This window comes from Spea bombifrons, chromosome 13 (genome assembly GCF_027358695.1).
Source record: "Spea bombifrons isolate aSpeBom1 chromosome 13, aSpeBom1.2.pri, whole genome shotgun sequence".
Taxonomy (NCBI): Eukaryota; Metazoa; Chordata; class Amphibia; order Anura; family Pelobatidae; genus Spea; species Spea bombifrons.
The window spans coordinates 16,854,688-16,926,208 of NC_071099.1; the positions used below are offsets into that span (position 1 = coordinate 16,854,688).

Consider the following 71,521-nt stretch of genomic DNA (forward strand, 5'->3'; position numbering starts at 1 on the left):
AGGGGTTAAGAATGAAACATGACCTATAATTTAGCTGGAAAGCTACGTGTTGGCCAAATCTGTACAAGTTTAGGAAATATATATATAGTCCTAAATATTCCTAAATCTTAAAGTCCTAGATACCAACCACACTTAGGGAATGATATATGGCAGAATAAAAAAGGTAGAGTATCGCCAATGTTTGTATTCAATAATCTCACATGGGAAAGAAAATAATATATGAGAGAGTATAGAATTATCATAATACCGTTTATTGGATCAAAAACACATGATTGTAGATTTAAAAAAATGTCTCCGTGCTAATGAGAAAATATATACACACATAACTAATCATTATTTCACACAGGTCACGTTAGTCATCGTCGACCAATCCTCTTTTTCTGGGTAATGAGATTGCTATAATTTTAATATTAACCTAACAATTTAATTCCAGGAATGTCCGCAAGGAAGCTGGCAGATGGCGAAGCGAAGATCTTGCCATCTATGGGATGTTTTCCCTATGCCAAGAGTGATGTCAAGTGCCTAAAATCTGGAAAATAATTTTTACTACGGGGAGTGTTTTACAAGGCAAATAAAATGTAGGCTGTCACGAGAGAGGTCTTCATTTTAACAACTTAATAAACGTATTCAGCGTGAGTAAGTGTTGTTATTGAGTTCGAAACAAGATGAGTTTTCTTGAGACCATAGCACGGCTTTGAAAACAAAGCTATAAACCAACAGAACGTGAGTGTTGTGCGATTAAGAATATCACGAATTGGGGCGGATATCATATGGAAATATATTATTCTAAGACTATAATATTCCAGGCAAAATAACATTACCATTAACCCCTTCAGGACCGACGTTGGCTTACTGCGTCTTCCCTTGCAGACCGCAGTTTTTTTTTTTGAAATATTTAAATTCCGTGGTCGTCATTGGCTTCAAAGCGATCACGTGCACGGAATTGAGGGGGAGTGGCTGCTACGGATCGCTGGGGGGGGACACCCAGCGGTCAGTAGCAGCCGCCCCCTCGCGATCCCAGCTTTCATAGCGACGCCGGATCTCGTATCATCGATGACGTACCTGGTACGTCCCGGTATGCCGGTGCCCTTTTGACCCGGAAGTACCAGGTACGTCCCGGTCCTGAAGGGGTTAAAGTAATAGCCAAGGTTTATTAATCAGGTATAATCCTCTAGTCCAAAGGCCAATGAACCCCACAAGATTCTACGATTCAACGCCAAGACTGGGACGCCAGGCACGTACAGCTTCATTTTTGCATTAAAGTCTATACATGTCTAAATATGAAACCACAGACGGTGTTCTGGATTCCAGGACATCAGAAGGAATTCATTGTTTTCACGTTCTATAATATTTAGGAGGTTTGCCAATCCTGATATATTTCCCCTTTAGGTTTTATTCGAGAAAGAATAGGTCCTTTAGTGTGTATGGGGGGGGTCCAAAAATGTGTAGAAATAAGAAATGGACTGAAAAGGTAACAATGAGAATAGATACATTCATGGAGAGCTAGAGCTAATTTTCTAGGAGAATCTAGGAGGATCCATCTCAATAAATGGGTCTAAGTAAGGAACATGACATCAGTGTTTAACTGTTTAATGTCATAATTCGATAGTACTCCTAGATTTGCAACCAGGGCCATTAACAAGAAAACAATAACAAGAAGCATTGTTATGTTATTGGCCGTGTCGGATGTCAGCTTTAGCACATTATGGAGGTCACGAATTCATCATCATCATCCGCACATTCAAGCAGACATCTTGAATAATTACTTTATAAAACAATGCATTGTTCTTTATTGAGACATCATCGGAGATTTTAATATATTCATATATTCTTCAAGCATTCATTGAAAATAGGTCAAGAAATTTAGAAATGGCCACTCCCAAGGTGGTTTTTTTCAATGGTGACATTTTTTACACAATACCATCTTTATTATTGTTGTGATTCTGCCAATGGCGGCAACCAATGGTGCTTTGGATTAAAACAGCAAAATGGCACGTGAATGGCATGAAACCATGAATCAAGGGGGTGGCAAAGAGGACCACATCCAAATTGACTCCTTCATGATTTCACTATGGGCATGAGAAGAAACCTAGTTACATACTTTAATGATGGCTTTATTCCTAGGCGGCTTGAGAACTGCTACCACCAAATGTCAATGTTTCTTTAGATCTCGCTAAACACTAATCCAGTGGATTAAGATCATCATACAAAAGAGATTTTTTTTTCCATTTTAGCTAAACTCGGTGGAATGTGGATGTAAGAGCTCTCAGGGGATCCAATGTTTCCTTGCTACCTCCATTATTGAGTTTGGTTGGGACTCAACTCAAGGGCTAAAATTTAAGGAAACCTTTGGTTGATCAGATCAGATGTGGTAGGTCCATAAATAAAATACAATGGTTTCATGGAGGTAAATATAATTTAAATAAAAAAAAAATAATGCTGATCAATAAAGAATATTATCATAATATTTATAAGGAATGTGTAAGAAAGTATGACTTCATTGGGTAGGTAATGGGAGAACTTCCAGTGAATGCCATAGGAGTTAATACAGTAAGTCAAGGCTGTTCCTGGTGGAATTGTCCACTATTTTCCCACTTCTTCATACCGTAAAGGTTAACCCCAGCCATACAATTTTGCCTACAACAACATATTTTTTTAATTATTATATTTTGTCATTTAGTAATCCAAGAATAAAACCCCGGAGATGAAAGATCTCTGAATTATCTGTCTGGTCAGATCTCCTGTCCACCGAAACAAGCCTGGATTTCCACTGAATGATATATATATCGTTCCTCGGCAGTTATTGAGTTCCAGACAAAGGCTGATTACTATAATAAGAGTTTAGATCCACAACTGATGGAGCCTTTCCTGGTAGTATAATTACAGTCATTACTTCCATAACAGTGTTATAATGTATTTACAGAGCGGTGTCATTTCTCTCAACGTGGTACAATGTAGAGAACAAGGGTTATTATTACTAGAAAAACAACGTACAGCCGACGCAAAGCAATGTACACAGAACCCAATACAACATTACTACATCCACCTACCATTCAGGTTGAAACGATGAGGCTAAAGAAGCCAAGGTGTTAAGAAGGAAGGAACATTTTCTTTAATTAAACTTTAATTAAACTTCGGTTAAGTTCTCCAGCCAACGTTTCACAATTTTTAAGATTTAAGTCAATCGTTATTATGTATGTTGTTGAGGTTGTTGAAGGTAGATTGGGCTTTAAAATGTATTTTACTTATCACTGTTGATACAAAAGTTACACAAAAGGCGCGGTCTGGCTGGATGGAAATGGAAAGTGACACTTGCCTGTGTGGGTCGGAGTTCATTGAGGTTGGAGGTTACTGAGGCTCAATTGTACCAGGCAGTTCAACTGATGTTTATTGATGTGAACTTTTAACAGTGCCTTTAAGATTTTACTTAAAGAGACACTCCAGCCATAAGATGCACTTTAAAGTTACACCCTACAGGAGCCCCCATATGCATTCGCCCCTGGAACTGCAGTCCAGCCATTACCAACTTCTAGGAGAGTGTGAAAGATGCATTTATATGAGATCTGAGGTGGCCCCCAGATATACCTCCATCATTGTACCATACAAAGACTGAATGTTTACTATGGATGCATATATTTAACATAAATGAGCTATTATATAATAACCCATGGAACTCTTCTAGTTGGTACTTGAGGTCATTTAAGTAAGTCAGCCTTCGAGGACCTTGTGGTTGCTATCTAAGGAGATATTTTTTTAGGATCTCAATAGTATAAAAAATGTCTCAATGGTATAAAGTATTCACAACAGGATGCCTATTCCTGGTGGAACAAACCAAATGGCAAGTGATTAAGTAAATTAGAAGAATGGTTGAGAGTATGTCAGCAGCAGTTTAATGATGATAAATGCAGAATAACGAAGTTGGGAGGTAAAAAAAACTCCAGGCCGAATATAGCATTGGGGCATTGTTCTGTCATTAGAAGTAGGTTTCTATGTTCATCTTACCACACAGTATCACTATGTAAAAAATAGATAAGCAATTTTGTATATGCTTATATGTTTTAGCATTTTATTTTGCTTCTACAGGAGTGTTCTGAATTTATTAGAATGTTAACAATTACATAATGAAACGTATTGATCTTTATTGACGATGGTGTTCTTCAATGACGTTGAAACAAAATGCTCAGTAGCACAGACAAATAGTTGCGTTAATTGAAAAATCTTAAGATTAAGGCAGGTTCTTAACTTAAGCCAATCGCAATATATATCTATATATCGCTTTAGGTCTCCTGCTTGCTCACTGAGGAACGATATTCAGTAGGGTCAGGTAAAGGCTGGTCACGCATGATTCTCCAGCTTGATTGTATTCTGATGTCCTTCAACTGGAAACATCGTCGGGGTGCCGACCTTGTGTGACTCATAATCAGCCCTGAAGGTAAGGTGGTATATGAGCAAAGACAAGTTGACACTTAGCACATGGTGTAACATACCTAACCAGCGTACATTACAGTTTCTGATAAAGGAACGTGATGTCATTTTTCTTATCACCCCACCTAAATATTTCAACCATTACATTTTAGAGTAACGTTACTACGTGTCACTCCTTAGATCGGAAGATAACACATTGGATCAACCCTAATTGCTGAATATTCGACTACGTTAATTAGGATGGCATTGCTGGTAATATTGTTAGAAATAATTGCAAAGTAACGATGTTTCTCCTAGTGTTCAGGCGTACCTGCTTTTTTTTGAAATATATTTTCTTCTTGAAGTGCGAGAAAAGGGTTAATAATCAACGGTAGGGTTGTAATTATGCCTTGTCTGGGGAATTGTTGTATTGTGGCATGGGATTGAAAGCAAGCACTTGTCATATCTGTGCATTTATTACAATGAAGTTTAAAATTCAAGCAGCTCAGCCTACACCTCAGACACACCTTGTTGGTATAATAAGAACGAGGTTTGAAAAAAAAGACAGCGAAGGAGAGCGAGAGAGGGAGAGAGAGAGAGAGAGAGGCTCGGTTGTTATTCAAAATAATAACACCGAGGTGCAGGATTGAGCAATGGGAAATGTACTTAATGAGATGACACAACCTTATTTGCCTGCCTTGGCAACTCCCATTCTGAACGACATAAAGTAGAGTAGCAAACATACGCTTCTCCTTCAGAGCAGCTGTGCTGGGAGCTGATCCTTTGTATCCGAATCAAAAACCGATGTAAATAATGAGTTTTAACGCTAGCAACTTTCTGTACTCGTCTTCCACCTTCAACGGAGGGTCCTACAACCCATCGAATACGCAAACCATGGGCGGTGGAAGCCGGACCTCAGCTTCGAAGACTTGGTCCTTTTCCTCCACCGGCTCGGGGGGATATGACCATGGGAATGATTACAAAGAAAGCTCGCTATCCGGCAACGGCAAACAGACCATGCAGAACTTAAATGACCGCTTGGCCTCCTATCTGGAAAAAGTACGATCTTTGGAGGAGGCCAACGCCGACCTTGAGACTAAGATACAAGAATGGCACAAAAAGAAGGCTACTAACAGCAAAAAGGACTACAGTCAGTATGAAAAGGCCATCAGTAATCTACAAGCCCAGGTACGAGATATTTCAATTTCTTTGCGTCTTCTTGAAATAGTCTTGATGCCCAAAACATATTGAAGGTTGGACTGTTGATAACACATGTAGCCCACTCAGTTTGCATGTTCCCAGTTGTAAAATCTATGCGTTCCTCCACCTTGTTTTATATTCCAGACCAAGATTTGCCCAAGGCAGTTTCACATTTCCTTATTTTATTTGGCTCTTCTGGAAAGTCACTTTCACATGAGTTCTTAAAGTATTTTTGTTGTAGAACGTGGCCCTTCCTAGACCAGGGGTATCTTCCTCTCAACCGATGCTGAGGGTCTATCATTTTGAAATTCCCCAAATTTAACATTAAACACAAAATCAGTGATTTATATGGGCCTCATCAACTGGTCGTTCCAGTCCCTGATGAACATATAATTATGGTGATGGTCATTCATTTTGTCGTAAAAGAAGGAATACGCAAAGTAATTAACCCCTCAGCAAAACGATTCATTCACGCTATATGGATAATATATGTACAGATGATCATATGAAGAAAGGATGCTTTACTCAACCCTAATATAATGATTTGAAGAAGCCAGGAGGTAGATCTTCAGCAGTTGCTCAACCATAACTCTTAGAACCCTCAGCCAACAAAGGGCTGCATATTGGTTATTCCTGATGTAGCTATGTGAAAAAAAAACCCAACAGGTTTCTGTCATTATCGGATTAATTTGAGGAATACAATAAAACAAAGTATCTGCAAAGGTAACCTCAGATGATTGGTATGTAAGCAGTTACATCATCGCATTTATAGAGCAAGCTTTCGTTTTTATTTGGAAACCACAACTCCCGGTCCCGGTGTAGGTATGAGTACGACTATAGGACATTTTGAAATGGAAAGTACTCTTGCATCAGGACCCAACAAATGTAATGTTCCCAGTGCTGTTAACCCTTTGTAAAAGGAAAAATCCGACACAAAGTAGACCATTCATCTTCACAGTGGCTCTCAATGGGTTAATTTATTCAATTTTTACTTTTTATTGACCCAAACTTCAGACAAAATTGATATTATCTTTAAATGTTTCAAAAGTTCACCATCCTACCTTTTTCTGGTGACATCACATAACGTGGCTAAGGATGCAGTCACCTATTGGCTGGCAAACATGTGATGTCATTTACATCTTTTAGACCAGTTAAGTGAAGATGATGATGATGATCAAGTCACCTTGGTATGCAAATAAACGATTCAGCATCACAAGAATGCTAATTATTGACTAGAAGTTGACTCGAATTTGACTGCAGATAATAACCATTTAGTCTGCCCATTCTAAAGTCTCAAACCTTAATCGGTCCTTTGTCTCATCTTAGATTCAGGAGCCATATGCCGACCCCAAGCCTACAGTTACATGGCAAAATTATGTGTTTATAGAGAATTCTGTGACTTAACAGCCCATCAGTAATGAGTCTAAAAATTACTTTAGAGTTGTGACAGACAATACAGCTTTGTAGGATCCTCGGATGTCGGTCCAAGTGGATGTGTCAGGTTGACCTACTGACTTGATCTGAGGACATCTTGAAAACGTTCACTCCTTGTAAAGATTACTGATGAATTTGAGGTTCAGTAGTTTATTATTACAATGGGATGGAAATACACAACTCTGCATTACTATAACTGTAAGATTAAACCCTAGAGGACCATCCCCTGATGGTTATGGACGGTCAAGAGGGTACGGACTGAGGTTAGCAGTCAGGTGCTCCTTGTATTTGCCCACTCATTCTCGTAGTCTTTGGCCTACTGCATGATATGTATGGCCGAACACTACGGAAGTCTTGGCAGCTGAAATAAAAGTCTAGTATATGGTGCCATGGATCCAGAAGTCTGCTGGACTCCTGTTATTAAGCTGTCACTGGATTTGGATCGATTTTAAACCCCAGTCTGGTCCGGCTATCAACTACCTCAACGGAATTATCGTAACACCTGATATTTTGTACACAATATTACTTACTTGAAAAAAATCATTTTGACAGATCCTGCCAGAAAGTACAAGGTACAAGATAAGTAACCAGCACTTGAGATGTTTGATTTTTAGTCCTCCTTTGATGTGCCTCTTGTCTAGAAGTGCAGAATGTTTGCTGGGTGTGAGTGAATCATAGTGTTCTACAGCCCCAAAATGTGTATAGAAACAGCAGAAAATCTGCATATAAATATAATATGCGTTCTTCTTCTGAATGCCTCACTCATGATATAAATACCCGTCAATAGGTAATTCAGTCGGATAGAGGTCTTGGTTAAGCCCAGTACCTACTCATACCTCTTTGGCCATTTGAAATGACGTTAAGTACACAATAGGACTGTAGACCAGCTTGTTGATTCACGGCTTCTCGGTATAATACAGTTTTACACTAAGCAGTTATTTCCAGGATTAACCCTTTCTGTATCTGCCGGATTACCAATCTAATCCTTTTACTGCTGATTCATTTTAATAGCAAAAGGTGGCTTCATGTGCCTCTTCGTGTTCCTCTTCGTGGGGAAAGAAATCTTTGTATTCCATGAATATTCTTCCTTTTTTGCTGGTTTTTGTAGAAGGGGTTTATACGGGGTTAACACGGTACGCACTACGCAGCAGCTTTGGCGCCAGTATATTAAAGGTCCGTATGAGCACCTCTATTGGTCGCCGGCAGGGGCCTCCTCTGCCATCAACCAATGAAGTGCACCTGCAATAAGCTAAAGTCATGTAAGTACCGCATTAGTTAACATATCATTAAAAACAGCTAGACAGCTGCAGGCAAACGTTCATTGAAAGATAATTTTACTTGATTTTGGGTCACTTAACTAGACGGGCACATAGGTTCTTGGTAAACAGATTTAGGGTCCCGGCTCACCCGTCAATCATTCAAATAATATTGGCCTTACAAATATTTTGCAAATCTGGATATGAATAATAATAATGTGCCTGTTTGGGATACACAACCGAGTCATTGTCTGTGTGACAATGGCATACATTGTGCCTGTCTAAGCCCTGTATGGGAAAGGGAAAACAAGATACACCTCTTTGGCAGCTATATGGCAACTACGTGCTACGCTGTCGGGATCACCTTCCAGAGAGTGATTGCGACCAAGGAACTTGGAGACCATGTGATAGGAAGGCCTTTCAGGGGAAAGCTGAAATGTAACCTTTTGACAATTGCCGCTCTCTTTGTGTTTTGAAAGTAGAGTAGCAGTTATATTTCAGCTACACAGATTAAGTAGGCTGCGAAAAACGTATCATATTTACATAGCATACTTTTTAATAAGGAAACATACAATGGTGTCTGCTCTAGGCGAAAATCAGACCATCGTGGAGATGGTGAGAAAATGGAAATGCGCTTGAAGAATTCTGGTAATGTGATATATGATGTGTGCAATGCCATATTAAATTACATCTTAATCAGTGCTTCCACTAGGAAACCCATTGTGAACCATCCAATTGGTCACCATGCCCCATAGAATGACATGGAGAACGTAATGAATTTCTCCTACCCCCTCGAAGAGGGGGAGAAATTCTCCCTTAAACCACCTTATCCTCACCCCAAGGGTGTGCCGTAATCTCATAGGCTGTTTTTATGTTAATCTTCCTGTTGTTTTTGGTTAATCTGTTCCAAACCCTAATTGAAATCGTTATCCATTATTTAATTGTCTCCCTATTGTTATATTAAAGACCTGGTTTGTCCCTAATAAAAGTGTGCCCGTTCATGTATATCTGTCTGGCGTGTTTTCCTAGGCCGATGGTTTAAAGAGTTCACTTTGACTCCCGTCCGCTGCAGTATGGCTGGCTTGGACCAACGCAACTAACCCCCCTGTAGCCGGCTAACAGAGAGGGAAACCTGGCAACTGCGGTGAAGGACTAATCGGGTTGCCTAATTCCCGTTATAGTTTTATTTCTCCATATGTTCAGATTAGAGATCCACAACCCCCCCCCCAATGACCCTTCATCATTGAAGACCATTGTTATTGTCCCCTACACAGCCTTCTCCAGTCTTGGAGGTTTCAAGCTACCTAAAATATTTTTCCTTACGCTGTCACTCATCTTGGTCACTAAGACCCCCTGTAGAGGTTCTGTAAATATCCTTCGATGATGTATAACTTTTGTTTGTCAAATACTTCATTATACAAGTATAATATAAAAGCAATGCCCTTTCACAATGCATTATTGTTCTCTTTGGTCCATCTCTTTGTTAAATACCTTTGCTAAGAGAAATCCTTCGCTATTGTATTGCTCATGTTTAGGTTCCTTTGATGCTAGACTTAGTTTTTCCTTTAAGATGATCTGGTAGGGTTTATTTCAAGGTTACAATAATAACCTCTTGCTCTTCAAATAATTTCTACTATATCCCCCTAATCCTATAACCTCGGGCGAGCCTGCTAGCATGGGTTTTGCCCAGATAAGCAGTCAAAGAGACTCCGATTCTGTTCAGGGAGTATCATATAAGATTGAAAAGATGAACACCTTGTCTTTTCGGAAATAAAAATATCTTTACTAGGAAAGCAGAGTAATTAAAATGACGCAATGAGAAATATAACCAGAGATACCTCGGCTTTAGGACCTTACAAGCTAAAGAGGCTCTTGTCGTTTTATTCTGCATCCTGGCTTTCTGGAGATGCTCTGGTTACTCATCTGTGAACTTCGTATTCTCCATGATTAGAGTTAATTCAACTTGGATATCTGAAAATTTACAGAAACCAGTAAATGGTGATGGGGAGAGTATATTAGCTTCACCGACCATCAAGCCATCTCCACTGGTTTAACAAGGGAGGCTCAAGGTTTCTAGGGACCCTTAGAACAATGCTTTGCCGGGGTCCTATGTTTTCTAAAATTAAGAACAACACATTTCATATTACAAAGAAGCATATTTGAATGGAATCTCTCCATGCTTCCTCTAAGTGGTCCATTAGACCAACGGGACTCTAAGCACCTTCTTAATATTTATACATAGTAGCACCTAGTGAGCTTAATTCACAAAGGAGCCCAATGTATTTATCTAAGACGAGTTAGCCCTTCAAACATCTAAGTAAAAACAATGACATATTGCCTTCACAAGCCAACTAAGATCTTACGGAACACAACTGGCATTCACCGGTAACTTTTGTTATTCCCAATCAATGGACCATTATTGTACCACTTGTACAGCACATTGTACAACACATGGTGGACCCAATAAACATCTTCTTCTGCCCACTTGAAAGAGCGTTGCTAACTCCTATATAATACTTTTATTGTATGATGCTTCAGGGATGAATTCCTTGTTGTTGAAAGAATTCCAAATTAGGTCATAAAAGAGGTCCTCTGAAGCCTTCTAAAGAACTGTATATGACAGCTACAATAGGTATGCACTCATCTCATACGGAATGTTATTAGGCAACGTAGGTTACTACATATATACACCGTGCCTTGTAATTATACTAATTGTACAGGGTTCTAAAAAGCCGGGAGAGGAGATTACTTATTATTATTACATTTTTACGAGCTGTTGAAAATATGCGGTTTTGCCTTTCTTCGGTATAAAGGGATGACTCCTAAAGCCATACTATAGTAACCTGGTTCTATACTCAGTGAAAGTGCGAAGTGATCTAATGGGCTCCATACAGATAAATACACTGATTTTTCACACTCTAGGGCAGGGGCGTCCAACGTGCGGCCCTCCAGCTGCTGCAGGACTACATTTCCCATACTCCTCAGCCTGCCCCTTAGCTGAAAGAGCGTTATGGGAGATGTAGTCCTGCAGCAGCTGGAGGGCCGCACGTTGGACGCCCCTGCTCTAGGGCTTTCTGCGATGATGTTTTGATTATTTGGTATTCATTGTCAAAACCCTACTTTTGACCCTAAATCCCAATGTCCCTCTTTCCTCCTGTGCTGTCCCATTTTATAAACATTTGTTGCCCGTCCTGTGAATATATCAATTGGTTTTATTACAGTGCGTCAAGGTTTAGCGCTGAAGAATGGAAAGTTTAGACAGCCTACACAAGCCTTCGACTTATGTGACCTTTACGGTAGTCACTAATATCCTCTGTCTCTGATTTAATAAGTTGAAGGACACATGTAGATATTCCTGGTAGGACAAAAAAAAAGTCAGCTTTGTTTTGATGACAAATCTGTAATTAATGGTTTTGGATGAATCCCTCTGTCTGTGTTGAAGAATTAGCCGCGTCTGTAGATGAATGGTCTGGATTTAGAGATAATTGAAATAAAAAAGGGAACTTAAAAATAATGGTTCTTCGAAAGCAAGCACATGGAGGCATTGCATCATGAGGATCCCGAGTGTTTTCCAGCATACATAAAAAAGGGAATGCCTTCATGTCTAGACCCAATAAACAGAAGATGGATTAGTGAAATTGGCTTTGGCGATGGGGTTAAACAAACACACACCTTTATACTAAGCAGGTTGGGATGGCAATAACCAGAAAACATGTTATTTGAAATCAGCCTAGGGTTATCTCCATGTTTGCAACTACAACACCCCCTTTTCTGTGATTTAAAGAATTCCCCTAGAATTAAGAAAACACAAAACCCTTTGTGGTGTCACCATGGTCTTCTACAGACCATCGTTGATGTTTTCTCCAGAGATGTAGCCTTCATGATGCATACAATTATAGTATATTCATATGACAACCACCTTGTACGCCAAGGCAGTACAAGATATTTCCTGGGGCCTTTGAGGGATCACGCTATGGTCAAGTGTGGCACCTGGTGGGCTGCTGGCCCACAGCGCCCCATACTCACCCAATCTGTGGCTCCAACAGCAGATGCTTAACTGACCACATGAACATAGACACAGTGACTACAAAAATTAAATGACTCACTTATTAAAACAAACTCTTCTCAACTGGGCCATCACACCAACATCTAAGGCATGATCGCACACAAAGAACATATCTGCTCGCAAGCCTAAAGCAACAGTGGAAGCATGAGCTGTTTACCTAAAAAGAAGAGAGATGTCTGCCTACGTAGATTTTATCATGGCTGGCCTTTAAGACAAGGAAGATTAACATAAACATAACCTCTACTGTGGACTAGGACAATGTTATAGTCCTTAGCAAGTATTATAGGGCCTTCTGGACTCACAGTGGCTCAACTATATGATAAATAATGGGATGTAAAGTTATTTGACCAACAAAAGCAATACTAATAGGCCTTTAATATTTTAATATACCCTTCAATTCTGTTGACGCAAGACACAACAGCGCCACCGTCTCATGTAAAGTGAAGACGTAGTCTAGCCTAATTACGGTTAATGATAAATGATGCGTACTGACGAGTATTTTTTTTTAAAATCTCACAGCTTATTGATGGACATTTGCATGGAGCAAAGTTGACATTACAGATGGAGAACGCCCAACTCGCTTCTGATGACTTCAAACGCAAGTATGTCATTACGGTAGAGTCCGCCATGTTTCTATAATGTGTTACAACCCCACACGGGTTCATTAGTCATTACATAGGCTGTTAATATTCAACGTAAACCTGTGTATCCTTAATTTTCATATTTTTATTTATTTTTTCACAATTTAAAGGTGCTGTTCCATTTGGAACATTGCGTTCTTCAGTATGTTATCATCTGTGGGTTTTCCTTTTTAACAATGCTATCAGCGCAATGTTGTTTCAAATGTTGCATTTCATCAGAAAAGACTCCTATATCCCAGAATCCTGACGTGTTTTCGACCTCTTAGGCAAGAGATCAACGCCATGTTGTATGACGCCGTAATTATGTAATAAAGTAGTATATTTATAACCTCCAGTTTCTCATAATTATCTGACGTGTATCGCAATATCACATGTCAAGTTTACTCATCTCAAGACGTTTCTATAAATATGAACCGCAAGTTTTGAAACATATGATGCAACAGAAATGTGATGCTGCTCAGCACATGGAGAGGTTCCACATTTAGGAATTTCTTCCGTGAGATTGATGTGTCATACGTGTGATTCAGAACCCCCATCTGTCTCGCCTGTTTAATAGGCATCAGTTTTGGCCAGGACTAAAACGTGCAAGAATCTGATAATTAAAGTTGCTTCAAGCTGATACCAGAGTTGACCGGACTGGTAATTATTCAAAGCAGGGACAGTGATAAGCAGAAAACACGTATGACACATACATGTTTTTAAGGCAAATGTTGCAACCCTAGCGGATACTATTAATAAAATGATGATATCAGGTCCCCTCGTTTCCTTGTTTGCTTCATCCGTGGTGGTTACGCGGTATGGATTTTTGTTTGGTTAAAACACAAAAGCAGCTAAATTTATTTAATTTGGGCCTGACCCCGGACAGCAGCCTCAGCCGGCCGCCCCCCTCTGTGGCCACCGTGCCAGGATATGGGAATATATCTTCTTACGGACCTGCGGCGTCGGGTACAGCCTACCACTATGGTCTGCCATGGTGTAAATGGGCTTATTGGGAGTAACACGAATTCTCCTTTGTAAATGGACCACCGAGGGACCTGGTTGCCCAATTGGCAGAGGCTGCGGCCCCCCAAACCTGCCGCCCTAGGCCAGGATCCACCACTGCACAAAAAGTTCAAAAGGACATCAACACATTAATTTTATTATAATTAAGACTAATTAACAATATTTTATTGGTGTCATTTTTCTACAAGATATTTTATGTTTCAATGACATGATTGTGATGATCAGGGCCATCAAGGCAAGCTTATATTTTACATATACATTTAATATCACTTTTTAATTGGTAATCGCCATTATGTAGGCTTGCTGAGTGCGCATTCTGCATTTTTACTGCCCTGACTGTCCCAAATAATGTTTTCTTTGCTTCAATCTTTTCCAAGCATCTTAAAGATTGCCTTTTGTTTTCCGGAAAGTTCTATGAATGAAAATGTCACCAGTCAGGTCATCGTATTTTTCTTGAATATCCTCGCGTATGCAAATCTAAACATGTTTTTAACCTGTGAAGGTACGACACAGAGAAAGCCACGCGCACTGCTCTGGAGAAAGATTTGGAGGGTCTTCGTAAACTTATGGATGATCTTACCATTGTCAGGACAGATCTGGAGATGGAGGTTGAAGGAATGAGGAAACAACTTATATTTATGAGGAAGATCCACGAGGAGGTACACATTTATATGACTTATGATATATGCACAATTATGAGATTTCATAGAAAACAAAAACAGCTGAGACACATGTTCCTCCAAAATGTAATTGGTGTCACCATAGTTTCAAATTTATCGGTTTTCAGTGGAAAAAAATACTTAGTTTTAAGTGCCTGCTGAACATTTCTGATATAGTGGTCACCATGAAGGATGGATCCAAGGTTTCATTTATATTAAAAAAAGGCATGACAAACAAGAAATACTTTTAACGATTGCCACCTTAAATGATGTAAATGTTGTGTAGTTTAAGTGGACATCTGATCTTCTAGGATGGAGCTGGATCTGTAGATTTTATTCCAGACACTGTGGGAGGAACTTTAGCGCTAATTTTTGTTTCTCAACCCCAAAGAATCCATATTGTAATGTAACTATATTGTTTACCTTTTGGCAATCAAGAAGATTAAAATACAGCTCCCCCTTACAAGTATTCTTCTTGAGGAGGCTGCTCTCTCAAGGACAGATTAACAGCTAAAGCTCCAGGGACATGTTACATTAATAGGTCCATCGGATGCTGCCAAGTCAGCTATGCCCCATCCTCCTATTTTTTACATAAAATGTTTGCCCATCTTGTTTTTTTCACAGCGTGTGATCTAGACCCAAAGATTGCTTAGTACAGCATTGAGCTTGATAGCACATCCATACAGCCACCATTTCCCCGCGTCGTACTAGCTGTTCCTGAGACTAGAAATGCATGGCCGTATTGATACAAACCAATTCTAATAGAGTTCCGTTTTAGAAATAAGAGCAGTCACCATGGAAACCGATGTAATTTTCCTGCTCAGCACTCCACTGATGGATGCTTTTTAGATGGCCTTCCTTGTCACCAGGCCCTGCTTGTAGAAGGTTCCGGGTTTAGAATGAGAGAGAATGACACACCCTTTTCTCTGTGTCTCTCCCAGTTTCTCATGAGTGCATGAATGATCAGCTTGGCCTTATTACAGCTTGTTGTTTTAGTTAACCATTGCACTCCCGCAGTACAGCGTGTGCTTGGGTTTTCCTCCCATAGCTGCAGGCCGTGGATGTGTGGCTTGCTTGTTTGAACCCATTCTCTATCACTTATATCGATGTCTTTAATGAGAACATTTTAGAAAAATTATAGAATTTAGCCGATGACAGCTATACGGCTGTAGTTAGTTTCAGGTTCTGGTACTTATTCCCCTCGGGCAACAAGACTTATCCTCTAATTGAGAGTAAGAATTTCCAGTAGGAACTTCACAAAATGCTGTTGTCGGCCCTGCATAATCTTTTATTTTATGTTTATTTTCATCAAGTTTGGTAAAATGTTTTCCAATACGCACAAGCTGTGTACCAGTGACTGTTTATATAATTATTAGTTATTATATAGTATCACAATTAATAGCCACCCCGGCCCGCTGGATTCCTGGCCGCACATTAGGTGACCATAAAAATGTAGTATGCCACCAAGCATCTCCAGCCATCGGACGTACTTACATCATCGGGAAGGCCCTGTTGAGGCCTTGTTGTTGTATGAGGTCACTTATGGAATTAAGAATTTGCTTTCAATTGTCAGGATATGCAGATAGCCGAAGGTCGGAAAAAAGGTTCATCCGTGAACGTAGAGGTCGATGCTCCTCCAGCGGCCGATTTGGGCAAGATTATCGCTAAAATGAGGAAAGAATATGAGGCTATCATTGAAAAGCACCGCAGGGAGGTGGCAGAACGGTATAACCAACAGGTAACTATCAACTAAAATGGCTAATGAACAAAACCACACTTGCAACAATGTATAAACTGGTTTCCAACACTGAAAAGTAGATACGGGATTGGATGAAGTCGTATGAAGTGGTGCCGCAGATGTATAAATATTTGTTGTTTTTTTGTGCCAAGAAATGCACAAAACTTGCCGCCCAAACCTACATGATGGCATCACACCCACAATAGAACTCTAAACCTATGATTATGTCTCTTGCGCGATTTTAAGCATTGCATCGATCATGCGACACCTTTATGGTGCACAAGACACGGTGGAGAGAACTTGAAGCATAGAGGTTGTAATGAGATCGAAGTTGTAATTTTGACACCGGGGCGAAGCAGTAAAATTGGTGCTGGCACTTTAAGGCCAGCGGCCGATAAATCACAGGAGTGTGGTGGCACACTATATGGCTCGCTAAAGGTATGCGAGAGGCAATGAGGCACTATGATTTTTGTAATGGGGGCAAAAATAAATGGGCAGACGGAAGCTGCCATTACATGTTTCTAGAAGTAGCCAAAAGCTGTTATTTTTTAACTTAAAAATGGTGCTGTACTCTACATACATGTCTTTCTTCAAATAAACTGTCCCTTCAAGATTTATAGTGATATTTAATTTTAAACCAATTTACTCTGCTTTCTCCAGTCAACAACCGTACAGCAGGAGGTAAGCACAAACACGGAGGCATTGCAGGCTAACAGGAATGAGATAAAAGAGCTCAGACGAACCCTACAAACCCTAGAAATTGAACTGCAAGCGGAAATCAGCAAGGTGAGACCCAGACCTTCCTATATCAGTTATAGCTGAACACTAAAAAAATTGCGATTTATGATTTTTTTGGTTATTTGTACTTTTTTTTGAGATAAGGAAACCGATTCACAGTGCAGCAGGTGGAGGGTTAAGCGCCTGGTATTTTATTTATATAGCTTAAAACTAAGCTGCAAAAAGTAGCATCTTTACTAAATGTTTTCTTTTGTTTAGAAACATGCCCTGGACAATACGTTGACCGAGACCCAGACACATTCTGCAGAGCAGCTTCAAAAAATCCAGACGTTGATCTGCCAGTTGGAAGCCGAACTGAGCAAAGTCAGAAATGATCTAGAAAGACAGAACAGCGAGTATAAAATCCTCCTGGACATCAAAAGCCGCCTGGAGAACGAGATCGCTACCTACAGACGGCTGCTGGACGGAAATAACCCCAGGTACACAAACACTACAAAGGAACATCTTTTTCTTAATTCATTCCCACTCCTCATTCTTACACATAAGCCAGCTTGGGCAACATGTTAACAATTCTCAATTGAATGAATAAATACCCGACAGCTCATTAATGGTGGCAGTATATAGTATTGAGTGCTCCTTAATTAATTAACCAAACGTATGAAATGTTTTGGAAGTTACTGACCTTCACCAGATACATTATTCTATTGACGTGTAGATGTAAACATTCGTAAGAGATAATTCTGTACTAATATTCTTTTTGGCTTTTTTCCAGCGGAATATCCTCAAATCCAGAAGGTAACGTAACACTGTTTACATTTTTAAGGGCTCTTTTGTTTCTCGATGTCTAAATTGTTATGGGTTGAGCTGCTTGTTATGACATATCATTTTGTGTATATATAGATATATATATATATATATATATATATACATCCATGTAAAATATAGGAGGAGTTTATATTAAAGTACAAAAATATTTATTAGTTTAGGTCATATGTGAATAAATATTTTTGTACTTTCATATGAATCCTATTTTTTCCATGAATGTCTAATTGTGGTCGAGGATCAGCACCAGGGCAAGTAAATTGATGGATTAGCGTATGCCTTCCATTTTTGGAACATTTTTATAGATATAAGCAAATCACCATATTTAGAATATTCTATCATTTTTTTTTGTATGTTCTTTACACTTTAAAGCTTAAGTTAAGTTTGGCTGCCAGTTGATGGAAACTCACAAAAGTCCCGTGTTTTTGGTCCTTTTAGACACAAGTCGGAAAGTCAGGACAATAGTTCAAGATGTCGTAAACGGAAGGGTGGTTTCTTCCACGTTCTCTGAGATAACCCAGAAGCCATGAGAAATGAAGACAACTTAGAGAAAAAGAAAATTGGAAAACTGAAGACGTGGCATGCTTCATATCGCCAGAGGGTGATAGATACCCTGTTTACATGTGCCAATATTTATCATTAATGTACAGTTGGATTATTTTTTTTATCAACCTATCTGCGTATTTATTAAAGTTAAGCGGGTGCAGAATAACTTAACATTACAGAACCATTGTTTCTTCCATATGAAGCTAATCCACGTGTACCATGCCAGGCGATAGCACAGAGGTTGTAAATAAAGACCCTGAAAATGTGACGCTGATCATCGCCATGACTACAGCCCGTCATCGAGCTACTCTATGGTAGGAGGAAGTTTGATACCATAAACGGATACCTAGCTGGCTAGGTAGTCTTGTGCGCCTCCTTTGCCTTGGCAACCAACAAAAACCTAAGCTTTTGGGGCACAGAAAAGGTCTTGCTATCTTCTACTGGCTTTGCTAGTTCTGAGCTCCTACTTTCATAAAGTTTTGTTATTTCCAGAGTTAGGTAAATGAGTTCATTATAGTTAACTTTGGTTGATACATAACACTCTTTACTTCTCCAAAATCCTCTATCTCACTGATATGGTTTGACCAAGTTGACGTTTATATTTAGGAGAACCTTCGAGAACTATTGAATTTTTGGTTTTGTACTGAAAAACGGTGCTCATGTTTGCCGGTTTCATGAAATCCGGCGGCGTTTGGTCTGTAACGGTCTCAAACTTTTATCAAGGATTTAAATTCTAAAAAACCTTCATTGTAGAGACCATGATTCTACTTTAATGCGCAATATAATTCTTGACAAAAATATCTTGGATGGTGAACACACTGGATATGAATTATTGTTCCAGCACCACATTCGCTAGGCCCAATTTTATTTTTTTATTTGGTCAAAAATACCGTATCTGAGCTACATGACCTTGCCACATGTGGTCAAAAAATATGTATTATATCCTCCTTTTCTAACACCCCCTTAAGAATGCAGAAAGGGGGATCATGTTAAATATTTAATTTATTTTACTACAGCGACAGATGAATGGGCAGACAGAAGCCTATTTTCTTAATATGCTGTTACATATAGTATAATTACATTTAAGTGTCTGTACAGTATATATATATATATATATATATATATATGCTAAACAATCAAGAGATGAAATGCAAAAAAATATGAAATAAGAAAATATTTTGTTGTATTAAATTTATTTGAGGGGAAAAGGGGTGTTGTATGATAATAATATTCATAATTCATTGATTAATATAAATAGTAAAAGATTGGTAGACAGAGTGTGGGTTTGCTAAAAACATGGGTTTTAAACTTTTTTTTTTTCCTGTAGGAAAGGGCAAAATTAACGAGGGGAAGAAGGGCCAACCTATCCTTTTTGTTTAAGAGAACGCCTGCCTGGGTTAACCTTGACCCTACTTAATGCGTAGTAATGTTTTTGAGTTTGAAATTCACAAGTAAGCTCCTCGGCCCTAAAAATGTGAATATCTGGTGATCACACAAATTAAGTAGGTGACGTTTCAATAGACGTTGGGGGTTTCAAAGATAAACTTTGTCCATAAATAATGGTGTTTATGTTTGTTCTGTCTCAGAATGTAACCAACCAAATCACAACTCTTCTGTAGGCATATAAAAAAGCAGGACTCATCTTCGTCCGGTAAAAAACACTAATCAATAACCAAAAATCCAATTCAGAAAAGTGTTTTTTTAAACAAAAAAGTAACTTAGAACCATACATAATAATCAATAAATCATTTAAACCAAGCAATAAACAATGTATTAAATGCACATAGAAAGGGAAAGCCAGTGCCCTGGCGCCATATTGTTTTGGGCTGCTAGATGCTGCCTGGCTGTATGTAAGAGCCATACAATGATGTCATTGTATTGATTGTACACAGGATGTTTTTGAGGTCATAAAGTCATGTTAAAGCCTATATGTTCCATTTTACTTCTAATCTAAAAAGCACTTATTGTCTGTAAATGTATTGGCTTTCAAAACTTTCTTCCATCTACTCTTTTATGTTATTCACTCTGCCATGTGTAATAAATGCATTTATTGTAATTTATAGCAGTGCCTTTCATTATTCATCGCTAGCAACCTACTATGTAATAAAGATTTTGTATGCCAGTATAGCCGAGCCCCTCTTTGAAATACAGAGACCCCCAAAGAGGTAACTTTTATATAACATCTTTATGGTAGAATGCCATTACATTCATCGCTGCCCTCATAATGTATGGAATTCTGCTATAGAAACGTAGAATTTGACAAGTCTTATTTGGTTCATCCATCCAATGTGACCAGATGCCCCAGTTTTCCAGGGATAGTTTATTATTATTATTATTATTAAATTCCAGCTTTTTTGAGTTACATAATAGAGTTTTAAGTATACCTGGCCAGCATATTCAGTCTGTTGTGACCACATTCTGTCCAGATAAATTGGAAAACAGGATGTTTTGGAAACAAAGTTCCATGTTTCCTAATAAAAGTGCCATTGGGTTTGGAGTTAACATACAGAATACCCTGAGTGCGGCGATGCAGGGACAGAATCCTTGGTTGCCTCGAGTCGGTGTTCCATGAACAAACACTGACACCAAGTTTGCATAACAAGGATTATCAAACAAATACAAGATGTTCTAGCCAAGTTGCTTCTATATTTATACATGAAATGTTATGTTTGCATTAAGTTTGCATCAGACGGTATAGCTGCATGTCGATGGTTCCCAGATGTAATCCCCTACTATGCCTCTCGTTAGCCTGTGAAACTGTCCTGCTTTCTATATTCAATATCGATAGGTCATAAAGTCACAACCACGCCTCTAACCACTCCCAAAAAAACCATCCCTGTTTGCATAACCCCCAACATTTCAGGTGTCCAGCTTAGGACACCTGTGTTGGGGTGTGGCCATAGGCAGGGGGTGGGGTCAGATGCTGGAGTGGGTAGGGTCAGTGGATCTCCACAACCATGCCATGGTGGTCACATTACCCAAGGTCGGTAAAACTCCAGCCTTCAAAGCAAACAAACAGACCAGGAATTCTGTGTGTCCTAATGGATTGTTTATTGAGATGTCTGTGCTCAAAACTGTAAGAGTCATGGATTGGTTGAGGAGACCCTCTGATCTCTCTTGACCATCCCAGCCAGCTGGAGGTCTATGTAGTAGCAGCACAGACCTCGACCCGGCCACCTCATGACACTTTGCGCCTGACCACATGATGCGGCTCTTTGTGTAAACTGGTTGACCACAACTCTGGCCCCACCCATCTTGTGCATTTACCCCACCCACTCCCAGACTTGCCACACCCCCAGAGCAGGTGTCCTGATTTGGACACCTGAAATGTTAGCGGGTATCTATGAAGATTCTATTACCTGCAAGATTAATATTACCGCTTCTCAATATTTTATTTTAGAAGTTAAAAGCTTAAAAGGATGAAGGGGTAGGTCTTGGGTATCTTTCCAAAGTACCGTGTTTCCTGTAAATACCAAATGTATACAATAAACAGTCTTAGTTCTGTATGCTTTATGCTCAGCAGCCTCTCCTTCGATCGATGTTCGTTATTTGGACACTCCTTGGTAATCTGTCATTTCTTGTTCGTGTGTAATTAATGTCTCAGTTGCATCACAGTCAATAATCTACAAACAATCCTTTGTGCTTACCTCATTTTTCTTATGCTCTTGCTCTTGGTAGCACACAAATGGCTTTGTAGTAAATATCGTAGTAAATGACTTTCCCATTGAGTGGATCTAAATCTGTGGATGAGGATTAGTAGACCGTCTCCGAGTATCATAGGTCACGGTATCCGACACTTTAATAACTAACAGCCACTTACTGCTTATCCTTCCAGAGCAGCTAAGAAAAACAACTGAGATCATTTTAGGAAAAGCTCAGGCAGCGTCATCTACCTACTGAGTTTAAACTGTCAAACCAGTGCCAAGTTGGCACTTCTATTGAGGTCTACGTGCAAGTCTTAAAAGCGTTTCTCCACTTTGAATGATTCGTTTTGGATTTTGGATCCTCCTAGTTATTGGTGAAGTTCTACAGAGCCAAATTATACCGGAAACATAGCAAAAACGTGCATCAGTACTGCCACGCAGCCAAAAAAAATGTCTGAAAGTAGCCCTTTCTGCTCTGAGAGAAACAGTGTTTGGATGTGCGGCTCTTGCCACAATTGTCCACATAAGTAGCCTGATGGACTAGTCATTTTTCTACTCTTTCTGGATACACACCAGAATAGAGAGGATAATAGAAAGAGAAGACTGGGACACGAGGAGAGTGTCACGACCGCTGGCACCACGGCACTCACCGCAGAAGTTCTTCCACCTGGAAAACCACTACCAAAGGAGACCCATGTGAGCAGCAACCAGGACTTAGATGATCCCAACAGTGAGGAGGCCAGGTGTAGCAGATTGGTAACCGGATCTCACAGGCCGCACCAGGGACATATGGGAGAACTTTAGGTGACGACGGGGGCTAGAGCAGACGTCTGCCCGCACTCATCCAGAACAATCGGTGAGTACGGGTGGCCGTCTGCCCGCACCTCTCCGGGACAGAAGGAGTGACAGAGAGGAGAAAAGACTCAAGTATTATAGTAAACCCGCTTGTGCACCACAACACCAATTGACTTCCAAATGTGCACACTACTACTCTGCTAAGCTAAGCCACTAATACTAGCCAACAGACCAATCCAAACATTTGTACAATGATTTAAGTATAAGAATCAACAGCAAATACTACCACCATCATTCATCACTGTCATTAATCATCACAGTTGTGTTTTCCTAGCCTAAAGTCACGGTCTAAAATTAGCTAAATGCAGCTTCCAAAATGTCATCATCATTATCCATCCGTATTCTTACTTTCATCCACACTAGTGTCACCACCATTGTCTGATTGTGCCTCAAAATGTTCCCCTCAAAAGAAAGGGTTAGAACTAATACTGTCATCTCTGGTCTTTCCTGATGTTATCAGATACCAAGTTGTAGACCATGGAAGCAGCCATCTTAACTTACTGTTCTGTGTGATTACTCCCAAAAAGTTGTTGCTTTCCAGTTGTTGATTTGATTAAAAAGATGAGGGAAAGAAGATAACTTAAGAATACCCAATTCATTCAATATACTACTTTTGAACTAAAAATCAGTTTACCCAAGGTAAAATAGTCATAAAAAGTGAAACTTCAAACCGTATATATCTTAACTGTATATCAAAATTGTTACAATGATGGAAAAAGCAGACACTCTAGGTTGTTTTAATACATTCTTTCAGTTCTTCTATAAGCTGTGATGTCATGCTATGGAACTTTGAAGCACTGGGTTTGGTTCAAAAACACTTTACCAAGAAGATGATTTTGGATGTTGAAGTTTATTCAAACTGATATTCCCAAACTCCCACATCAACAGAAGCATCCCAACTCATAATAAGACTTGATTGGCAAACAAAGGTTGCACAATTTCTGTATCCAAGGTGAGATGAAGTCATATTTTTATCTTAGCATGTAGAGCTTGGCAAACAGGATTTTCCAGATCATAATTACCCGTAAATAAGAAGAATACTAATTAATTTCACTGACAAGTCATACCTTATACTAGACAATACTCCCATCATCCATGTACAGCATCTCACAAAAGTGAGAACACTCTGCTACAGTGTAAAGTAGTGAGTGTACAGCCTGTATAACAGTGTAAATTTGCTGTCCCCTCAAATATAACTCAACACACAGCCATTAATGCCTAAACTTTGGCAACAAAAGTGAGTACACCCCCAAGTGGAAATGTTTAAATTGGGCCCAAAGTGTTAATATTTTGTGTGGCCACCATTATTTTCCAGCACTGCCTTAACCCTCTTGGGCATGGAGTTCACCAGAGCCTCACAGGTTGCCACTGGAGCCCTCTTCCTCTCCTCCATGATGACATCACGGAGCTGGTGGATGTTAGAGACCTCGCGCTCCCCCACCTTCCGGTTGAGGATGCCCCACAGATGCTCAATAGGGTTTCGGTCTGGAGAGATGCTTGACCAGTCCATCACTTTTACCCTCAGCTTCTTTAGCAAGGCAGTCTTAGAGGTGTGTTTGGGGTCGTTATCATGTTGGCATTCTGCCCTGCGGCCCAGTCTCCGAAAGGAGGGGATCATGCTCTGCTTCAGCACTCATGCGTCTATTTCCCAAAGACAACCTCTGGATATGACGCTGAGCAGGTGCACTCAACGTCTTTGGTCGACCATGGTGAGGCCTGTTCTGAGTGGAACCTGTGAAACCGCTGTATGGTCTTGTCCACCGTGCTGCAGCTCAGTTTCAGGGTCTTGGCCTAGGCCAAGTCGAGCAACAATTCATTTTTTCAGAGCCTCAGAGAGTTTTTTGCCATGAGGCGCCATGTTGAACTTCCAGTGACCAGTATGAGAGAGTGTGAGAGCGATAACACCAAATGTAACACACCTTCTCCCCATTCACACCTGAGACCTTGTAACACTAATGAGTCACATGACACCGGGGAGGGAAAATGGCTAATTGGGCCCAATTTGGACATTTCCACTTAGGGGTGTACTTACTTTTGTTGCCAAGGTTTAGACATTAATGGCTGTGTGTTGAGTTACTTTGAGGGGACAGCAAATTTACGCAGTGTACACTCACTACTTTACATTGTAGCAGAGCGCCATTTCTTCAGTGTTGTCACATGAAAAGATATAATAACATATTTACAAAAATGTGAGAGGTGTACTAACTTTTTTCTAAAAAAAAAGACACTTTAATGAAGTACTGTACCGTGGAATCTTTTTTTTACATTCCCAGGAATTTTCCTCCAAGATTCAGCTGCCCGCTCTAAGGTCTGGGACTAGTTTGGGGTATTTCATAAAATATATTTCATATATAAACCTTTGCGCAGTGCCCTGTAAGTTCTCACGGTCTCAGAAAAAGCAAAATACTTTAAAAAAAAAAAATTATAGAGTTTTTTTATGAGTAGAATCACAGGCAAGTTGGATAGTAAGAACAGACTATTATTGCCTGTGTGTCTTGTGGTAAAGAGTCAACAGAACATTCACCCCCAGGGCAGAGAGAATAAAAATCGCTTTGTTTCACCATCAGAAGAAGAACTTGCTTTTTAACCCGTTGTGCGCTTAGGATGCTTTACACAAAACTCCTATTGCCATTGGCATTCCAAGAATGCTTAACACCTCCAGCACGTATTTCCAGACAAGCCAAAGGAAGGCAGAGTAAACCAGCCGATCCCACAAGGCAAAGCAAGCACAATAAATAACAGGGAGAAAAAAGATTACGCTGAGGTCAAGGTGAGTGAAATTTGAGCTGGCAGACATGGTTCACTTGCTAAGCCAATAACATTTAGATGGAGTTAAACCGTATGACTTCCTTGTGTTGCGTTACTATGGGATCAGCGAAGTAACATTTTAGATTCCGTAAATGCCCTACGGTAGCAGGACCGCACTCGTGACTTCTCCAGTTTTTTCACACGCCGTGTCTCCCGCTATGTCATATAATGGACAGTTTAATGCCCTGCGTGCGAAAACACCTAGGCTTCATCGTAAAGGAAGCAGACTGAGCTGTGAGAAATGGACAGACAGTGGAAACCTCTTCTGTCGGAGTCAGAAGGACACTTTGATTCATCTGAATGACCGTCTGGCTGCTTATCTTGAAAAAGTGCGCCTGTTGGAAGAGTCCAATAGACATTTGGAAGTGCAAATCAAGGAGTTGTTGGCGAAGAGGGCAAATATTGGCTGCGATGCAAGTCAATACGAGAAGACAATTACTGAGCTTGAAACCCAGGTGAGATTTACCAACCTTTGTTGTGATGATGTAAGACATTATGTAAAGTTGATGATGTAAACCATGGCAATGCTTGAGACCCATGATGAAGGGTTTTGAATTTCCCCGTGTTCCTTCTCTCTACCATCCCATTTTTAGATTTATGATAATATACATCATGGGAAATGGATGGGAATATATATGCAACTTTGTTTCATGGCAAAACAGTTTTTTAATCCTATTCCTCTACAAAAAATGCATGTTGTATCTCTTATGTTCTGTAGCCTCCACTTGAAAGTAAAAAATGTCTTCCTTTTTGCAACTCTTGCTTAAAATAGACAAAGACAATGGTACCCATTGGTAAGTGTAGTGGTTCACCTGTTGACGCCAGCTGTGCAATACTAGGGAGTTAGGTAGGTTGGGTGGGTTTGAAATTTGGCATATTTCAATCGATGAGATAATGTCAAATATTTAATGACATATCATGCAGGGCCTACTCGGGCCTTTTCCAGGATAAACTTGCAGTGGTTGCCCATATAATTGGAAATGGACCAACCCAAATGTGGATCCTCCCTTGGGACCCTTAAAATCGTGATGTGGCTCCGGTAAACCTTACGTATAACAACATACACAACAACAACCACCAAAAAACTGCCAATTTTCCCAGGACTGAAGTAATGATGGCAACTTTGGGTCAATTTGGTCTTCTGTGAAGAAATCCAGACAGATCAGAATTTTCCCTGAGCAGCCAAGTTGAAATATTGTCATTGGGCTTTATGTTTGCTTTTGTGGCTCATAGATTAGTTTGTGTATTGTACAATTGTTTCAGTGTTTTGATAATTAAATAGCTTCTTGCTTATATTGGAATGAATGCAGACTCTTTATTACAGGGTATAATGTCATGTGATGTGAGCTCTTTCTCTGACGGTTATTTGCAAATATATGCATAGAATGAAGATGTGATTGTGTATTGATATGGTGTACATGCTGCCAAATGTTTTATGTTCTTGACATTCTCTTGACATTCCATGTCTGAGAACATTAATGGGCCTAATATCAGGTGTATTCACTTGATACCATCATAACAGGGACAGTCTGTTTTAATGGAACGTTTGCATTGAAGAGGAGACAAAAAGGACTGCTAGCCAATACTTAGTCACCATACGAGAACATGGATTCAGAATTGGATTTCTAATAGACGTACTATGGCCTTTTCCATGCAAGACATTGGCAGCCACTGGCAGCATATGTTCGGCTTGACGCTACACTCTTACACTATGGAAGTGGCCGCACTCTATAGGGTCCTGTTCCCCATCGGGCATTTGACTGGTTTGCCAGATGGCCAGCCCATCATGGATTACCCATCATGGCATTACTGACTCATTTTATATGCTGTGCCAGCATACTATATATATACTATACATACTATATATATAGTTTATATATATATATTGTAGGATTCCAGCTTGGAAGATGTACTAGTTTAATGTATAGGTAAAACAATTTAGGAAGCACCTTGCCACACAACCCACATTGTCTATGCTAATAACTCAAAGACCTGTTCATAAGGCCAGACTAGATTTTAACTTAGCCTAACCAAGTAGCCTAACCAACTAACCAATATTTTGTGGCCATCTTGCCCCTGTTCTGGATCCCTATATGTGTTCATGGTTTCATTAGATAATGCTCAGTGGCTCATGTAGGATAAGAAGACTGGATGGTGAATCCAAGATAATCTCCCTTTTTTGGTTTGTTGTAGGTATGCTAAGCATGCTCCTGCTTCAGATCTTGCTTATGTAATATTGGAAATCTAAACAAACCAACACCTTTGAAGCCTACGTTCCATTGATGTGCTCATCATAAACATTTCCTGAGTAAAAACACCTTTGATGTGCAGGAAGATGTTTTGTTCCTTGTTTTTTTATCTCTTTAAATCTCATACCCTCCCAGATGGCATCTCTGTAGTCTCCAGACTATGGGTTATCTTCATATTTGGCAATGAATGAAAGCATGATATTTATCTGGTAAAGAAAGGCAGGTTATAAACTTATGATCATAGTACCAAGAGCAGGAGATGGAGAACCCTAAACTCCTAATATCAAGATACATTTTCAAAGATGAAAAGTCATTAGGTATATGTAAAAAATGCAATCTAACAGATTTTCTCGTGAGCAACAGCTGAAACATGAGGTTGTTTATGGATTGTATTGTCATACCACCCAAGTGTCCCTAGTTTCACATCGCTGTCATGTGTAGCTGCCCCACTGTCTGCTTTTCGGGACATTGGAGATCATGGGTCGGTTGGCAAGATCCTCCGATCACCTTTAACTGGCTGGTAAATCAATGGAGGCCTGCGCCGTGGTTTCCATGTGGCCACCACATACAGCTCAATCACTGAATGCCACTAGGTGGGGTTTCTGGTAAAGCAGATGGGTGGTCCAGCCTGCGGCCCTGCGTCAACCCACCTCTAACCAACAGAAGTGTCCAAATGTAAGGGGGTAGTTACTACTCAACCTACATGGACCTTGGCCACCTTTGATTGAAAGTTTGGTATAAAAGAGATTTATAGATGTTCAAATCACCATAGCAACCAGTCGACTGGCCTAGCTCGACTCAATCGAGTATTGCATTGGTTAATATGACGAGACCAAAGCTTGCACCATATCACTGTTTTGTATATAATAACACACTGTTTTTGCTCTATTTTAACAAATAAAGTAAAAATCTTGAAAATACTGGATTGACTTAAATGGTGATAAAATACTGGGAATACGGCACTGCTATTTTTACCCCATTATAAAATATTTTATAGTCTTAAACGTGTTTGATTCTCTGTTAAAAGATAAATGAAGCCAAGGTTGCCAACTCTGAACTATTCCTGACCATCGAGAATACAAAGCTTGCCGCAGACGGCTTTAAAGCGAAGTGAGTATTCATTTCTTCTTCGTTTCCCAGAGAGATCGGTTTCCGTGGTTACTCTAGAGACCGGGTTCTGTGTGACCACACTGTGTGACCCAAGGTACGCAGAGCTTCGGAAACCTCCACTTGGCCGTATCTCAAAGACCACACGACAAAATAGAAGCTTGGAAGGACACGGAGAGCCGGGGGGGGGAGTGGTGTTGTTGGAGAAGGCTAAGTAGCCTCCATTTAACTGCGTTGGTTAGCAAGGTTGCCCATAGTAGACTGCAAATGATTAACTCTAGGTTTGGTTAGTCAAATACACTATAGCAGGAATGGAAATGCCGCTTCAAACATGTTAATATAATAACAATGACTTCTCTGTAATGGCAGGATTCTAGTTATAAATTAATAAAAAGACTCTCTTTAATGTCAGAGGAGCATACATCATGAATTGTGAATGTTCTGCTCACATTAGTCATGTCTCTTTGTGTTCAGATTCTGAGAAGTGTTTGAGATACCAATATCGATGCTGGTAAGACATTATGTAACGTTGACATTTGCCCTGGACCTTCTTAGGTACGAGGCTGAGTTAGCTTTACAACGAGCCATAGGAGCAGATATAAAGGAGCTGAAGACGACAGGCAGTCATCTTGAAATGGAAAAACAACTCCAGGAGACCGAGCTGCAAATCTTAACGCGGGAACTACAATGCCTCAAAAAAGACCACAATGAGGTGACCTGGGCATCCGCTGTATATATTACTGCAGGCGGCTTTGTGACAATAGCCATCTAGCTCATACCTAGCCATAGGATTTTTTGTGTCCCTATCTACTGCATTTTATTGTACCTTGAAAACAGACATATGCAAACTACCTAGACTTATACAAAATGTATTATGTGAATATATTATTAATGCAGTCTAATGTCCCATTCAATCCCTACAATAAAGTCCTTTCTCAGCACCGTAATGTGCATTACTTAACTGTAAGAAAATAGACTTACCTGCCCAAGAGCTTCAGTGTACCACCTCGTCCACATTGATTGCCCATTTGTCTGCTGGAAGTATCCAATCACTGGCATGCAGCTGGTCTCGTTAGAACCCCTGGAACTCTTAATCTGTGGATCTGAACCTTTCCCCTACATTTAAACATCAATGGCTTCTTCTTTTTCTTGTAGGACGTGCAAAATATCCAGGAGCAATGTACAGGTCATGTCAATGTGGAAGTGAAAACCCAGCAGGCAGCGGACCTTTCCAAATATCTGTCCGAAATGAGACAACAGTATGAGGCCATCATAGACAAACAGAAGCGGGACACAGAAGCCTGGTTCAACCGTAAGGTATAGGGCTGATTAAAAGGAACTTTATTATCAATATTCCTTCAAATTGTTTCTCCATATTCAGATCATTGTGCTTTTCAGCTTTTCATCACTCTAGTTGACTCATCAGTGGTCTAGTTGACCACTCATCAGCTGCCCCACTATGCTTACCCTTTTACTGGCTTCTCATACCGTCGTACATGATGGGCCCTAAATACGTCTAACTACTTCTAACTACTGATGTGGAAGACTTTCCTTGTGCTACTCCCAACTATGGTACAATCTGCCTCCCGAAATGTATATCTTCAAACATTCCTTGAAAACTCACCTATTAAAGGAGACCTATCAGGTCGCTTGCTGGTATCCTATATAAATCACCAAGAGAGCAATAAACTCTAGAAATGTGAGAAATTAGAGAAAATTCCTAATTGTATCAGCACGGGGGAATGGCACTTTGTCAGAGACACCGATCGATTCACGTGTGTCCACCCGAGGAGATCCTGAAAACATTAACTAATGAGGAATATTTGAAGACCAGACCAGTTCTAAATGACAACCTGTCAGGGATTTATGATGTATTCAGTTCACAAATAATTCAAGAAAAACAGTAGATTATATAGTTTAGTCCATTAGTCTAAATGTAACCCATAGTAATGACAAACTCTTGTGCATATTAACTTTGGTTATCTATTTCAGTCCAAGGAATGCATGCCCAGGGACGTGGAACACAATGAAAGTCTGCAAAGCCAGAAGAAAGAAGTGTTTAAGTTGAGACAGAAATTGCAGGAGCTGGAGGTCCAGCTGGAGGTTCTGCACGGCATGGTATGAAGGGGTCCTTCACTGCTTCATTGTTGGATTCTTTCTTGATCAGTGAGCCCTGGATGAATGTTGAAGGTTTAAGCATGAATAAACATTAACCAGAAAATGGGACCGTGACCCATCGTGTGCTAAAGAAATAAGAACACTGGCTTTGTAATAGATTAATATACAGAGTGGATTTAAATATCAATGTCGGATGAGGCTAGACTTACGTCCAACATGGCCCAAGACAGACGCACTATTGGCATCCCCAACTCACATCCTAAACAAACATTTGTAGGCATATTGGTGGTAATAACTGGGTTACAATGGCCAGTTGGTCACATGAAGGTATGTTCTATGTCAACAAGAGTGGGTTTGGTTTAAGGTACATGCTTCTTGCCAATTGTGGCTCTCTTGGCACGTCCACCTACCTTACAAATGTCCTGTTTTAAGTAGGACTGTCCCCTTTTTGCGATCAGCAGTGACCATGGCCCAGTTGGGGACATCTATATCCAACTATATGCTTAAAATATTGGGAAAGTTGATCGATGGATGAAATATATTTTAATTATGTTATTTGCTTCCTAGAAATCCGCCCGGGAGGCCACGCTATATGAAACCGAGTCTACATACTGTGCTTACCTGCAGAATATCCAGGAAAAAATAGGCAAGAGGGAAGACGAACTTTTAAAAATAAGAGATGGAGCGCAGCGTCTCTCTTCTGAAAGACGGATACTGACTTATCTTAAAGACCTTTTGGAAATGGAAATAACCACCTACAGTGTGCTCATGGATGAGGAAGAGTCCAGGTAGGAAGTTCTTCTACGGTTTACAATCATGAAATGATGTCAATGGGAGTTTCTCCGACAAATGCTTTTTAACCCCTTAAGGACAATGGGCGGTCCCTAAACCCATTGAAAACAATGCATTTTGAGCCCGTACGTGTACAGGCTTTGTCATTAAGGGGTTAATGAACTCTGTCATACTTACTGTATGTATCATCTGCTTTATTTTTTTTTCAGAATGGAAGATGTGACATCTGGAGCGTCTAATGGATTTCCAAGATCAACTAACTCCAAACAAAGTTAGTTTGCTACATTTATCTATCCAGATACGAGCAATTACTTTTTCTAAATTTGAAATTCATGTTGATTTGCAAAATCCGAAACACTGAAATATTTCATTATTAAATAATTATTTGTCATTTCAAGACACTTCCAAATACTGTACATTTCCAAGAAAGAGTAGGGACATTTTCACCCCAATATAGGTCACTTTGAGTTTGGATAAGTATTATCTACATGATCAATAATGTGTTCCAACAACTTGAATTATACATTAACCCCTTAAGGACAATGGGCGCTCCCTAAACCCGTTGAAAACAATGCATTTTGAGCCCATACATGTATGGGCTTTGTCATTAAGGGGTTAAACATTCATACTATACACGAGGCTTTACACTATTTGTACTGTAGATGGTTATTTACAAGAGTTGTCAGATCAAACAAAAAATAGACTATTTCTGAATGGGGCAGTGATATTTATAGACATATCTGCCTTTTATCGCTCTAAATTAGAGCGCTGGATGCGGGCAATGAGCGAAAGGGAGAAGCGAGATATTATCTGACGTAAAATAAATATACTGTAGTATTTACATATCTGGCGTACTTAGCCGGTCCTGCATTCTGAATTTGTAATATATTATTATATCAACGTATAAGAACTTTTTGGGCCCAAATATGGTCCACGTTATAGTCGGTTCGTTGGACTCATGTCTTTGTTAGTACATTAATGGCTGTTCCACTTCGTGTTACTATTGCATCATTGAAATTTCCAGTGTACATGTTTTTGATTTCAGAGTCTACGTCTGTCGTTACCAAACACCCATAGCGCAGTCACGACGGGTGAGAGTAAGATGAAGACATCCGTTAAGTTATTTATTGATAAGTATAGTCTATGGTGGTCTAGCGGAATATTGTATTTGTTCTCAATCATAACATAAAGAAGATGTTCCTCAAGTGGGTCATGGACAAGGATCTCAGCTCTTACCATGGTGGAAATCGTCCTGAAGTTTGTGGTTGGACAAAAATACCATAAAAGGAGCTGAAAATACACATTTTCTGTTTCAGGATATATTTGCTATGACATTTTATAACTGAATGCTGAATTTATAACTGAATGCTGGCCACAAAGAGCTTTATTCACAGTAAGCATATATATTTAACCCTTGAGATAATTTCTTGTCTGGCCTACACGAGGGTTTATTCATAAAGAAAGGGTTGACAGGAGATTCTGCAGGAGAGTTGTGTTTCAGCTTCTTGACCTCACGATACGTTATGAAGGTCCAATACCAGTGAGCTTCTCCTTCTGGAAGAGCTTGGCTGGCCCTGTATCATGTATAGTTAAATAAGTGAACCGCTCTTGAAGGTCTTCTTACACATTGAATTATGCATTACGCAAGGCCAGCCCAAACCTTCTTGTTGGTGAAACTTGCCATCGTTGGCTCTTCATAATAAAGCAGAGCGTTAAAGCCACAAATCCAGCTCTTTTAGTGAATAAGCCGCACTGTATAACTATTTTAATGGTTGTCATGCTTTTTCCTGGCAAATTCAGTATTGTTGCGAGCCATATCTTTCTCAAGTACTTGTAGGTTGTCCCGGCACGCATCTGAGAAGATGAGACAGCTTAGTGCTAAAGCGGCAGCTACACGCAACGCTCAACACACTGATTTCATGTAACAACTATTCAACAATTAGTATACCTAATCTCAAATTACCTTTGTTTTATGTATAGCAGTAATCTTTAGATAACTTGGAACTTTTCTGTTCGCCATACAATGTACCAATAAAGCATTTATTACATTGCATTTTTAATTTACATAAGCATATTAGGTGTATGGTCAAGAACATTATTTCATTCATATAATTTCTTCTTCTCAGCCTATTTGTAGATTCTAAATAAAAGGACTCTCTTTGATCTGTAATATTGATTATTTGATAATGATTTACTTACTTTATATGGAGGTATGACTATATTATGGAGACTTACATTGTGATAGGGATATTTGGAAGGGAATGGTTTAATTGTGATGCGTATAACTATGTATGGTAAATATGCCAAAATGATCCAAATTTGCACTAGTGTTTTTGGATGCGGTACCTTGACGGATTTTGGGGTCCTTGGTGGGATTTGAACCCTGGACCGCAGTGCTGCAGGGCAACGGCGTAAGCCACTGAGCCACTGCAATCTGCATTGGTAAGCTGGTTGTAATGTGAATAATAAGAATTACAATGGGTAGGAGATCTAGTAATAGGAGTGGTTCTGAGTGGAAAAGAACATCAATGATTGGTGAGAATAACTGTCAGTCAATCTCTTTGACTGCTCACCTTTGGGAATTGGAGAGAACCACTGCCCATCATGTATATGGAATTCTATTGGACTATGTGGGTGATGTCATGCTTAGTTACCTTTCAAGCAATTGGCTGGATCTGGCAACACATCTAATACATCGGTAACCATTGGATATGATTGTTCCCGCCCTGAATCCGTGATGTCATTAACAAAGGAGATATAAGGCCAAACAGTCTCCATTTTGGAAGCCATTAGCCCAGACCTCTAATGAAGCTCTGAGGAGCGAAACATGTCAGGGGGGCTATTCGTCTGAGTTTTTAATAAGCCTTTGTCACTCAATTATTTCTGTTGTTAGGACTGCAGCCATCAACAGTATGTATGATCTAATATTATTAGTGTTATACAGCTGTGGGCATATGCCCTTATGTTACAGTGACGTATGGTAGGACTGGTGACACTGGTGTTTTTTTTAAATCTTTTTGGTTATACCTTTTAACAAACATACAAATAAAAGTTATGTTTTAGGGCGGGGTTATAATAAGGGTATTTTTGATCCCAGGAATGGGATTGTTTTTTTTTGTTTTGTTTTTTTTTTTTCATATAATTTGCTTCTATGCAAAAACACAAATTCAACTTTTATCTGACATCACTTTCCCCGGAACCTTAACTAAAGGGGAAGGTGCTCTTTCACCAATCGTTCTGAATGTAACATGTTTGTAACTAAATCATTCATTAAACGAGCAAAAGGTCGCCTCCTAATTCATATATTTTATATTTTTTTGATGTGAGCACTTAATGGTCATGTGCGGGTATTCGGTTATTGTCATAAAAAATGAAAAAGCTTCTTAAAAGTTTGTGTTTTTATTTGATTAAATCTTCAAAGTAAGAATAAAATTTACAGACTTGTTAACTAAACTCTTTTCTGTTAAGAAAATAAAGCTGTGATTAATAGTTGGTTTAATATATGTTTTGTTTCTATTTTGTTTGATCAAAGAGAATATATTCTGTGTTATAAATGAATTTAACTGTTTGTAATATTTATTTATTGACATCTGTTGACACCTTTTTTCTTTTATATGTTTCTTTTATAAGTTGTGATGTAGGGACATACGAAAATGAATGTCCTTTATTTAACTTATTGTTAAGAAATTTACTGCAATGTTGAACGAGCATAGGTGGGACAGTGATGACCCTTTAATTGGTGGTCTTTCATTTACATTAACCCCTTAAGGACAATGGGCGGTCCCTAAACCCATTGAAAACAATGCATTTTGAGCCCGTATATGTACGGGCTTTCTCATTAAGGGGTTAAAACCCAAAGCCTAGCCCACAACAATCGATATGCTTTAATAGATTTTGATTTACTACATTCAAATTGGTTTCTCAACTGGATCTTGAGCGTTTCTGTCCTAAGGTTAAAGTCTAAGGTGGCTTCTGTGTGCCCTACATGGACGAAGTAGGGAATTAATGGCCAACCGCACCACCCTGGTAATAGCATTGATTCTGTCGACTTTCATTTACTCTTATCGAGCCTTGCCAAACAATGTTATGACGAAAGGCCTTCTGGTTGTCCTCTCACTCTTGTAAGGATTTCCACTCTAGACAGTGTCAGAAGATACTTCCCGTCCATTACGGTTATAAATAAAGCCATGCACCTTGGACTAGTGGAATCTTTGCCTTAATTAGCTGGTTAACTTTGAAGTTTAGATTTGCAGAAAGAATGTAAAGGGTAGCGTTTTATTTTTCAGTCTCTGGCTCCATCTAGCGGAAGAGGCACATAAGGTCACCTTGCGGTAAATTAGAATGCATCTTGCTCTGGTTATTTAACTTTAACAGGCCGTACCGCAGCGTCAAAATACACACAGACAGGCGAGTGGAAATTAGATTGCTACTAGGTCCAACAGGCACTTGAATGGCGTCACCAACAAATGGCACTGTAAAGACGGGAAATACAGTTAAAAGTGATGTTTATAAACCAAAATGTATAGTGCAAACAAAGATATATGTGCGGAATGGTGCAATAAATAAGTTATTCCAAAATATAATAGTCTATTTTCAAAAGTATTTACGATTTTTTTTAGATACAAAGAAGAAAACAAAACAACTAACATGCATGTGTAAGCGTGAATGTATGTGTGTTGGCATGAGTGTGTATATTAGCACACATATCAGTGGCATGTTAGTGTATAAGTGTGTGTGTGTGTAAATATGTGTGCCAGTGTGTATGTAGGGCCAGAAGGTGCCAGCCCTCTGCAGGATGTAACTTCTGGCCCTACATGCACACTGGCACAGGTTGGATTCACACTGCATGTGAGTCTTAGAGCAATACACAGTACTTAACACTAGGTGGCAGCGCAATCATTGTTTGGAAATTCGTAGCCTTTGCACTATACCTTTAGGTAGTCCCTAGGATTTCAAAGTAAGTCAGCAGAACATATTTCAAACCCAGTGTAAGCAGTGGTGTCTTTTTTGAATGTGTGTGACCAAGATGCAGTTGACTGTGGTTTGGAACCCTACTTTTTGCACATGAAAAATATATTTCCATGCACAGAGCTAGGCCAGGTTTCACCTGGAGTCTCCAGGTTTTGTGCTGCTGCTTCACTATGGCTCCGGGTCCGTGTCTTTAATCTTTGGGTGGGATCCTGCCCACTCTTGCATGTCCCACTCACATCCCTAGCCATTCAAAGAGTGGGAGCAGTCTGGGAAGCTCCCGGCTATACAGATATATGCCTTAAAGGCATAGCTGGAAACACTGTCACCGAGCCGAGACCACACAAAGTGACCACTGGTGATAAGCAAATCGGTCAACTACCTCTTATAAGCAAACCGACTTATGTGATATATGTTAATATGTGTTGGCACTGCCAATAACCATAACCACCAAAGACAGATTTTCAGTTAATATAGTTTTTTTTTCATTCCCTATTTATAGGACGTCAAACATTGATAGTAATGCTATTAACCCCTTAAGGACAATGGGCGGTCCCTAAAACAATGCATGGATGGGCTTTGTCATTAAGGGGTTAAACTAGCCTGGCAGCCAAAGAGTTAAACCAACATTTGCTTTGGCTCCTAATGTTCTTGTTCGCCAGATGTTACCGGGGAACGATATTCATGAAAACAAAAGACAGAAAATGATAGACACGTTCCCTGAGGGAGTCAGTCAGTGGGTGGACAGAGAGAAATATATCATATCCATTGTGCAAGAGCACGGTCTAATCGGAGGGTATGTTGTGAGAAGCAGTCCATGAACTGGTGTGTGGGGTTTTATGATTGTGCACACAATACATATCCGACACGTGCGCATGAAACGATCAGTGTTAAAGCCCTTCTTAATGGGGAAGAAACATCTCAGGCTTATTTGGACAAAGATGGGCCGTACCCCAGCATTTTTCAGTCTCAAAATTACCTTTGCCCTGTTTACACGAATACATTGTCGTGTCTGCAACATTAAAGTGACCCATGTCTGTGCGTGGTCAAACCAGGGAACCGTCACCCCCCACTCCTCTGCCTACTCCTGCCATGGCTGGACTGACGGGGTGGCCATGGGAGCTGCCGTCTAATGAGGTCTGTGGCACTGTCGGCCAGATGATCAGTCCGGGGCTGTTCATGCCTACCGTACGCTATTTCTACCCCTACATACCTCCTCAAGTCAGCCCCTTCCCTGCTTCTATGTAGACCTCCAGTGGACCAGCTATGGAAATGGGTGGACAGATGACTCCACTCATATTTTGATGTGATACCCATAGAACATCAGCCTCCTTCCCATTTTGAGCAATCCTATTTAATCACAGCTTTAAGGAAATAAACTGCTTGTGATATATGTAAGGACAAAAAACTGCTAGCTTTGTGAATAAACAGCTCCTTGAGGAATCATAAGAATGTTCTAGGGGAGCATAATCAACAAAAAGCCATGTAAATATATGTTCTTTATTATTTTTTACATTCACTTATCCTAACTGTTTAAGCTTTGCAATCAGCATAAACAAAAGTCAGGTTTAAGTAAGGTTGGAATATATTTGTCCCAACTCGTATTTAGTTCCTCTCCCCCATCAATGTGTCACGTCGTGGGACAGAATTCCTTGCACTCGGAGAATGAGACCCTTTTGATGCAGCCAGAGGTCCACTTGGAACCAGGGTTTCATATAACCTTTTGTATGCTCCTTTAAGAAAAGGCTGCAACTCTAGATTCATCCAGCCACAGCCCTTTAACCTTAATTACAATACCTCCGAGCTTTCATTGTCTTGGTTACGCTAATACAATTACTCACAACCAGATCTTCAAGCCCTCGTGCACGCTTATATTTTGGCGTTTCAGTGTTTACCGAGGTTTCTTGGCAACACTTGGTAAATGATTTACCATTCCCAGCCATAGTTCAGGGACTGAAGCATTTTCTAGAGATTATGCTTAATGCTCTATACAGAACCCGTCGATACAAACCTAGGAGGCACCTTTCATATGTTACAGATATCTTCTGTGAATGTAGTGTACGATGCACTCCATCAACAAAAAAGGCAAAATAAAGTCACTTATAGGAGATGCTGCAGCTCCAAAACTGCAGCCCAGTGCCTCCTCAGCAATCCCATTGTCATACCACTGATTGGCTTAAAGGTGACAATCAGTGGCAGGCCAAATATGGCCACTAGTGGCATAAAATTGTGTAGATTAATTATGGGGTAAAAAAAAGAGACATTCATGCCAGGAAGCCTAGATGCAAGGGACCACAGAAGTGATTCAGGGCTTGGAACTATTAACATGCTGGGATGTATGACGATACCAGGGGTAGATATTATGTATGCATGTATGTATGGATCAATATGTGTTTGAGACAGAGAATGTGGGGGGAGATTCCTCAGTTTTGGGGGAGATTTATGCCCCACTGTCCCTCTTACTTTTTTACATCTGTGTTTAGGAGCATCTCAAAGCTTCTTCATATGATGATTTCCTACACAAAGTCAACATGGTGGACAATTAACTGCCTCATAGGCCTCCTTAAGTCTTTCCACTGAAATTGTGTCTACCCTTATTCACGCGATTGCAGTGTTCAATTGTAGGGAGTGAGATCCGGCACTCGAGTGGTGAGTTGGAGTCTCGTATTATCACACACCCGTAGTATCTTGCATTGAGTCACCTACAAACAGCTCGTTGACAGTCAAGGTTGACATACAAGTGAGTAGGAGCAGATAACGTAGGCAGGTCACAGATCAAAGTGTTCTAGGTGTGGCACGTTCCTGAGTTTGGTACAATGTAGATATCTTTGGCTTTTTTTCCGTAGCATTTCAGTTTTTCAGATCCTACTGGTCACGGTTAAATTAATGATATTTGACATTTTTTAACTACTACCCCCGCCTTTTACATTCAGACTTAAGTATTCTAGGCACTTGAAGCATAAAAATTCTGAATATTTGCCACGAAGAAGAAAAAAAAAGGTCTCAGTGAACCAGCAGAACCAGTATTAAAGAAAATGAAATATTCCTGTAATGGGTAGGGGAGGTTACAGCTAATGTCTTAGGAAGTTAGAGGCAATGTAACAAAAGATCCTGCCGTGCTGAATATTATAATAGGCGCAAGACCCCAAACTCAGGGACCCCCAGCCTACTCCACACTTCTAGAGGATCCAGTCATGTTCATAATCTGTCAATGCCTACAGAGACTCCTATCACCATCAAAGAAAGTCTGCAGAGTCGTAGTCCAACAACAGGTGGAGACCAAAGGCTGCCCATCCCTTTTTATGTGACGATAGGGAAGTGTATTAACGATGCAGCTGTGCTAACAAATAACTCTAGCGGGCTTTTAGCAATTCCATGATAGAAATTCATATTGCTTCATAAGTATGAGAGTTTCACAGAGGTCCATGGCGACATACTGTAATTCACAATAATGTGACCATGCATGTTGAATGAACTTGAGAAGGTGAAGTTACTATCAATTATTGCTGATCCAGAACATCCCATGTACATGCGTGTTAACATACATGTCTGAAATATTTGGAATGTTACCATACCATACCATATCACACCTTCTCTGGAGGGTGTCCTTGACGATCCTTTAAGTAGGCCATGCATAACAGAACTGGATTTTGCTACTTTCCACTATAAGACCGTAAATACTACACATACCAATTTTAATGGTTTAGAAAACAGATACCTGTTAAACTGGACATGAATATCCACAAGATCCACCATCAACCAGAGCCTGAACAAACATATTTATTGACCTGTATTTGGAGACTCTTAAGCCCCAGTGTGACTTTCGACAGCTTTTCTTCTCAAGAGGTTCTCAAATCATGATATAATTTCCCTCTTTAGTTAGCGAGCTTTCTTAGATAGAACCCACAGATCAATAGGGACCTAAAAGCCACGGTATTCATAGAGGCAAGAAACCCCGATGAATCTGTAAGAAGAGGTGTGATTAGGCCAATGCCTCGAGAGGCAGGTCTGGAGGTAGCAACCCATTGACCACTTTACCCCTTTGGACAATTGGCATCTCTAGTGCACCACAGCTCTCAATACTCTTCCACTATGCCCTATATAAAGAGAACACTGTATAAAGTTCCCTTACATTATATTCCCTTTTCGTTCTATCACAACAGAAATCAGTCTTGATCACAAAACTGTGGCAAAGTGCGGAGTCAGTAGATATCAATTGCAAATATTTTGCTCTATATTCATCTGAAAGTCTTCCAATTGTTTTTCCTACCAACTCTTCCATCAGGTACCCCTGGCTTTTATTTGCTACTCTGAAATTCTAGAGGACTATTCCTCGCGCGACTTTTAGAAGGACACCATGTGTCCACCAGTGTACTACATTTGATTTAGGATTACCGGAGGAGGACATATCAACCAACAAGCTGAACTTGGACGGAATCCAGTTCTGTCTTCAACGGGAAACCGTGACTATGTTTATTTATTCTTAAAACTGAAGTCTTTACCTTCGGCAAATAGAATTACTACCAGTGCTGATCCACTTGAATTTGCTGGGTAAACAATGTGGTTCTTGCACAACTCTTGGAAAAACAGCCTTGAAATGGCCTCTGCTTTATTAACATATATAATGGGTTTTGTCCCAGACAGCATTTTAATATATTTCTACACTACTCAAACATGTCACAATAACAAAAGAAAACCTCTTAAGATGTCAAACAGTGATTTGTCATCATGTAATCTCGCCCTACAGCGACTGTCTTTTAGATATTCTTTTCGAGAACGCTCCACTCAAAGTGCTTTAATAATATAGAGATACCTAAAATTGTGACCGCACCAAATCCAATGAGTTAATTTATTTATTTTTTGCTTTGTTAGTTGGAAATTCATTATATTATGTAAGTGCTTCCATCAAAAGGACTGTCAATATTGAAAACGGTTTGTTTTTTTTTTACATTTTTTCATTTTTATTTCCGATAACAATAAAGTGTGTTTGAATTTTGGTATCCGAAAGATGTTTAAGGTTTGCAGTAAGAGATCCTTATTGCTAAATCAATTTATACAAGCAGGTCAAAGTAACTTCCCTATATGCAGTACCAAGAGCATCAGGACTTCTGCTTAGTGATAGAATAAGACCTTCTGGGGCCCCTAGGCACTAAATCTCCTTACCTCTCAGGCCTGTGGCTCCTGTTCTGCCTTAAAGTGCTGAAAGCTGCCATATTGGTACTGTGGGGTCCCACAACCTGACCCCACGGAACTCAGTGCAGCCGGTGTAATGTTATCCTATCCATTAGAGCTCAGGGGCCCATAGGCACATGTCTAGAATGCAAAATGAATAATTCACAACTGCTTTCACTATAATTAATAGGGACACATTTAGAGAGTGTAAACAAGAATGAGAGTCTGAGAGAATGAATGAGAGTGTGAGTGAATGTGGGCCCCATGAATTTTGGACGGAAATTCAGGGATTTTTCCTTTGTTTTCGTCTGAGCTTTGTACGAATCACCAAAATTCTGTAAATTTTAAATTTGTACAAAACCAAATGCACAAGTCTAATATTTAAGACTATGGGCTTTAGCAGTCATGCTTTTAATAATTAATCAGTTTGTATGTGTATAGGATGTTTGAATTAGGTTTGAGGCATTCAGTATGTTATACAGGCTATTGTTTATGAACCTTTGCACACTATAGGCGTAGCCTCTAGTGTCATCTCTTTAGTTTTATTATGTTATAAAGGTCAGGTTCTGACAACCATCCAGCATCAGATAAGATAAACGCAGAGGTGTGCTTCGTTATATGCCGGTTGTAAACATAATGGGACTGGTTTATTGGAAATGAGGGTATAATGCTGGAATATGTCCAGCGTATATTCAGCACCACTCGTTCATATTGTCCCTGCACTGTGAATTTTATGTGTTTTTTCTTTTTTTAAGTTTCTTAACCCCTTAATGACAAAGCCCGTACATGTACGGGCTCAAAATGCATTGTTTTCAATGGGTTTAGGGACCGCCCATTGTCCCCAAGGGGTTAAAAAAATAAGAATGTATGTTCCTAAGACATTTTGTGACAAAGAGGTGAGCATCACTCACGCTAGGAGGTAATTACCATTTATAGAGAGAGGTACCTACTGTTTTCTCTTTTTTTAGAGCACATGTCAACCCAATAAAACCATAACACGTTTATTCTGGATTTAGAAGAATGTTTGTGAACATCAGTTATTTTTAAAATAATTTATTAGGGAACAGATATAATTATACAAGCATGATAATCTATATAAGTTACTCTACCATACCAAGTTGTAAGAAATAGAACATATTAATTGGATACACATTTATATTCTAATTTGCTTGCATCTGCTCAGAACATCAGAGTGGGGGCAGAATCACTGAAATACTTAAATAAAACATAAAACCATACTTCCATAGTGTAGTAGATGAAATAAATATGTATGATCTATAATCATGATGTGATAAGAAACATTTATTTTTTTTCCAGATTCCCAACTTAGACCATGACCTTCAAGCTGCCACCGCTTCATTTGAGGTGCACCTCAAACCTCCTGAGACGTCTCTAACCAAATCTAACGGAGCAACAGCTCCCCGATCGTGAAAAGTCAGTAACACTTCCTAAATTAGGCAAAACAAATGAACCCCACGGTCTTCAAAGAAGGATTTTTCAGAAACTAAGTTAAGATATTTTCTAAAACACAAGACGCCAGACTTGCGTAGGATCATGTTCCTTGCCTGTGCATTCATTTCCCGTACGTGCAAAGGTCATGGCATGATAAAGAGGTAACCAGGTTGCAGAGAAGGAACTTGGGGTCCTTATCTTCGCCAGTCTGTCTCTCAAAGGAACCAGAATGATTGAGTCGATCGAGTTTTCTGATGAAATGTTTTTTTGTTACTGGAAACAGCTATACTCTAACATACATTAATTAAAAAAGAACAATTACACACCAAATCTGTTACCTCCCTCCAGTCAAAAGACACATCTTTTGTTACATGGGACTTTTTTTCTGTACCATTATTAAATGTATAATAAATTACAGTTTTGTAAGGAAATGACTCATAACATTTTTGACATATTCAGCCAAACCTAACTAGTGTGTCATTGATAAGCATCCCATGAAAGCCAGCAGTTAATTGCTACATCAATGATGAAATGTTTACTAGGGAACATCCAAACTCTCACCTTCCAAAGAGAAAGGTGAAATGAGTTTGCCACAATGTAATATTTCATTAGGTTGAATTCATGAAACAAAGCTGAGGATGCACTTGGGTTTAAAATATAACATGTTTCTGGCTAGACATATATAATACTCCATAGAGCAAGGTCTTTGGTGCCAATGAACGGGGCAAAGTGTCACTTCTTATACAAAGTCTACACTCTACCAGACAATTGGTGTCCACAAGGCATGGAATGTCCACCATAAATCCAATTACCCCCGACCCCCGTTGATGGCTCTTATACATATAACTTTGAATAAAGCCATGGAAATAATAATAATAAATGTTATAGACTCTCTGAAAGGCTGATCACTCTGTTATGATCATGCAGACTAAATAGAATATGCCTTAAGATATCTATTTGTAGGGTAGATATTGTTAAAAAATGATTTTTTTAGGTACATTTATGTTGTAGATGCTGTCAGTCCATGCAATCGCTATGAAAATCCATTCGTTGAGACTTTGTGTTGGTAGCCTGCACTTTTTGTTTGTGTTTAAAAGAAACCCCAAGAGAAATCTACAGGTCAAATGCTATAAACTAAACTTAGATACGCGTGAATGAATGAATGAATGAATGAATGAATGGCATGTGGCTTGGGTGGAAGCAAAGGAAAATGGCTGAATAGAGGTCATTTACAATAATCTCTTGGATTTGACATGTACTATAATACAGATATATGTACACACAGAACAATGCTCTTAACAGGACCTTTTAAGAACAGAAAATAAATCAGGAAGAAAGAAACCAGATCTTGTAGGATTCAAAGGTTTTATTTGCTCAATCTTCATTCCTTCGTTATCAACACGGCATTGCAAGGTTTTTATGGCAGAGGTGGGGTTGTAAGTACTGAGTATATAAGGAGCTGCATAATCGTTAAAAACACCTGCTTTCATTAACATTACTTGGTCCCTTTTCGATCACCAGTCAGCCCTGACCAACCATGAGCAACTACAGCCAAGTCTCATACAAGAGAATGACTTCTCTGGAAAGAACACCCACTTTTTCAGGTGGAAGCTACAATAGAGTATCTTCAGCAAAATATGCCGGCAGCGTGTATGGCGGGGCTGGAGGATACGGCACTAAAATATCAAGCAGCTCAGGATATGGTAGCGGCTTGGGCCTCGCCAGCAGCAGCCTGCAAGTCAGCACCAACAGTGATGTCCTGCTTAATGGCAACGAGAAGCAGACCATGCAAAACCTCAATGACCGTCTGGCCACCTACCTGGACAAAGTGCGTTCCCTGGAAAAGGCCAACGGTCAGCTGGAAACACAGATTAAAGAGTGGTACACCAAGAACCCCGGCATCGCCGAGAGGGACTACAAAGCCTACTATTTAACCATTGAAGATCTGAAAGGCAAGGTGAGGAAGTTCTGTATAATGGCATCATTTCATTTCAGTAAATTATTTATAATTAAAAAAAAAATCATTATTATTACTTTAATTTAGGCAAGGTGACTCAACAACTAAAATAAGCTGCTGGGTACGTTTTTACCTTATATATAAGAAAGAAGTAATAGAAAATAAAGATGACTACATGGTCCATGTTTTCCAATATGACCAAAACATTATACTTTTTGAAGTGCATCTAAGGAATCGGCCATCTTTCATACACTCAAACAGAAAAGCTGCTTTCATACCAGGCTTAAAGACCACTGATGGTCCTTCCATAGGAAAACTGCTGGATAATGCTGCTACTTGTTGTTACAGTATCTTTTTGAGGGCTAATATGAGAATCTCTGGTTTAGAACCGTTGGGGAACATCTCTGATTTATTATTATCTACCTTATCATGCCGACGTGGAATTTGATAAAAGACATTGAACATTGGTTTCAATGAAGGTCACCTTTCACAGACAGTTGTGTTTCACCTGCGTTTTAGTTGACGGTTAGTTAATGATGGTACATTTATTGTTGGTCTCGTCTTAGATTCAGGATAGCCATATGCCTGTCACGTGGATCTTTAAATGCCCTTACTGTATTAGCCTCTACAAATTCTAATACAAGACTGTTCCATTAGTCGAATACACTCACAGTAAAGTCAATCTTCCTTACATTACACCAAAGCCTCTGACTCTCTATTGTTAGATTATGATCGCTCGTTCTTACATTTCTCCCTCCTATACTTTTTATTATTTAAGAGATATGTGTTGAAAACTGAAATATTACATATCAGATAAATATGCTGACTTAAGGTCACAAACCAAATGTTACATGGTTTGGAATCATTTGGCCATGTGATGGCGTTCTAGGTGATGTTAAACTTGGAATCCTATGATCCTTTTGAACTATACAGTAGCTGAGGATCAGGAGATTAGTAGTTTCAGGGCAACTGTATCTGCTGACTGCACCTTGCTGTAGGTGACATGAAGACCGACAGTATACCCTCAATAAATGTGATCTACAGCCATGCATTTTAGATACACAATACTCTTTTAACTATTGCCATTCTGGACAGGATAGCTTGGCGACACCATTAAAGAAAGTTGTAACTTATAAAAGAGACACAAACCCAAAAACACGTGTTAAATCAATGTCCCCCATTGGGTTCTCTAGAATGCTCAGGTCAATACCACGTACATTCTAATAGAGGCAAGTGCAATGCCAAAGATCATCCCAAGTAGTTCCACCGAGTTACCAACATAGAAGCATAAAATCTGACGGTAGTAACCATTTGGCCCACCTAGTCTGGCCTCAATGTATGCATGGGTTCTGCATCTGTGCATTTACCCTGCTTTCCCAGTGGGTGCAATCTGCATGATGCGGGCGTTCTGTTATCGTGCCAGGTAGATTTGTATAACCCATTGTAAATAATGTGATTAGATTACTGAAGCGCACTGCTTTCTCGTACACAATGAAAGAACAAGGACATATGGCAAACATCTCTGCGTTATTATACCATTGATTTTAACCCCTTTATGTACCTAAATGCTTCATACCCCTTCTCTTTTCCTAAAATGTTGGTTAGTCATTGAAATAGTCTTTTATTTTGTATACTGTGCTTATTATATTAGGTCCCTGGATAATATTCTGTAAATCTAAATATTGGGTAGGTTAATGCCGAGTACTTGTATGTTAGTCCCTTGGCCTGGTTATGGTAAAAAAAATCACCAAGAGAAGAGGAGCCATCAACAATATTTAACTAAGATCTATCTGCATGAAATACTGCACTAGATTTGGGAAAAGTTTAATCATTTCCGTGTCAGGGGCGTGGATAATATTGCTGGTTGGTGAAACGAAAATGTTAAGGGAGGCGGGGACTAATGCCGCGAACAATTACCATATATGGACATTTTTAAGCCATAGTGATATTAGAGAAACATTAACCAGCTCTTACCAATGCATCACCTATACAATACACATATACCAATAAAGGGGAAAGGAACAAGCCAATAATCTGCTAATTATTGTCTTTATATATATATATATTTACAAAATAACACTTTTACTGTTTTTTTTTTCTTTTTTATTAGTAAATTATCTTATAAGGATTAAGTCAGTCAAAAGTTAATCAAAGGAATAAGTCATTTAAATAACAGTAAAAAAGATTCACTCAGAGATAGTTATTTAGTATCCACTGTAAAACAATAAAACCTTACTTTATATTACAGATAACTTATCACTGCCTAATGGTTCAGTGATGGATAAGACAATGTTGTACAGAATATGGCGCTTGTAATTCTCATAATTCCTTGTCTTTAGCTGCAAATCTACCAAAAACATGGATCTAAAATATGTGCTTTTTACTTTAAGATCTTGGATGCTACCACGGACAATGCCAGGGTACTGCTGCAGATAGACAATGCCAAGCTGGCAGCAGATGACTTCAGAATGAAGTAAGTGGCTTCTGTGTTGCTGGTTTTAGATGGAAAGGGTCTGCTGGAGCAATGGCAGAGAATCGCTATTAACGACAATTAGAAATGCTGATATATACAGGCATAAGACAACAACATTTCCTTTCTTCTTGCAATGGGACGTTCATGGTCATTTCCCACAGGACAATGTTCTTAACAGGACCTTTATGGATATCTCCCATATTAATAATGGAGGAGGTTTGGAAAATCCCATTATTTTACATTATCTAAAACAAAATATAGAGCATCAGCCAATTTTGGGTTGCTTCTTCATGTGGTCATTAACGTCTCATGGTCAATAAGGCCAGATCCATGTTGGGGAGCACTGATTAATTTGTAGCTGCAGGGAAGGACAATGACCAACTTACCTGCTTGGTAACGACAAGTTGCCTCCGTCTGCACATACATTCAACAGCATTCTGTTTATTTAATGATGAACTTGTCATAGTCAAAGCTGCTGAGACGTCATTAGTAATCTTAGTGGGCACGTTTAATAGTTGGTTATGGTCATTAGTTTATTGTAGCCTAATGAGAGACACATTGGTCCTCATGGGGCTGTACAATGTAATGTATGTCTTCAAGCTTATGACAGGGCATAACAAGAGTACTGGAAACATCTCCTTTTCGTGGGACAACATTCCCTTTAGTTTGGGTATTTTATCCATGGAAAGTTTCAGCAAACGAATAAAATTAAAAAAAAAACCCTTCCATGACACATGGGCTTAGTGTATAATGAATAAATTATTAGATGTATGCTCTGTTGCACAAAGGGAATCAGGTTACATTGCAGCCGGCATTGTAACTTCCCATATTATTGATCTTTAGAGAAAGGCCTACATTAAAGAACGTTCATTATATTTAATAAAGCAACAGTAACTAAAAGAATCGCTGGGGATCATGGGAGACGTAGTCCACAGCAAGCTGAATGAAGGGGATTCTCTGTGTCTGTTGTCGGAAACAAAGAAGGTTGAACACAAGACAGTCCCAAATAGTCAGGCATATCTTACTGCCGCCGGTTGTCCAGGCAAATGTTTCATTTATTGTGGCTGTCAGCAGAATTGGCACGCCGAGTACCTGAATGCTTCTGTGATGTTGCCACAAAAGTATGAGGGGAGCATGATGTGCCTGATACATGGCCTGGTTATATGGAAGTACCTTCTGTCTTCCCACTGATACAACGAGCGTTCTAATAACATCCCTTGTGCATGTATTCATTTTCTATAGGTTTGAGAATGAGCAAGCTTTACGACTAAGTGTGGAAAAGGACATTTTTGGGCTGCGTAAACTCCTTGATGAGCTCAGTCTTACAAGAGCAGATATTGAGCATCAGATTGAGTCATTGCAGGAGGAACTGGCCTACCTGAAGAAGAACCATGGAGAAGTGAGTAGCACTATGTGGAAAGGACCCACTCCCCAAATTTGTTTTTTACTGCGCCACACTTTTATGTCATGAAGAAAATGTTTAAGTCTCTCCACACCAGTAAGCATGGCAGAGATAAATTACATTTGTCTGCTTAGGATTTTGGCTATTGAACTTACACAGTAAGGCTATCCGGAGCCCCCCTTGCGAAATGCAGGTAGGAGGTCCTGCTTGACGTCGGCCGGAGTGGCTCCTCTGATGTCAATGGGCAGTCCCGCTGACATCATGGGACACACGCTATTGTTGATGGAGAAGTTGGTAGGGAGTCCCCTTAGTGAAACTGCTCTTCATTCAGAGTCTCCGGGCAAAACCTGGAGAGTTTCCTGGTATGAATATTAGCAATATTTTAGAAATTTTATGAAATGTTTACACATATTTCCTCTCTTGGTTCTCACTCTGCCCATGTCTCTGAATGAATCCAGAACAGACTGGTGTTTCCCATCACCCTTGTTCCCACACTCAGTGGCATAATACAAGGGTCAGTTCTCGGGACCATGAGGCTTTCAACCCAAATTGCCTTTATGTAAAAGCCATAGATGTCCTCTGGATTGCGGGAATGTCCAAATGCTTGCAGTATTTCAAGAATCAAAAGACTTGTAATATAATCACTTCCTTTAAACGTTTTTTTGTAGGAGGTTGACGTTCTCAGAAATCATATAGGAGGCAGAGTCAATGTAGAGCTGGACGCTGCTCCTCCAGTTGACCTGGCAAAGATTTTGGCTGACATGAGAACCCAGTGTGAAGCCGTAGTGGATAAAATTCGACAAGAGGCCAAGGAACGCTTTGAGTCTCAGGTACTATTTTCAACTTATCTTCATTATTTAATGTATCATAGAAAGTTTTTCATGAGCCATGAGCCCTGAGCCATGAGCCCTGAACTAATACCTTCTTCTTCTAGAGTCACTATAAAAATACTGGATATTGAGCAAATACACAATTCTTAAAAAAACTATATTGACATGTTTTTGTTACAGGTGGAAGAAGTACACATTCAGATCGTTACCAGTGAGAATGAACTTCAAACATTCAGGAGCACAGTTACAGAACTTCAACGCAGTGTCCAAGGGCTGGAAATTGAGTTACAAGCGGAACTAAGCAAGGTACTGGCATGGAAAACCCTTAGAAGGCTCTTTCTGGTGTCTGTATTGTATGCAATATTTATTTGGATCAAAAACGTCAATTTTGTCCCTGGAACATCACTGATGGACAAGGTTTTATTGACCCCTGAATCAGTCAATCATGCTATGTATGCTATTTCCTACAGAAAAACGCATTGAGCGCAACCTTGGACAACGTGAATGCAAAATATGCTGCAGAGCTCGCCCAGATACAAGCTCTGATTTCCAGTTATGAAGCTCAGTTGGTACAAATCAGAAGTGACATTACACGCCAGTCTCAAGAATACGAGCTTCTCCTGAACATCAAGATCCGTCTAGAGGTTGAGATTGCCACCTACCGTCGTCTTCTGGAGGGAGAAGAAACAACGTAAGAGAGAGAGAGAGAGGGCATTTTTGAGTTTTGCCCTTTGATCACCCCATAGTGATGTGATTTGCAAATGATGCCCCATGTTAACATTCCAGAGCATTTATAATGCAATAGTGCCCAATTTTTTTTAGGGTGGGATGCTGCTTGATAAGTAGTTGCTCTGGGTTATACCATTCATGATGGAACAGAAGTCTATGGGGTTGACAAGTATTTTGGTGCGCCATTTGGTGTCCACAAATAGCTAATTGTGCAGATATACTTAAATAGGTGGTATTACATATGAAATACTAAAATATCCAAAACATTTTGATCCAATCAGTGTTAAGCACAGGGCCAGACTGGCAAAGATGAGTTAGCCCTGACACTTTAAGTCCAAAGGCCGCCTAATGACGTCCAGTGGCTCATATAGCGTCCGGGGCTGGTTAATCATGTCTTTATCCGATGTCTTCAACCACATTGATGGATAATTAATTAACTGCGTGACTTAGTATTTAATAACGTCTTCTTTCATCTTGCAGCTTCAATATTGAACTAGAAGAAACATTGAAAGGTACGCCCCAATAAATACAGATCCACCTACTGTTGTTTTTACGTTACCTGTTATTAACCAAAATATGTTTTATATTTCATAGTTTTTATAGCCATAGTTTTTGTATCTATGACAATCGCTAGGCTACTTTATATTTCCGGCGTAGCTTTCATCCAATCATTTCCATCACACGGGTGTTTATTTACATATTTATTCATTTCCTTCCAGAACAAAGCAGAAGTCGGAAGATAAAGACAATAGTTGAAGAAGTTGTTGATGGAAAGGTAGTTTCTTCTCAAGTCAAAGAAGTGGAAGAGAAGCTTCCAAGTATTCAAACCTCATAAACATTTTTTAAATAATGACAAGTATCCAAGGAGATTAAAAAAAAAAAAGTATTGTTCTGAAATGTGGATAGCAAGAGTTCACGATTAAAATAAAAATAATGCATTACAAGGTTGCGTCCTGTTATTTTTTCTTTGTAAATGGATTACTCGATACAAGTAAATAAAACACGTAGATGAGAAGGAAGGATTTGCCTCCATCTTGGATTTAGTCTCTTGGATTCAGTGCAGAATGGGGAAACGCTGATAATTATGGTAAAGAAAAAGGATGAATGAGTTATTATTTCAGGTGATGAAAAGGTCAGTAGACAGTCTAGAACACACATTACATGGAAATAGCTACTATCAGCAGAAAGAGAGAATGAATAAAGGTAGAACTCAAATCACTGGTAATCACCGTATCCACCTGTTACACAGAAGACGAGAATTTAGGAGAAATTAGATAGAGGGTATTAAATACTTCATGGTCCTACTAAGACAGCATGCTAAGACAGAGAGCTGACGAGAGAGTAAGGCATTTAGAAGCAGGCCGTGGGAAGAGACAGGTCAATGGCCAATAAGGAGTAATAATTAGAGATGGAAATAGTTTCTGATAATGTAATTGATCCATTCTGTGATCCATGTAGATGCTTTCTGTAGAGCACCTTCACATGAATGTGTGTAGAATAGTGTCTACTAATCCTATTGTCTTCCAAACATTGTTGGTTGCTGTATGGAACATGATGATATTGGGACCCTCAGCTGGACTTGCCTCCCCGAGCTGAATGGTGCCAACCCTCTCCTGCCTAGGTTTTTGTATTAGCTTCATAATATAACCACAAATAACTAAGCTCTGGTTTCAGACATATAGATAACATAATCAGAAGCAGAAGACCGGAGGACCTTCAACACAACTTGCACACATTTAACGTTATGCTTCAGGGGTTCAAGCAGTACTGTGTAAAGAAAACGACCTTCGGTCAACGTGTTGTATTCAAATCACAAATAAGAGATACTTGTTAATGAAAAACCACTGGAATTTTTGGGATTTTCTCTGTTAATAATTTACTTTGGGATGAGTCTGTGCTGGTGGTTTATTCATAAATGACGATCATTCCAGACAGTGGACTGAAACTGTATTATGTTTACTTAAAAGGTGGAATCGAGAAAGGAACATCAGGCTTGACCTCTCATTGCCTGTCCATGGGCATCAAAGCAAGACAAAAAACTTAAATTCCATTGGCATTACAAAAAAAGGTTATGCAAAGGGTGAATGGAGCAGAGTAATGACCCACAGGAGATGATATTCAAGGTTTTATCTGTATACCACGGAGCTTATCATTATTTAAACATTACACTGATCCTGGGGCAGCATGGAAATACTTGGAATAATTGTCTGTTCTCGGGTATAAAAAGAGGGGCTGGCTTGCACAGCAGCAGATAGAACTTCTGGAAGCTTTTCACAACCATCAAAATGTATGGCCAGTTAAAGAGGGGGAGCTCCGTAAAAGCTGGCCACATACAGGTCAGCAGCCTCAGCGGTGGAAGCTACAAAAAGGTATCGGTGGGTGGGTATGCATCTAGTGTATATGCTGGGGCTGGGGGCTTGGGCCACAGGATTTCTTCGGGTTTACATTACGGAGGAAGCGGCAGAGAGATGCCGATCATGGGAAATGAGAAGGAAACCATGCAGATCCTGAATAACCGCCTGTCCACGTACCTAGAGAAAGTCCGTTCCTTAGAGAAGGCCAATGGTCAACTGGAGGTACAGATCAGAGACTGGTACAGAGAAAACCATGGCGCCAGTGAAAGAGAAGACAGTTCTTACTTCCAAACTATAGAAGAGCTGAGAAAAAAGGTAATATTACCATCTACTAAAAAAAATCATAATAAATTGGGGGCATTGAGGCTCATCTAGCTTAAAACTTGGGCTTTCACTGTTTTATAATGTCAGCATGTTCTAGTGCGAAGATTAATTGGTAATTGAAATGATGGAAATAAAAGTGATAGGGGAAATCCACCTTTCCTCGTTCTTTTCTACCGGTATTATTTCTTGAACTTTTTTGCTTCCTTAAAATGTACCTACATGGTCATTGAGACTCATGCCCTGTATTGCCGTGCCTCCAGAAGCCCAAGCGTTAGAGAGGGACTCCCTTAGGGCTGTAGTGGAGGTCTTACACCATAAAATACCCCTCTCTGTATTTTTAATTGCAGATTGAAGATGCCAAAATGGAAAATGCCAGCATTTTGCTGCAGATAGACAATGCCAGGCTAGCTGCTGATGACTTCAAACTCAAGTAAGAGAGGATCGTGTTCTTTTTCATCATTTCATGTCTCACTGGTGAGGCTAAAACTTCGTTCTCTCTCCCTTTCCATAGGTTTGAGAATGAAAGGACTCTCTGTAATTCAGCAGAACACGATGTTTATGAGCTGCGCAAATTAATTGATCAGCTGACTATCACAAGAGCAGATTTGGAAACACAGATAGAGAATCTGAATGAAGAATTGGTTTTCCTGAAGAAGAACCATTCTGAAGTGAGTGTAAACGTTGTATTCCACAAATATTTGCCCGTTCCCGTTTTCTTTTTGGGCAAATATTCGTATACGTTGCTTGTTTTTCTCTTTGTTTTCTGACAGTTTTCTAGCGGGGGTTTATAAGGGGTTAACACTGTAACAGTTAGCAACAGCTTTGGCTCCAGGATTTTAAAGTTGCTCCTAATGTCTTAGACTCAGACAACCTGGGAGGAACAGGGATTTTAGTCCCCCTGGCAAAAGGCAGGGCTAGATACACCTCGGAGCAACTTGGCCTGGGGAGACCGATGGCTTTGGTGCCAGGACTGAAAGGTCCGTAAGAGCGACTCTATTGGTCACCGGCAGGAGGCTTATCTGGCGTCAACCAATGATGAGCAGCTGCCATTCATTGGTTGATGCCAGATGAGTCCCCTGCCGGCGACCAATAGAGTCGCTCTTACGGACCTTTAACTCCTGGCGTGATCCTACAGATTCCCGTTAACCCCTTCTAAGGTAAGCTAGAGGTAGTGACTTGTATGGGGGGGAAGCAACCACAGAGATTAGCTAGGAGATACTTACATAACATCTATGGATCCATTCCATCAAACAAACGTCACTGACATTTAACCATTGCTTATTGTTGTTCTAGAACTTTTCAGATAAAATGATGGGTGAGTTACAGATTCAACTTCACTCTTTACCAAATTGATGTCAGTCAACCAATGTGATAAACAATATAGAAAAACTAGTTTAAGTGCCTTGTGCATATCGTAAAGTACATGAAAGAGTTTGGACGTATTAGTTTGGAAATTCTACCATATAGAACGTCAACTAGAACCTTCCTGTTTTTTTAGCAATTAATTACAAGAATTTAGCTGCACACATTAAAAAAACATATAAAAAATATTATTCACATATCATATATCACATGCTGTATTAGAATGCTTGAAGTTTACATTGTAAAACAAATATTCTTATATATATATATATATATATTCTTATATTCTTTCACTTAACGTAGGAGATGAGTGAGCTTCGTAAAAAATCAAATGTCAATATTGAAGTAGAAGTGGATGCCATCGCTCCTGTGGATCTTGCTAAACTTATGGATGACATGAGGGCACAGTACGAGCAGCTCGTCGAAACACACCGTAAAGAAGCTAAATATTGGTTTGAGAAAAAGGTTAGTAGCTTCAATGAGAAACGGAAACCCAAGAACACCAAAGATGAGCGTGTAGGAAAAAGCAGTTTATCAGCTCTCTGATATATCAACTTAAAAAAGCAAATTAGCAGGGAATACAATTGATTTGAGCCTTCTCATTCGGCAACTATTTCATAAATCATCTTAATTAGAAACCAAATATTCTTTTAGATCTATTATGTCATAAGGGATTGTGTCTGGTTGACGGTCCCCACCTTTAAGTCCCATCTATAGCACACCTACTAAATTAGTTAGAATTCAAAATCACTTGAGACACCTTAGATCCCCGCAATTTTCACATCTGATCGGAATATTCGTGATAGACTGTAAGCTCTTCAGGACACATAATTAATGTCCAATTAGGGTGTCTTATATGGCCTTACAAGGCCTGGACTGACCATCTGGTGGACATTGCTCCACACAGTGGTATGCAGCCTTGGACACCTTGTCTTCTCGAGTCCGGCATAGAGTGGTTTGTATACATATAAGCACTAAAATAAATACTATGTTTCTTCAAGGTGGAGGAGTGGAATGAAGAAATACACATAAGTACGACTGAATTAGAAACGTCTAAGAAAGAATTAACAGAACTTAGACGTAAAAAACAAGACCTGGAAATAGAATCACAGACCGAGTCGAGTAAGGTATGTAAATTCTAGCAGTTGTGTTGGTTACATTATTTCTCCACAAACAGTCCAAGGAACCCTCATGGAAATATTATTTCTCTGCTCCATAAGTTTCTTGATCGTATTCAGTCCTTGAACATAATTATTTTTCTTAACTCCACTCATAAAGACTGCTCTTCCGTTCTTACAAGACTTCCTTTGCTTAATTAATATGATTTGAAATAATTGGGGTTTGGTTTTTTTGGCCAGAAATCTGCGATGGCCGTCACTTTGGAGAATGTTAACACTCAGGTTTCAGCTCGACTATCAGACGTACAAGATAACATTGCTACTATTGAGGCCCAGTTGCATCAAAACAGAGATGAGATTACAAAGCAGATCTTTGAATTCGGGCTTCTCTTTGATTTGAAAACTCGACTGGAGGCTGAGATTGCCACCTACCGCAGCCTTTTGGAAGGAGAAGAAGTCAGGTGGGGGAAAAAAATATGTATATGAATATTATTCGTTTGGTAATGTGTTGTTATTATTATGATTAACCAAAATTCATAAAATTCATAAAAACTGGAACGTGGTATTGCATTATTTACGCCTGTAGCAGGTGACCGTTGCCTATAACCCTAATGGTTATCTGATAAATCCTACCTCTAACTAGGGGCCTCTTCCTCCTGGTCAACAATGAATTGTAAGGTCCACAAACACAACGTAGGTTGGCCATGTGTAGGTCTTGCTAGCTAAAACATCAAGCCTTGAATGGGGGAGGGGTGCAAAGGACTTGTTGGGAAAAGAAGCATGGTTGGATGTTATCAGACATGAGTAGGGTGATCTTAAAACTGCTGGAAATCTGAGTTTCTGGGGAAATCCTCAAGTCTCCAGGTATGTTTATAGACTATCACAATCAATGTCAAAGGAAATGGCGTCTGTGTATTACATTAGTGATGATTGAGCATGTTGGGCTTGGCTTTCCAGTTGGCAGCATTCTAGCTGTGAACTCTGAGTGCCAAATGTGCTTTTAGGTCACAATATCCCTGGGATTACCCTAGTCCACAGATTCCCCAGTATCTTAATAATAACAGAAAAGCTAAGGGTAAGAGAAGACACAAAAAAGGTCTTATGTTGCAAGTGAGAGATTAGAGGGTCAAGTTTCGGTAACGTCAAGTTCGCCTTTCATCTTTCAAAGCTTTGGTTAAATAGAGTTCAATTAAATTAGTCATGCAGGGACACAGGAATTATTATGTAAAGGAATCGAAATATTATATGAGCACCTTTTGAACAATGTTGTCATGGTTACTACAAAGAAGGTAACATCGTTGATGTCATGGTTGCTACAAAGAAGGGATTATGGCTAAATGTGAATGACACTGCCCTGGATATTTGCTGATTGTTTCTGACTGTAAACATAATTTTTTTCTATTATTTTGCAGATTCAATTCCACATCTTAAAAGATATTTGGAAAAAGCAAACAGATGAAATTAAAAGGAACACATAAAAACATAAACAAATAAATACAGAAAAATAAAGAAAATAAGAACATAAAGACACTGTGGCATCGGTGTATCTCAGATATCTGGAGGCTCTTGGTATGACATCATATGCCCTTTTTTATATATGAAGACATAAGCTCCACCCATTTTCTGCCAAGTTCTGGTCTAAACGGTATCTCACACTCGTCGTTAGCCTATTCCTCCCAGTCCTTATTTCTCCTGTCTTCAGGAACCTAGTGTTTTGGCATTATTACTGTGAAAGAAGAGTCTAATAGATGGTAAACTCTCAAGAACAGGGCCTTCTTCTCCTTCTATACAAGTGTGTCTCAACATGTGTTAAACATGTATTGTCAAATTGTGTATAGTCAGTTTTAATGTTATTGTTAATTTTTACTCTCCGCCTATTGTAATAGCACCATGGAATCTCGCACTCTATAAATAAATGCAATTTCATGTAGATAATTGATCGAGGTTATCTTCATTTTGCCCTGCCCTATCTGTCTTTGTTTCTTGGGTATGAGACTGGTGGGAAAAGCACCAGTTGGGAGACCACAGTAGTTTAGAATAGAAAGGAATCAGATCCAGACTGCGTGACCCTCAGAATATACCCCTTCACCCTGAGACCTCATGATTGGGACAAAAACGGGGAGCGTTTCGGTATCGATGTCTTATTACGTGGACTTGTTCAATAAGCAATGGATGTTGCTTAGCGTTAAATAAATAGGTCTAAACAAAAACTGAAAGATTGAAGTTGAGGTCTTATCCCGTTCTTCACGGATGCCTACGACTCTCCACCATATTCTTAGCTGTGACAGCTATATTACAGTACGGATCGTTATTTGTAACTGGGAATTCGAAAGGTATGTACGTAACGTGCAATTAACAATTGGCAGTTAAAATAAGAGTTAAAACAGGCAACAACTGCGAAAAACAAACCACGAGCACCTGTTCCATTGATGCACATGCTACTTAACCTTCGCCCTTATGGGGCTCTGTTCAGACTACCTTTATGACTGAATGAGGGCCATTTTCAAGTCCCATTTGGATAGTAATTGCCCAAGACACATTCCACTGTGTCTGGGTTTTCTCTAGAAAAGGCCTAGCCAGGGCTTTCAGGAGGAGGACTTCTAATAGTAGGCCCTGGAAGATATTTTAGTATTAGCTTCTTGCGTCTTTAAGCCAATCAGAGTTGTGTTTATCTGAAAAGGCTACTCGAAGAGCAAAAAAAATCATTTGCTGCCACAGAAGCCAGCTGGTTGCACCTCCGAATTGTAAACAACGGCATTGCCAACAATACCGAACACAAGGCAACGGCCGGGACCGCGTCTGGTGAGAAGGCTGGTCTGTGAGCTGTCTCCGTGTCGTCGGCTTGGTACAGAATCCCAATGTTTGCTTTGTGCAGAGAATGCAAATACACTCAACACAGACCAACGGAAAAAAAACACGTAGACATTTTTTTTCTTCTATTTAAAAGTGCAGATTAACCATCCCCACTCCATTAACCCCTTAATGACAAAGCCCGTACATGTACAGGCTCAAAATGAATAGTTTTCAATGGGTTTAGGGACCGCCCATTGTCCTTAAGAGTTAAAAATCTGAATTATTACCTCTTGTAATTCCAGTTTTCTACCCACTTTAGGTACCAAAGACAACACCGTACAGACAGAATTATTTTCGAAGAGTGGAAGAATTTCACATAATGTTGTCACTATTTTCTTCTCTTTAATGCTAAGGTCCGTGACGATGAAGGTACAGGCCTCGGTTGCTCCGGCAACCAGCCGGCCAAAGGATTTCTGATCCCGACGTCCATTCTTCCTGTCTGCATTAAAATGGTGGGAGGGCACGGCGCACGCCATGATCCTGTCTCACATCCCTGTGTCAGACACCGGTTGCACAATCGTTATCCCAGCGTGACCCATCTCATACGTGAATATTTACGGCTGTTACAAAAATATCGAATAATAAAATTCAGTGCCGCTTAGCTGTAAAATCAAAATGGCCGCACCCACTGATTATTTTTCCAATTCTCTTCAAATATATCAAAAGGTATTAAAAAAAGTGATGTCTGCGTTTTACAATACACATTTTATCTCGGCGATTACATGTTATTAAATAGTACTATTTTGTGCACCGGTTGAATGTGCATTTTGTTAATGTGACAGTAATCCTAACGAGTGCAGCCAGGGCGCGGTTAGGACAATATGAATCTGCCGTTCCTTTTACGCATCATCGCTCTTTTCTCTTACATGCGCTCCTGTGATCTCCAATTGTGAAATGAGATTTCTTCACGGGACGGATAACGATTATGATCTTGCTTTGGGTGGGGGCTGCATTGCTGAACACCTTACACGCTTGGTATGCGTCTCCCCAAACGCATCCATGACTGATGATTTATCATTGCGTGGGGAGAGGCCCAATGTTTTTTGCTGTTTTTTTTATCCGACTGCCAGAAAACCAGTTTTGTATTTGATGAAATGATCCCCTATTCACAGGCAAACACCCTTGAAGGGCCAGAGATAATCCTTGTGTGTTCAGCAAAGTTGTTGTTTTTCTACGCACGTTCCGGAGACTTTTTCAAGAAAATGAAAAGAAAAAATCCTAAATCGTAGTATTTTTTAAAAAAATACTAAAGGAAATAAAATATAACCCCTAGTATGCCTTTTGAAAGTACGTATGGAGTGTTTCTAATGAAAGAACAAAGAAAAAAAAGAAAAAAGAAAATACCAAAGGAGTTTAGCAGACCTCACTAAAAGAGTAACAGCGTACACGGAAAGCTATTAATAGACAGAGAAATGGGTAAACCAATACTATTTAATACATGTATAGAATTTAGTTCGAAAACATGATTATTTCATACGGCTTCCTATTCACCAATAGCATCACTTTCACACTCAAAATGTTTACGGTAAGCAAATATTGAACGATGCACAGTACAGTAAAGATGATAGTTTTATCTCAAATCAATGATTCTTTCTAAGAAAGAGACGTTTAAATAGAGAGAGCTTATTCTAGAGGAGGGAGGTTTGCGTTCCTCTGCATTTTATAGCCTAGCCAACAATTTGTCTTAATTCTTGTGTACCAAGTCACTCAAGAACATTTCCAATACTCCCTCCTTCAGGCGCTGCACGATGTTTTATGGCAATGAAAGACAGGAATATTTAGTCCGATGACTACAACAGGAAAAGCGTTCTCACAAAAGGCAGATATTTCTACGCCCCTCTCCTATTGTAATGTACCAAAAACGCCCCAGGCATGTAACAGGAAGGGATGCATGTTACATCTGTTATCCACGCATGTAGGCACAACAAGCATATAGACAGACAAACAAGAGAAAAAAACACTTAAGTGGGAAAGGTGGAATTTTTACATTGAAATTACGCCCCTGGACCCACCCACTCTAGGACTATAAAGGTGTCACTGCGAGGTTCTTAACACATCTTCTCCCTCCCTTACGATATTGACGTGACACTGAGGTGTCTGGAAGAAACATATTTCACATCAACTTTGCTGGAGGATCTTGTTCGGAATCATGTCTTACTCCAGCAGCCTCCAGACCAAACAAACCATCCAGACGCGTCAGAGCAGTGGCCGTAACAGCACCTACGGAGGTTTCAGCAGTGGCTCCCTGTCCAGCTCTGGTTTGGGTGGAGGTTTCTCAACCCAAATTGCCAACTTCAACTATGGAAGCTCTGGCTTTGGTGGGAGTGATGGCCTTCTCGCTGGAGGGGAGAAGCACACCATGCAGAACCTGAACGACCGTCTGGCCAGCTATCTTGAAAAGGTTCGGGCATTGGAACTGGCCAACAGCGATCTGGAGAAGAAAATAAGGGAATGGTATGAAAGTCAAAGTGCGCTCAACAATAGTCAAAGCCGGGATTACACCAAGTACTACCAGATTATTGAAGATCTAAAGAACAAGGCAAGTGACAAAATGGGAATTGGTGCAAACATATTTTCTAGATGTACATACTTTCTGTCTTATTATTACCTGTCCCATTATCAGTAAATTCTACTTATTTCATTCAGAATAACTATTAAAATATTATAAAATGATAATTTTATTCATTCAAGCCAATATTGTTGAAATGTCTTCAAGTTCAAATTAATCTAGTCTACTCCTTTTGGTAATAAATTAAAATAGATGGAAACATGGCATGGAGGAGAGTAAGATGAAGGGAGATGGTAGTCTATGTATAGGCAGGAACCATGAGGAAAGAATAGGAGCATGGGAAAGGAAAGGTAAAATTATAGAAGATGAATGGATAGGAATGAAAAGTAGAGGGGGCGGATCGGTGAGAGATGCTACATAAAGGACACAAAGGCCTGAAGGGATGAATGAGAAAAGGTCACCTTCAAAGGTATAACTGGTGATAGGAAGTGTAAAAAGATAGGACCTAAAGGTAATACAGAGACACCAAGAATATAGGGAAAAACACCATAAAGTGAAATGCATACATGTTTTCAACAATAATAATTGTACTTGTATTACATTAGGGAATGATGCAACCAATATTTTGAGCAATATGAATGTAGGCAAAACATATGCTTTTCTGAAAAATGTATATTAACGCAACGTGGGGCTTTACAACAAGGAGCTGAAATGGCATAGTAAACGTGTCTTTGACCACTCCATGGTCAACTACTCTACTACTCCATAAAAGGTTGGAATTAATGATACGGAGGATCATCAATATTCAAGATCTTGGGAGACTTAAAAGCTGGCCATTTCTGCTCAGGATGGGTCTTATCCTCAGTATCAATTATTGATAGAACCATTCAAGCTTTGTTAAAGTTCTCAAACCAGACAACGCTCAAACCCAAGACTTGCTTTCTCTAATTTTACTAAATAAAGTAGACCAGGCTCATGTTATGGTTCACATTTATGAGTTAGTGTCTGGAGTCTCTGCCATGAACCCCCTGCTGTAAAATCATCCACACTCAAAGCCTTAAATCCGCTAACGAACCCTTTGTCCTGACATGTATCACTCTAAAACATGCTTCATTCAACATATTTGATCAAAGCTCTTAATATTTAATGCTGCTTCCTAATTTATCCATGACGTCTTTGTTCCATCTCCCCCGCGGGTTACACATACTAAGCTTTCCAATATTTAGTGGTTGATTAATGGATAAACATGTACATAGGTTCAGCTAAGAGGTATTGCGCTCTATTTATTCCTTGAACTTAACCAGGGCTTATGTTCTCTGTAGACATTTATGCCTAAAGGCGCCGTCTGACAGACATGCGTCTTTCTTAATGAGCGTCTCTATAATCGCTTACGTCAACCTATGTTGAAGGATGGCTAGTTATTTTCTTTATTGTACAATTGTATATTTTTAAAATAATTGCGTTAAAATGCATTATCACAATGTTTTTAGTGTATATTCTTTTAATTCAGAAGATAATATTGCGTAATATGCAACAATTTAGGATAATTAGAACAGATTATAAGTGTCGTTGAATTTCGAATGTTTGGAAACAAATTTTTATGCTCCGCGACTGAAGGGAAATTAATAAAATTAGTACAAAGTAGTATTTCTTTGCCTCTAAGACATGTATCTCTGGAAGTATTTTGGTGGGTCCATGGAAAGCTTGTTACAGCACTTTACTGGAAAAGGGCTGAGGAATCGCTTTAATTCATGACTTTAATATAAAAGTACAAAAGGGTCAACTGAGTCTTGTTGACCTTACAGTCAATGAGGTTATTTACCTATTTTGTCACCTATCGTATCTTGCAGATCATTGTTAGCTCCACTGACAACGCACGGGTGGTCTTGCAGATTGACAATGCCAGGTTGGCAGCTGATGACTTCAGGATGAAGTGAGTACCAGAAAAGAACGTTTATAAATAATATATCAATATTGAAACCAACCTGCAATTGTCCTTCCTCTTAGATTTATTGTAAAATAGATTTTATTAAGAAGACAATACATTCTAGTCGAGTGGACATTTTCTTTTTCCTGGTAATTCTGATTAACCCGCTCCTCCTTCATCATTTTTCGACTTCAGGTATGAGAACGAGCTTGCCATGCGTCAGAACGTTGAGGCCGACATCAACGGCCTCCGCCGTGTCCTGGATGAACTGACCCTCGCTAGATCAGACCTGGAGCTGCAAGTGGAATCTCTTAGCGAAGAGCTGGCCTTCCTTAAGAAGAACCATCTGGAGGTAAGAGACCCACTAATGAATTTTGAACGTATTCACAGGTGTAATTTTCTCAGCACGGTGAGGGATAATAATAGTAATAAAAATACTAATAATCACGTTGTCCTCTGGGACCAGTAAATGAGGGGACCAAAGATCTTAAACGCATTGGCATGAGTAAGTTGAGGACAATGCTTCCGCTACTAACTTTACAATAAGTAATTGGGGTAACGCCATCTCCTATGCTTTTCTGCATTGTTAGGAGATGAATTCCTTTAAAGGCAGCACTGGCCAAGTCAGTGTTGAGATGGATGCAGCTCCAGCAGTTGATCTCACCGTGCTTCTAAACAACATGAGAGCAGAGTATGAGGGCCTGGCCGAGAAGAACCGCAAAGAAGCTGAAGAATGGTTCCTGAAGAAGGTAGGTTAGACCCAACCCCATTGAACTGCCTTTCCTCAATTCTGTATTTTGTTCCATTCGCTTGTCTATATGACATTGACTCACTATTTCTGTATTCATTCTTCTTGCTGATGTTATAGAGCAGTGAGCTGAAAAAGGAGATTTCTGTAGGTGTTCAAGAAGTTCAGTCTAGCCGTTCAGAGATCTCCGATCTCAAACGCACCCTGCAGAGCCTAGAGATTGAGTTGCAGGCTCAGATTTCCATGGTAAGCGACACAATAATTATCCTATTCTACTTTTTTCTTTCTTCTTAATGGTTTAACAGTTTTCACCAAGAGTTCCCTAATCATCTAGAAATGTAATTTACAGAAGTCTTGGATCGTACCTGGGAACCTCTGAGCTCCGGCTACCCGGAGCCTTCCCTTGCGGGATGCGCTCAGGACTGCCCACTGACGTCAGCTGGTGGTCCCGCTGACGTCGGTGGGCGGTCTCGTGATATCGGTAGGCTGTCCAAAAGTCTGATTTGTGCATCAATTTTGAATTTAGAAAAACTCCCTTGAAGGAACCTTGGCAGAGACAGAAGGCCGTTATTGTGTACAGCTAAGCCATATCCAGACACAGATCTCCAGCATTGAAGAACAGCTACAACAGGTCAGAATAGACATGGAAAGACAGAGCTCAGAGTATAAGAGGCTGCTGGACATCAAGACCAGGCTGGAGATGGAAATCGAGACTTACAGACGTCTGCTGGAAGGAGAGCTTGGGTAATGTCATAAAAAATAACCTAATCCTAACAAATATATTTCTACAACTGCAATGTACAAAAAGACAAAAAGGAGCAATCACAAAAACATGCTATTTAATGTATTGTTAAAATCTACAATAAAATGCAGCTAATTATAATTCTGAATATACTGCCCTAATAGGCTTTCTACTCTATAATGACTTTTTGGGTCCTAGACAGTTGTGGCCAATGTAAATTTACCATTGTTTATGGGATATAATGCACATTATTAAACCAACAATGTATTGAAACAAAACTTTTTTCTTTGGGATTTACAGACAAATCCAGCAAATAAAGTCACAGGCATCATCAGTAGATTCCAAGAAAGGTAAGTTAATTAAAGGCTTGGTGAAAACGAGGGTATAGTAGATAAGATCGACGGTAAATAGAATATTTTGTGTATACCGGGTATTTATAGAATAGCATGAATATGGAAAATAAGGCTAGATAGCTACACGTTTTGTAGTTGAATTGGTATCCTTGTATAAACACTTTGCCTGCCTCCAAGGGTAAAAGGTAATGGAAGATTTTGGTGGACGCATGGAAGATGAGACATTACACAGAAAGTAGATATAATGCATGGGGAGGGAGAAGGAGTATTTAGAGGAGAGTATGGAAGTAGGATTATAGGTAATAGAATGAAGAATATAAGAGAACTGGTGGGTAAAATGAGATATATTGGGATATTACACAAGCATGGAGCCTTGTGACATCATGGGACTCAGTGGAAGTAGTCGTAAAATTTACCATTACAATCAATATCTTTTTCAGATCCAACAAAAACGAGAAAAGTCAAGACAATTGTCGAAGAGGTGGTCGACGGGAAAGTCGTCTCTTCCAGCGTCCAGGAAATTGAAGAGAAGATGAATTAAAAAAAAATATTTGAGAATGTAATACGCTGAAAATCTTGGCTCGACTTAAAACCACAATAAATGTATTTGGAGGAAACAGAAGTTAGCTCTCGGATATGTATTTTTTATGTTGCATAGGAAAAGGGTAAACAATTGTAATGGAAAAATCAGAATTTACTTTAAATATGTAAAGCCGAAGAATACCAACTAAAATATGAAATATACCAGGGTGAAGAGCATTCTCATAAATCAGACACTTCTTTATAGAGACAGCTAATGTAGACAGTCTAAAGCAGGGGTCCTCAAACTGCGGCCCTCCAGCTGCTGCAGGACTACATCTCCCATGCTCCTCAGCCAGCCCCTTAGCTGAAGGAGCATTATGGGAGATGTAGTCCTGCAGCAGCTGGAGGGCCGCAGTTTGAGGACCCCTGGTCTAAAGCATTGGTTTGCCGGTTCTCAACTGACTCAATAAAGCATTTCTGATTTCCATGCATTTGTTATTTTCTTTCATTGAACTCTGAGCACCAAAAAACTAGCCATGTTGTCACCAACTCGAACATGGCCTAGATGCACTAAGGTAAGAGGTTTTATCAATGACGGTTCTCCGGTTCCTGCATCATTCTTTAAAGCTTTGTATGTAAATGAGAAATATCCTAGGGCAGACGATAATAATTGCAGAACCCGGAGAACGTTCTCTCACTAGAGAGACTTCTCTTAACCACCTGAGAACATCTAGGCCAATGCGACAATGACCCGAAAAGTCCTATTGGCAAAATGGTATGCTCCACATATTTTTTGTTTATTTTTTCATATTGAGTTCTAATTAAAACAACAAACAAACTTGGGTTCCATGTTCTAAACAGAGAATTGATGGTGTTAACCTATAATACAGTCAATAGTTTGAGAAGACCCTCCTCATTCTTTACCTTTTCACAATTGCATAAGGTAAGGAATGATAAAGCACAAGATATGAAGAAACAACGGAACGCTTGATAGATATTCAGGGCAAAGTGAAGAAATAAAAATGAACATTCCAAGATGATTGCTTCACGTTTATCATTTGGGGCAGAATTGCTTTTAGTCTTTTTATGTTTGACAAGCGGTCTAGAATATCCATGCTGATCTGATTCATTCATCATTCAAACTTTGCACCAAAATACGTATACATTTACCACCCCGAGCCATTTCTGTGGCTGGGGTGGTAAATGTTTCATATTACCCCAAGTCACCTGGAACTTATAGTTTAGTAAATAAGCCCCATAATGTTTTGTTAACAGGCGGTGCTTGTGCTGATTAGATTTCATAAGCTAAATTTAGAGGACTTCCTTTGTTAAAGGTTAGCGTGCATTCTTACGCACGGCTCATGCCTCTCCTCGCTCGTGTGATTTAAGTTCATGTTCTTTAAAGTAACCTTCCCAAGCGAGAGAGAGAGAAAGAGAGAGACGGTTGATCCTGGAATACGTTCAGATCTGGATTTGTTAGGATTAATTGCAGCGTGATGGTGAAGATAAGAGTGTATTATTATTGCGTATGCGTGCATCATGCTCAGTCCACATTACATGCATGATAAGTTAATATCATATGGCGTTGTGCCAAAGGAATGCCCTTTCTTTACTTATCTCCACAAGCTCAGGGATTGATTCGGCCACAGCGCACGCACAAGGTGCTGGCAGTCCCAATCAACGGGGCATTTCTTCAAAAAGAGAGAGCTAAACCAGGGCATCAGGGCTCTACAGTTACATTTGAGATTCTTGGCAGCTACAGCTATTGTAGCCATTACAGGTCTGATTTTGCCATAAGGCAAAGTAGAATTCTACTTAGTACACCTGGCCTTATGGGCGTCCTTAGGCTTGTAGCATGCACTACATGGTTGTGTGTCAGGGTCTTAACCTCCACGGGCCAACATGGGCAGCTGCACCAGGCACAGCAAGTTGAGGTGGGTGCATGAGATGCCCAGCAGGAATGCCCCTGTGCCATGCTTCAAGAATACTGTTTACCATTCACACCGGGCTGGACCACCAATCCTACCCCAGATGCCAAAAACCCTAGTTGTGACTTTGGGTGACTACAGCCACCATATTTTGAAATAAACCACCTCTTAATGTTTGCCCCAGCTTGTGCTTGGTGGCATTTCAATAACAACATTGAATGGTGAGGTCCATGCAGAATTTCTAATAGGATTCATCCATGTCTTGGAGGGGGGTTGAAGCTCATTTATGCAAGGGAAATGAGTAGCATCCTGTCCTGATGTCATTCAAATAAGTAAAGGGTATGTGAGGACACGCATTATGCGTCGATTTGAATGCCTATTTTACTAGTGTTTACTCACGGGCTATGAATGAGAAGAGGCTGACGTTTTCCCAACTGTTTACTGTGAGCTCTTGAGAGTTTTTGCTCATAGAATCGCCAGCTATATCAGGGGCTCTGACTCAATTACAAGGTTAAAATTAGGAGTTCCATCCCCGGCTTATGACTGTATAGCCCTGTAATAACAACAAGTGATGCAGATGAATGGTTGCAGTTGTGTGTGGTGTTTAAGCAGTTGTCGGTGTATTTAAAGGTATATCCAAGCATGTTTTCAAGGACCAGTATTGTCAAACTAAGTTTTCTGTTTGGTTAAGCCAAGGACACCTCTAAATCCATTATTTTTTATTAAACCCAACCTCGAAAACATACACAGAGGCATTATTGAGATAAAAATGTCTATTAAGCAGGATCTGCTGGGAGGGGATCCAGTCATAACGCTGGCTGCTGTGTTTGCAATACGGTATAAAAGAATGTCTTGTACGATGCAGAATGTGGAATATTTGGTGCCAACCCCCAATAAAATGTTGTTAAAAAAAAAAAAAACTATACATCTTAACCTTTCTCCTGGCATGTGACATATTTCAGTCTGACTCTACAGATGGGAGACTGCCGCTGATTGGCTGATTCAAACACCCAACCAGTGGCAAGGATTGTTGGACGAGTTCTTTTTTTTAAATTATTTTTAGAAAAATGTATCTTAAAGTCAGGTTACTATGTATCCTCCTTTAGTAAGGCTGTCAGAAGGACACCGTCACTCCCTATCATGCTGGCCTTACATTAATGTTTAACAACAGCGTTTCCAGTAAAACAGTCCTTGCAAAACCGAATTCCAATGTCCATGCTGACTTGTCCTTAGTCATAGCAATGTGTCTGTCTATCTGTGAAAGGATAGATTTCTATCTGTGAAGAGCTTGTAGAATTGTTCAGTTTTTAATCATTCTGTCAACTGCTACTTCTCTCTCTCGATGTCTTTATAGATAAGGTCCGCTCTTGCTCTGACTTGCGTTTGATGATCTATTATTGCCCATGGGACAAACTAGAGATTAAAACAGTGATACAGATTTCATTGGAATAACACAAGCCATGTAATTACTACAATCAACACTTTCCCAGCTTATTCGCATGAAGGTATGTGTGGATTTTCTGGGTATGGTGACTTATGAGAGCTGGGTGGCATCAGAGCCCCCCCCAAGGGAAACGGGGGCTAGTCGCACATGAGCGCGGCTAGGAGCAGGCTTGAGGGAAAAGATGTTGGGGTAGCCAGGAAAAAGATGGAACTTTCGCAGCAAAAAATCAAGAAGATTGTCACAGAGGCCCAGATACAAGCCGCCATACCCAGTCTTTTTGGTGCTAATCAAGGCGTTTCCAGATTTCTGGCCACCCTTATACATAAACACGTCCTATAATTTAAAATTGAAATACAAGACAATGTATAGCCTTAAATGTTGGTTATCATCAAGAAATGGATACAATCATTAGACAATGGACATCAATGTCTGATAAGCTTAGCTCATGCATTTCATAAATTTTCTGGGGGGGGAGGGAAACCAAAATGAGAACTAACTGCAAAAAAACTGATAATGAAGAAAAAAATAATTATAGCACCTTGTAAATAGGTTCAGCCCTAGAACACTCCCTGCTACAAGATAAGGGTCTAATCTCATTTTTTTTTCCAATACCAAAGTGAACTTGTTAATTGCTAGGCTGTCACCTTCTGCAAACAGTCACGTGTCATGTGCTAGGATCCAGCCGCCATTATTGTATGAAAGATGGACAGTTCAGGGTCTAAAATGTTTCCTTAGTCTCAAGAATAATGGTACCCAGAATTGTACAGAATAAATGCAGCAGGGCTTTTTTTTTCAAGCTCAGGGTAAATAGGCATATTCTCAGGATCAAACATTCTAGAACATATTCTATTCTAATTTACCAACATTTTTAATGATCCAATGGGAAACAATCCATCCTCCCCACCTTCGAGATGTCCAAGCCACCGAGTTATCTACATCACTCTCACCGCAATCAAGTCAAGGTTACCCAAACAGTCTCAACAGTGCCCACTTTTCCTTCTGTACCAGTTGTGAGTTCCTCTTAATGTCTACTGTAAAAAAACAACACGTTATGTTGCATATACTGAAAGTTATCACTGACATTTTGCTTTTTAAAGTAGAATTCTACAGCTTCTTATCTGTTATAATGTTCTATCTTCCTACGGAGGGATCACAATACAGATAAGACATGACATATGGCAATACAGCTGAAAACTGTTAGGACATGTCTGGTTTTACTGCCCCTCCTTGGACATACATCGAAACAAGTCATATATCAACTGACATTTCCCCGAGGATGTTTTGTCTACAAAGCTACAAATGAATTCACAACTCAACAGCATCTCCCAGTGACAGACCGGGACGCTGACGTTGTTTTACAAATGGTTTTCAAAGATGGTGGAATTAACAAAACTCATCTCATACCCCAACCCAATACCTGGGGCTTCACATAAAAGCAAGGGAGGCGATGTAGCTGACATCAGAACCTCAAGCAGAGGCAAAACATAGCCTCTGATTATGAAATGCCCCAAAAAGCTCAGCAAGCTGCAGTCAAATGGCACACGTTTAGGATAAGATTGATCATTTGAGTCTCCTTTGCTCATCTTCTTAGGCTTTACGTTTATTTGGTCAAATTGTAGACCTTTATTATCTCGATTCATCAACCTAGTTACCACTTCAACTCAGCTTGTGAAGTAAGTTGAGGTAGCTTCAAAAGTAGTTGATGTACTCATCAAGTGTTACTTGGTGAATACCCAAGATGCTCCATTGAACTCAACTTAGTAAAGCTGGCCAAAGATGTTCGACATCCATCTCGATTCAGCTTCACTTAATATAACTTGCCCTAAGTCTGGATCAAGCACCTTTGTGTCGTCCCTGCAGGAAGAGGCATGGATCTTCTTCCACTTATCAAGTAGAATGGGGGTCTAAAGGTATCAATTAATTATGTGCAAGTTATACTTCATGTAACTTCGCACATTGGAATGTCAGTGGGTACGTATATTCATCAACATACATTTAGGGCTTCAAATAAAGGGAGTTCCAGGAGTTTAAGCTTATGGTACATGTCATGTAAAGATGTTCCACCGAGCTATGCAATGAGAAAATAATGTTCAAGATCTAATTTGACTGCAGTGCAATAACGCCCGAAGTGTTCAAATCGTCCATGACCCTTTTTTTTTTTCTACACATTGCAAAAAATGTAGAGTGGTAATGGCTTCCAGCTAGGAGATGCCTACAGCAAAGTTAGAAACATAAAATAAGGCTGAGAAAAGAATCTGGTTCTCCTTGATTTCTA

At 39.7% G+C, this 71,521-nt stretch overlaps 5 protein-coding genes across 6 annotated transcripts; all 5 read left to right on the forward strand.

The window, feature by feature from the left end:
• Window positions 1-5,017: 5,017 nt before the first annotated feature.
• LOC128471034 (keratin, type I cytoskeletal 19-like) lies at window positions 5,018-18,520 on the forward strand. Its single transcript, XM_053452879.1, has 8 exons — window positions 5,018-5,592; window positions 12,880-12,962; window positions 14,506-14,662; window positions 16,236-16,400; window positions 17,061-17,186; window positions 17,397-17,617; window positions 17,911-17,933; window positions 18,399-18,520. The coding sequence occupies exons 1-8, from the start codon at window positions 5,218-5,220 to the stop codon at window positions 18,488-18,490; spliced, it is 1,242 nt and encodes a 413-aa protein (XP_053308854.1). The 5' UTR covers window positions 5,018-5,217; the 3' UTR covers window positions 18,491-18,520.
• Window positions 18,521-25,715: 7,195 nt separating this feature from the next.
• On the forward strand, window positions 25,716-33,946 carry LOC128471035 (keratin, type I cytoskeletal 12-like). 2 transcript variants are annotated; one of them, XM_053452880.1, is made up of 8 exons: window positions 25,716-26,268; window positions 29,090-29,172; window positions 29,725-29,881; window positions 30,325-30,486; window positions 31,162-31,287; window positions 31,855-32,075; window positions 32,289-32,350; window positions 33,104-33,946. In XM_053452880.1, the coding sequence occupies exons 1-8, from the start codon at window positions 25,906-25,908 to the stop codon at window positions 33,154-33,156; spliced, it is 1,227 nt and encodes a 408-aa protein (XP_053308855.1). In that variant the 5' UTR covers window positions 25,716-25,905; the 3' UTR covers window positions 33,157-33,946. The 2 variants fall into 2 exon arrangements, with proteins under 2 accessions (XP_053308855.1, XP_053308856.1); XM_053452881.1 differs by having other exon boundaries at window positions 25,717-26,268; window positions 33,125-33,946.
• An 11,196-nt stretch (window positions 33,947-45,142) lies between these two features.
• On the forward strand, window positions 45,143-52,082 carry LOC128471032 (keratin, type I cytoskeletal 19-like). Its single transcript, XM_053452877.1, has 8 exons — window positions 45,143-45,628; window positions 48,019-48,101; window positions 49,344-49,500; window positions 50,172-50,333; window positions 50,514-50,639; window positions 50,804-51,024; window positions 51,543-51,574; window positions 51,782-52,082. The coding sequence occupies exons 1-8, from the start codon at window positions 45,209-45,211 to the stop codon at window positions 51,895-51,897; spliced, it is 1,317 nt and encodes a 438-aa protein (XP_053308852.1). The 5' UTR covers window positions 45,143-45,208; the 3' UTR covers window positions 51,898-52,082.
• Window positions 52,083-53,010: 928 nt separating this feature from the next.
• LOC128471038 (keratin, type I cytoskeletal 19-like) lies at window positions 53,011-57,672 on the forward strand. Its single transcript, XM_053452883.1, has 7 exons — window positions 53,011-53,731; window positions 54,088-54,170; window positions 54,252-54,408; window positions 55,406-55,567; window positions 56,104-56,229; window positions 56,461-56,681; window positions 57,633-57,672. The coding sequence occupies exons 1-7, from the start codon at window positions 53,348-53,350 to the stop codon at window positions 57,649-57,651; spliced, it is 1,152 nt and encodes a 383-aa protein (XP_053308858.1). The 5' UTR covers window positions 53,011-53,347; the 3' UTR covers window positions 57,652-57,672.
• Window positions 57,673-61,119: 3,447 nt separating this feature from the next.
• LOC128471033 (keratin, type I cytoskeletal 12-like) lies at window positions 61,120-66,085 on the forward strand. Its single transcript, XM_053452878.1, has 8 exons — window positions 61,120-61,612; window positions 63,433-63,515; window positions 63,705-63,861; window positions 64,100-64,258; window positions 64,378-64,503; window positions 64,784-65,001; window positions 65,300-65,349; window positions 65,793-66,085. Exons 1-8 carry the CDS (start codon window positions 61,223-61,225, stop codon window positions 65,891-65,893), a joined length of 1,284 nt encoding a protein of 427 aa, XP_053308853.1. The 5' UTR covers window positions 61,120-61,222; the 3' UTR covers window positions 65,894-66,085.
• Window positions 66,086-71,521: the final 5,436 nt, after the last annotated feature.

Excerpts from the sequence above, each read along its gene's own strand:
- LOC128471035 (XM_053452880.1), top strand. The coding sequence starts at position 25,906 with ATGCCCTACGGTAGCAGGACCGCACTCGTGACTTCTCCAGTTTTTTCA. Across the intron at positions 30,487-31,161 it reads AAGCCTGGTTCAACCGTAAG|TCCAAGGAATGCATGCCCAG; the intron begins GTATAGGGCTGA and ends TATCTATTTCAG. Across the intron at positions 32,351-33,103 it reads ATCAACTAACTCCAAACAAA|TGTACATGTTTTTGATTTCA; the intron begins GTTAGTTTGCTA and ends TGAAATTTCCAG.
- LOC128471038 (XM_053452883.1), top strand. The coding sequence starts at position 53,348 with ATGTATGGCCAGTTAAAGAGGGGGAGCTCCGTAAAAGCTGGCCACATA. Across the intron at positions 54,409-55,405 it reads TGAAGAAGAACCATTCTGAA|GAGATGAGTGAGCTTCGTAA; the intron begins GTGAGTGTAAAC and ends CACTTAACGTAG. Across the intron at positions 55,568-56,103 it reads AATATTGGTTTGAGAAAAAG|GTGGAGGAGTGGAATGAAGA; the intron begins GTTAGTAGCTTC and ends TGTTTCTTCAAG.
- LOC128471034 (XM_053452879.1), top strand. The coding sequence starts at position 5,218 with ATGAGTTTTAACGCTAGCAACTTTCTGTACTCGTCTTCCACCTTCAAC. Across the intron at positions 12,963-14,505 it reads TCTGATGACTTCAAACGCAA|GTACGACACAGAGAAAGCCA; the intron begins GTATGTCATTAC and ends TAACCTGTGAAG. Across the intron at positions 14,663-16,235 it reads TGAGGAAGATCCACGAGGAG|GATATGCAGATAGCCGAAGG; the intron begins GTACACATTTAT and ends TTCAATTGTCAG.
- LOC128471032 (XM_053452877.1), top strand. The coding sequence starts at position 45,209 with ATGAGCAACTACAGCCAAGTCTCATACAAGAGAATGACTTCTCTGGAA. Across the intron at positions 49,501-50,171 it reads TGAAGAAGAACCATGGAGAA|GAGGTTGACGTTCTCAGAAA; the intron begins GTGAGTAGCACT and ends GTTTTTTTGTAG. Across the intron at positions 51,575-51,781 it reads ACTAGAAGAAACATTGAAAG|AACAAAGCAGAAGTCGGAAG; the intron begins GTACGCCCCAAT and ends ATTTCCTTCCAG.
- LOC128471033 (XM_053452878.1), top strand. The coding sequence starts at position 61,223 with ATGTCTTACTCCAGCAGCCTCCAGACCAAACAAACCATCCAGACGCGT. Across the intron at positions 64,504-64,783 it reads TGCAGGCTCAGATTTCCATG|AAAAACTCCCTTGAAGGAAC; the intron begins GTAAGCGACACA and ends TTTTGAATTTAG. Across the intron at positions 65,002-65,299 it reads CTGCTGGAAGGAGAGCTTGG|ACAAATCCAGCAAATAAAGT; the intron begins GTAATGTCATAA and ends TGGGATTTACAG.